Genomic DNA, 72,089 nt, shown 5'->3' on the forward strand with positions numbered 1-72,089 from the left:
CAGCAAATAATTGAAAAACAAAGCAATTACCTTCCGTGGGCCCCATTCACTAAGATAATTGCAGGGGAATGACTCTAGCATATGAAAACAGGATCATTCTGCCTGCCTCCCTATGGAGTACTACAGTGCTCACATCTACCTTTCCACTCATAAGAGTAATTTCCACTGCTTGATTCTTCATAATTGTCACGAACACTTTATTTAGCCACCCAGTCTCACGTCAGTTCGTGATATGGTCACGTAATTTAATCTATTGATTCGTGCCACGGACACGTTTATTTCGTTATTTTCGTAATACCAGCACGTTTTTTAAACTAATGTATTTTCAATGGGAAGCGTCTTTCGTGATCACAGCACAATTCTTTCTGCCTGTCGGCTGCAGCAGAGAAGCTGTTTAATCAACATTTATTCACGAGATCTTATCTTATGGTTTATGTATTTTTTAAATGTTATTATTTCGGTCTTATTGCCAGGGAAGCTGGATTGCTTTGCTGTTTATTGATATTTTTAAAATTATATTTTATCAGTAGGAAATCGCGCTGAAGAAGTCTCGTTCCGAACACATCGCGATATTTGGCATCAGTTCATGTGTGTCAGATCTTGGTAAGTAGTAAATACCTAAATACGCTGTCCGAATAATGTGTGATATAATGTCTTTTCTGTTTGTCGATATTAATCTGCTATTATATCTGCCATCTCCACGGAGACTTTGCGTTTCATTGCTTTCTAATTCAAAATAGGGTGATTAAACACTGCCTGTCACGTGACGTGCTATAGGCCTATATATTCATAACAGATTAAAAATAGTACAATTAGTTCCAAAGTTTTATTTGTAGTAGAAGCACAGTAAAAACAACACTTACCATGCTTTTACCACAGTAACATTCGTTTTACTGTGATAAGTGTAGTAAAAAGACAGTAATCACAAAACTTACCATGCTTTTACCACACTATTGGTAGTTTTAATGTGATACCTATTGTAAATGCACAGTAACCACAACACTTTTACCACAGTAACCTTAGTTTTACTGTAATTGGTGTAGCAAAGGACAGTAATCACAAAACTGACCATGCTTTTACCTCAGTATTGATAGTTTTAAAGTGATATTTGTTGTAAATGCATATTAACCAACACTTGCAATGCTTTTAATGCTTTATAATGTAACATCCAATATTTGTAAGGTAAATCAGTACTTTTTCCTTGAAATAATCCTATATATTATACATAATGATATTTTCTTTTCTCTTTTTTCAGCTGAAAAGACCAAAAGAGCCTTTCGGACTCAGTCAGCCCATTATTGTTTGAGGACAAGTAAACGGAGGAGACGGACAGCTGCAAAGGCAAATATTCGCAATGGTATGTATGTGTTGGTTTTAACCCTAAATCAAACATTTTATCAAGCATTTGTTGTTTCTTAAAACTTTTCTCACAAAACCCATAGCCCAATCAGTACAAACATAGTCTGAAAGTCTTAATAATTCACAAGATTTTACAAGTTGTCAAATTCGTACGATACTCGTACATATTTGTATACTCGTACATAATCCTGCAGCTTTTACTCCTAGTGCTGTCATTGGCTACTGCCTCAATTCCAGTACATATTTATCGCGGTATTTGTAAATCAGTTGCGCCACTTCTTGGAAAGTTGTCGGATGTCACACACACTGTCGAAAGTTTATATTAATTGCAAATTGGTCCCCGTCTGTTTATGTTCCAGTGATACATGATGTCTCTCCACACCTCATAACCTACCTCTGTTTGCAAGAGTGGAAAAGCTTATCTGACTTGTCACATGACATCAGATACTCGATTATTTTGTCATAATCAGATCAGTTACACTGCTGATAACTGTCCCGTTTGCATGTAAATCATTTTCATCTGATTATTGCTTGCTATTAAAGACATACTTTTATTCATAGAAATGCCCACATATCAGTGAACTTATAACATAAAAATGCTTATAGGTATCACATTAAAACTACCAATAGTGTGGTAAAAGCATGGTAAGTTTTGTGATTACTGTCTTTTTACTACACTTATCACAGTAAAACGAATGTTACTGTGGTAAAAGCATGGTAAGTGTTGTTTTTACTGTGCTTCTACTACAAATAAAACTTTGGAACTAATTGTACTATTTTTAATCTGATATGAATATATAGGCCTATAGCACGTCACGTGACAGGCAGAGTTTAATCACCCTTTTTTGAATTAGAAAGCAATGAAACGCAAAGTCTCCGTGGAGATGGCAGATATAATAGCAGATTAATATCGACAAACAGAAAAGACATTATATCACACATTATTCGGACAGCGTATTTAGGTATTTACTACTTACCAACATCTGACACACGTGAACTGATGCCAAATATCGCGATGTGTTCGGAACGAGACTTCTTCAGCGCGATTTCCTACTGATAAAATATAATTTAAAAAATATCAATAAACAGCAAAGCAATCCAGCTTCCCTGGCAATAAGACCGAAATAATAACATTAAAAAATACATAAACCATAAGATAAGATCTCGTGAATAAATGTTGATTAAACAGCTTCTCTGCTGTATTCACCCAGTCTCACCCAGAAAGAATTGTGCTGTGATCACGAAAGACGCTTCCCATTGAAAATACATTAGTTTAAAAAACGTGCTGGTATTACGAAAATAACGAAATAAACGTGTCCGTGGCACGAATCAATAGATTAAATTACGTGACCATATCACGAACTGACGTGAGACTGGGTTGCCTTTAGAGGGCAATTTACAGTATTCTTACAACTATATGTCTGGAGCGTATATGGCACACTTATATCTTGCTATGGCATGGAAATAATTTTTTGCTATTTATGTGCTATATGACATGTAAAGAGTTTTTCAAAAACACAAATATATTAGATTAAAAATATGTTTACAGCTAAACCTGGTAATATGTGGCTTTGCATGAAACCTTTAATTAAAGGGATAGTTCACAATGAACATTTTGTAATCATTAACTCACTCTCATGTCAATTATCATTTCAATATTGAATAACGACTTAAATGTTGGTCCATTCCTCACAGAAAGCCATCACATGACTTCAGGCTACTTGGAATATATTGTACAGGTCATATGGATCACTTTTTATTTTTTAATTTTTTAATTTTGGAGTTTGTCAGCCCCAGCCCAATTCACTTTATATATATAAAGGGGCCATAATAAATCATAAATAAAAATTAATCTCTGGTCTTGAATAAAATATAATTTGAATTCGACCTACACAAGTTTAAGTAATGAAAGAAAATCTTTTTTTTTGTGAATTATTCCTATAACGTCTAGAGTTCTAGACTAAGGGGCCATTTACACGACACCGTTTTCAACAAAAAAAAAAAAAAAAAAAAAAAAATGCGTTTTGGCCGTTCATTTACATGACAACAATGTTTTGTGGTAATGAAAATGTAAACTTTTGAAAATGCATTTCAAATTGCAAGTTTCTGAAAATGATACCATTTTCGAGTTTGTGAAAACGGTGATGTCGTGTACATGCATATTACGTGTTCAGTCTATAGGCCTCTTTTGTTTTCTTTACAAAGTGACCTTGCATGCATAATACAGCATTTTTAGTCATTTTCGCAGATCTTTTCACAAACGCAAAAGAAAAACTTTTCCAGTTTTTAGTACAGAATGTGTAATTTGTTTTTAAAGAAATTAATACTTTTTCTAATAAATGTTGTTCTTTTGAATTAACTTTTATTTTTATTTTTTTTTATTCTGAATAAAATGGCAGCACAACTGTTTTCAACATTGATAGTAATAAAAAATGTTTCTCGAGCACCAAATCAGCTAATTAATGATTTCTGAAGGATCATGCGACACTGAAGACGGAGTAATGATTCAGAAAATGTAGCTTTTACTGTTTCAATCTTCACTGTTTATATTTTAAAATATACAATTTAAAATAACTGTTTTCTTTTTTTTTTACTGTATTTTTTATCAAATAAATGCAGCCTTGGAGAGCATAAGAGACTTAGACTCAAATACATAAAAAAAATCTTACCGACCCTAAACTTTTGAATGGCAGTTGTACTTGTACAGAAATGCTTTCAGGGTTCATTGCTCCTCTAAGAGGGTATGGATGTTTTGCATCACTTTGTGCCTTTCGATACCTTGCTTGATCTTTGGCCTCTTGTGTTTTTCAAATAAGGGTAGGTAACCACTCACAAAGAGATGGTGGAAGAGTTCTCATAGATCTCATCTCTCATGCTGCTGACATCTCCAGCATGGTCATCCTTCTTAAAGATGTTCTTTGTACCACCACTGTACCATGACAAAGGTTACGGCAAAAACTCATGGAGGATTCACATGGATGTAATTGGGCATTGCAGGGCCAACTTCACACTTGGTTACAATGGCAGAATGTTGGGATAGGATATGTTCCAATCCACTTAGGAAAAGTGGAGACAAGGCTGGAATGCCAGGTATGTATTTTTTGTTGTGTGCTGTGGGCCTGCTGTCGCCAGGGAAAAAGCCAAAATGTAACTATTAGGTTACAGTTTAGTCTGATGCGTATTTAGCACGAAACATGACACTCATTACAGAATTGTTCTCTGTGTGGGTTATGAAAACCAGTCAATGAGGTTTCAGTCTTATTCACACTGTGAAATTGAATTCTTTTAGCTGTGTGTAATTAAAAGAATAGTTCACCCAAAAATTCTGCCATCATTTACTCACCCTCATGTTGTTCCAAACCTTTATGACGTTCTTTATTCTGTGGTACACAATAGACGTTTTTTGAAGAATGTTTTAGCTAAAGTCAATGCTGTCTAAAATACAACTGAATGAGACATTTTTTCCAAAATATCTTCTTTTATGTTTTGGAACTTTTGCACATGGATAATCCAGCCTACAAACCTAAGCCTACCAAAATAACTTACAATACATTAGTGAAATGCTGAAATGTGAAACACAAATAGGCAACCACAAGTCTTGACTATGGAAAATGATATTACTTATCAGAGAACTGAACACAAACCCTCTGTCAGTATCTTTTGCTTTGGCCAAACAAAAGAAAAGAAGACAAGATAGCCACTGCCTAGGGCAGGTATAGGACGAAAAGAGGTGTTAGTTTCACCAAGGTTACATGGAGCATGAAAGAGGCTTGCTGTTGGCTGGGAGGAACGCTGCGAGGGATTAGCCCTTTCTAATTCTTCTCTAGCTCCCTCATACACTCACATGCTCTCTCCCACAGAAGACTGGGAGGCCAGCCTGACTATTCCTGACACGTGACAAGAGATGGCCTGTCATGTTAATGTACTGCTCCGGGCTCTCATGTAGCTAAATGTTTTCATTTCTCAGCTTGTAGTTCCTCCTCAGTGCCCCGCCACACTACATGCTTTCAGATCACCTGCAGGTATATGCACTTTGTGGTAGGTAAGGAAATGAGAGGGGGAAAGGCCCTGGAAAAATCTTTTTAACTGCTGTCACTTTAAGGGCCTCTTAAAAGTGGCATTTGGCACTTTAAAAATGGGACTGCTGTAAGCCATTTAAAAGTTGAACAATAAAGATGTTCCACATAAGATGTTAGTTAAAGGTCACATAGAGCATCTATGAACATATTCATCTAATTCTTTGGTAAGCATCTGATGTCTTTTAGTTGTTTCTCAGGACTTTAGTCTGCCAGTTTGGAAATGATCGCACTTCAACTTTGCTTTCTAGATCAGAGGTTCTCAACTGGGGCCCAAAATGATTTAAAACAACTGATTTTAGTTTTTAATGTTTCCCTTTTTAATGAATTTAGACAAAATAGTAGGATTTTTAATATTGGCTATTTAGTGGTTATTGGCCATAACAAGAAAATAAGTAGGCCTATTGGCTCATTTGTATCAGCCAGAATTTTTAAGTATCAATGCATCTCCAAGTACACCTATTAATGAAACATTATAGCAAACGACCTTTGAATTTCTATCATTATGTCCAGCACACACTGGACAAGGAGGGGTGGTCTCTTCAGCATCTAGCAGAGAATGATCACCTTGCAGGAAGATCATCCCGTAATGCCTAGACAGCCACTCAAACCGAGAGAGCTTTTGAGAAGATCTCGGCGCCACACAACAAACAAACCACTCCCTCAGCCTGATACATCAGCCGGCTGCACTCTTACTGCTCCTCCCTGTCTGTCAGAGGACAGCAAAACCCCCATTTACTACACCCACAAATCCCCGCTAATCTGATGAAGAAAGAAGATTTGCTTTCCATTTGATGTAACATATCAGTTTGATTCAGCATTTGGTACAAAATTAGAGAAGGTTGAATGAACGTGTCATGTTTATGACAGTGCAACACTAGAGTTATGGTGGAAAAAAAACAAGAAAGTGATAGACAAATCAGTGGTCTAGATGATAACTGAATATTCAGGAGTCATTAAACTGAGATATGAATATGTATTAAGGACATAATTTTATATGGTTTTATCAATACAGCTGAAATTTGCATCGATAATATGTTATGAATATTCATTAAGTCATGTTTCATTTTTTGCATGCACGATGTGACAGCATCAATGCTGTAATGTTCGAGGGCTGAATGAATAAATTCTTTACATCAAAATTGTACTTCTAATGACAGAGACAAACGCAGCACAGCAATTCAGCAATAAAGAGGAAGGAAGAACAGTACGTGCAATTTGGCCATCATGAAAAAAGAAGCTATTATATTACAATGACACTTAAGAAATTATCACAAAAAAACAAATCCAGTATGCTCAGAAGTTCTAATATATAATTCAAGGCACACTTCCAGTTCACATAGTTATAAAAACCTTCATTAAACTGGCTGTTCTGCTCCATAGTAGAAACATTTAAAAAAGAAAACAAATAATGGTACCCTGAAGAAGGCATTCTTTGCCAAAACATGTGGGTGTGCAGCCCATTATTTGTTTTCCTTTTTAAAATGTTTTCCTTTTTTTTAAAATAGGCAATTTAATAAAAGCTTTTTAACTACTTGAATTTGACTTGTGCCTTGGATTATCTATTTCGGATCATACAATATAGCTTGAGTTAAAAGTGAGTAATTCCTCATTCCCTCATAATTCCAATTCCTCTAAAAGGTTTTACACATTTTTGAAAAATATAACTAAAATTATGTTTGTCCCCATGAGACTCAGTAGCCTAAAAAGGCAGTTTAATTCTATGTAAAGCAGGTTGCCAGGAGCTGCCATGTTGAGATCACATGACTAGCCTTGTCTGGTTACTAATAATGTGAATACCAATGTCAGTACTCATACTACTACTACACTCATTGTAAGTTTACTTATATAGTATTTCTGCATGGCTCATGGAGACATGGAACAAACAAACAAACAGCTCTAGTAAAAATAAACTTCATGCATCCATACCCATTGGTGGTACTATAAAATCTAAAACCACTGGGCCAAAGAAGAGCCTTGGCATATACAGTAACTAACTTAAATCTAATTTTGAATCCATTTATCAATCACTATTAACAATCGACACTGTTCAAATAATAAACTTATTACAGACATCTGAACATCCTCGCTGTTGGTGCATCGAACTTGCTCTTCCATGCTGTTGTGTACAAAATTGTGTACGTCATTACTCCGTTGAAAATTGCCGTCAGCCGTAGCCATGGGCAAAGATCCAGCCAGGGGACAAAACAAGAGGAGGTGGGAAGCATCACATATAATCGTCTCTGACACATCATCACCTTCATTGTGCCTCTCAGTCCGACCGAAGCCGAGGCGAAAAGGTTTGTGGTGCTGGTGCTGAGTTTAGGCAGTAGTCCTGAGCACAGACCCAGGAACACCATCTGTCACTCTGGTGTCAAGTGGCACTTGTCTTCAGTGATTAGCATTGCTGCTTCAGGTAGGCCATGACTAAGGCAACCATATGGTCTGTGGCTCTGAGTGACCACTGTGACCCAGATGAGATCTTCACCCCTCTGGCTTCTCAATGATGACACGGAGTGGACAGACTCATGTGTGAGCCGTTCATTCTGAATTTAAATTCAGGCGAAATTAAATAGAAACAAAATACCTTGATAAGGCCGTCTGGAGACGTCTTAAGCAAAAGAGGAGCAGATTAAGCCCTTGACTTCAAGAAAAGTATCACTGACACCATATTCAAAGCTGAGAGGTTTTGAGTACAAATAATGCATCAATAGCACTTCTGTTAATGATAATTAGTTATTCGCAGTAAAATGGCCAAAACACAGGACACATTTCTGCCTAAAGAGTTTGCCTGGTCTTAATTACATTCATTAAATTTTTTTTTACCTTGAGTAACAAATGAAAATGACCTAAAGCCAAGGTCTTCATGGTGGGCAGTGAGTGAAACAGCTTTCATTTCTTTCCGGCTCAGATATAAATATGGCTGACTGCCAGTACATTGCAGCTACTCTGAGATAGTGTGAATATTATTGCTATCCACAAAGTGCAGAACGTTGGAGCTTCTGATGCATGTATAAGATAAAAACTGCTGATTTTAATGGAACACTAAAATAAAATAAAAGGAAATAAAGGTTCCAAATTGGTTTTTTTTGTGTAATGATATTATTATTATAATCTAATATTTTCCACTATGAAGAACCTTTTATGCAATGGAAAATGTTCCCTGGATGTTAAAGGTTCTGAATGGAGCCATGGATGCCAAAACCCCCTTTATTTTTTAAAAGTGAAAGCACAGAAAAAAACCCCTCTCATATGGTCAATTGAGTATCATAAACAAACCAGTGACAGACTCTAGCCTGTAGCTGTTTGAGTTAATTAAAGTGAACTGATTAGTATCAGCCAAAGATACTGAACAATCTGATACCCGTATGGCTCATCTGACTGAGGAGGTTAATTAGAGAAGCAAAAGGTCTATCATTTTTCTGCAGCGATGCATGAAATGTAATAGACAAATAAACAAAAACAGAAGCCTAAATGACACATTATACCAAGTAAAACTTTTGTGATATTTATTTGCAAGATAAGTGAAAAAAAGATGGAAGTGCAAAACATAAACTCACCCATTTCAATGAAGAAGTAATAATGATCATTCTTCAAAATTAATATTTTAATAATAAAAATGCAAAGCACAATGTTCCAAAAAAGGTGCATACACACAAAAAATGGTACAAAAGCTGTCACTAGGATGATACCCTTTAAAAAGGTTCTAATATGTACCATTTAGGTACTGATATGTACACTTTTGGTACCAATATGTACCTTTAAGGTACTAATATGTACTCTTTAGGTGCTGCCCAGTGACAGTTTTTCTACCTTGTGTAATCCTGCAGCGGTCCTCTATAGTGTTCCTCTAAAAAAATTCCATAAATGGAAAGAAAATGTGATCCGAAGACACTGGATACGGCACCTAACAATGACAAAATCACTGATGTCTCTGTCATTGTGAGGGGGCAGAAGCCTCTTTTTAAAGCTCTATGATTTTCTTGCTGAAATGTGTGTGTTTTTAGCACTCTTCCTCAGAACATGCTAAACTGTAATCACAACGAGTCATTTTTAAAGACAGAGAAAATCTAGCGTGGACACACTCGCACGCACTGAAACGCAAACACACAGTTGCTTAGTGTGAAGAGATCTCAGCTAGAAAAGAAAGCATTAGGTCTAAAGAAATGATGACACACGCACATACACACACAAAGTGGCTGAAACGCTGCTCCTGCCATTCATCGCGAAGGACTCCTGCTGAGCTGTAAGAACTGGCTGTGGCTGAGGGAGACTTATGCATCAAATCTAACCACCTAAATTTACAAGCACATTGAGACTTCTCCTCCTGAAAATGGCTGGGAGAGCACACTTGAGACTTCTTCTCCTGAAAATGGCTGGGAGAGCACACGCCGCTGCGGTCTTTGAGAACAAAACACTGCAACCATATAAACAACTCATTAAAGAAATCTATAACTGGTACCCTATAGTAATGTCACACATATACAGGCACCTTTCCAAGTGAATACATGCATCCAAGCTCTTCAGTCTGAGAGGCCGAGAGGTTGTTCAAAGCAACACATCACAAAATAGATTTGCTTCTTCTCTATCTTTCTCTCTCTCCATACCTAGGGAACTAATGCATTCTATTGAACTGAATGACATTACATAAACTGTATTTTGTCAATAGCACACATCCTTCAGGTTATGCCCTATATCCTCCATTACCCCTCAGAGGCATTTCCAAATTCAGCCAAGCTGGTGAAGGTGATCAATGAAACTGGAGGTTAATGAGGTCATGATAAGGTTCATACTTCTATTCAGACGGCATGCAATGGGATACTAAAAACCTGAATCCTTAAGATAGCTCTAACATCATCTTAATTTATCGGCCTCATTATTATTAGCACAATTAGAAACTTAAAGAAAAAACGATAGAAAGAGTTAAGGCTGTAATGTTAATATATATTACCAAATTGGTAACAGTTTACAATAAGCTTTCATTAATTAACATTAGCTAACTACTTCAGTTAACATGAACTAAGAAAGAGCAATAATTCTACAGCATTTGTTAATCTTAGTTAATGTTAATTTCAACGTTTACTAATACATTGTTAAAATCAAAAGTTGTATTTGTTAACATTACTGTGAATGAACATGAACAAACAATGACAGTATTTTTATTAAATAACATTCACAAAGATGAATAAATACTGAAACAAATGTGTTGCTCATTGTAAGTTCATGTTAGTTAATACATTATAATGTTAACAAACGAGGGCTTATTGTAAAGTGTTACCAATTAAATAAATAAAAACAAATCCACAAATGTGTCTTGTTTGGCTCCTCCCGGAGCTGTTATCCAGTGATTATCACACAGTAAGGATTGTAGGTTTTCTCGTTAAGAGTATGACACAGAGTAACATGAATACTTTAAGCCTTAAAGCAAATAAGCATTGTTTTGAGATCATTGATGGATCTTCGTAGGTTTGAAATCAACATGCACAAGTAAAGCTGTCACATTATGATCGGAGACATTCCATCGTTGGATATTAAGTCCTAAGCAATTAATCGGAGTGTTTGTTTTAACATAGTAAGACTGAACATCCTAGATTTGGGTTGGGATTAGGCTGTTCGTAATTATACATTTGAAATTTGATGATTTGGGTGGAGCATTGCTTACAAGAAAGCAGCATATCCCAGCACCCACATAAAATTTTTTTTTTAAAAAACGTACCACCTTACCATCATGACATAATGAATACATTGTCCCTCTTTTATATTAACTGATCAAAAGGGTAAAAAACATCTGTCAACCAGTTAGCAAAATATAAAAATTCTTGCTTATTGGAAATGTTTAAAATGAATTAAATGAATGTTGCTGAAGAATATACCTTCACAACTGGTTTTATTCTCTTGTTATGTAATTCCTTTTGATGCACTTTTTGATGTTGAACTGAATACACAGTGTATATAAGGATTCATTCAAACAATGTTTTAAGGATTTGATGAATTGTGGTCACATTGTATTGTACAGCAATACAAATGCAAGCTGCCATAAATCACCCATCACTATTACACACACACACACACACACACATTTTATGGGGACTTTCCATTGACATGATTTTTATACTGTACAAACTGTATGCTATCTCCTTACACTAAACACCCATCAAAGAAAACTTTCTGCATTTTTACATTTTCAAAAAACATCACTTAGTATGATTTACAAGGACAAGGATTTCAGATATTGCCATCTTTGTGGGGACATTTTGGCCCATTAATGTAGGGTTTACCAGGCCACACACATGCACACACACGTTTCAAATCGGTCTCGCTGAGATCTCGTTCTCCTGCTCAAATAGTGGAGTACCATGCTGGGGTTTAAACAATATTTTGGTATTGTCATATACTAATAGGACCAGTGAAAATAGTTTCCCCCCAAATGTAACCATACAGCTGTGTAACTGTGATCTTACATCTGATATATCTGGTAATCACAAGACAGAAACATGATGAGAATAACCTATTTTAGCAGAAACAATGCCTTCCATCATTTGAAATGTTTATTCTTTCAAATGAGTTTTTAATCTCAAATAGGCTCAATAGATGATGCACGAACCATTTAACGTGTATTAATGATCAATTAATTATTAACGCGTATTATTATTAATATTTGAGCAGATTAGAGAATTAACAATGCAAGCTCTCGCCCATGTTTCCATATGTCTTTGTTTGGTGGGTTTGCTTTGGGTCATGTTGCTAACACAAGAGGGCGTGTTTGTGTCTGTTATAGCGACGCTCTGCTGACTGCAACCCTGCTGTCATATTTCGGCCACTTGGTTTGTATGATTGTACATCACTGTCAATTGGAGACTTACAGATTCGTTAAGATGGACTTTTTTTTTTTTTTTTTTTTATTTAAAAGACATTTATAACGATTCAAAAGACATCAATAATTAAAAAAAATTTAAACAAACCACCAAAATACAGTTAAATACAATGTTAATCTAAATGATTTGGGTTGAAGTGACAGCTCATAGTTTAACACCAGTACAAAAAATAAATAAAAATATTCAGTAAAACTTGTCATGTCGTAAAAGGTTCAGGATATTTGGCAACTATATGTGCTATATTCTACCTGCTTGTTCAACCAATCCATCCCTTACATTGAGATTATATTACCACGTGCCTCGCGCAGTTTAAAACGGTCATTATCTGCAATTATGTGCTGTAATTGCGTTTTAGTTTGAATAGTGACAACCCTGAAATGTGCCATCGATTTCAATCGTGTTATGCACCCCTGCATGTGTATGTGCATGTGCAACTGCTTAAACATAGCCTATAGCCTATGGATTTGCGCCTTTCCCTGCGAAAATCTGTAGCCACTGGTCGACGGAGATCCACTTCACATGTCCGCCAGTCAAAACAGAGATAGGCTACATCTTTACATCATTTAGCCTACTTCATATAATGCATTATTTATCATAACGACTTGATATAAAATATCCTACAAGAGGTTTCACTTTGAACGATTTTTAAGAATATGCCTATTTCAGTTGCCGTGAATATTGTTGAAATAATAGGTAGCCTACTATAGCCTATTTGTGTTATTTTGAAAAAAGTTTAAAAAATTCAATGCTAGGATCATGACTGAAAACACTTGCTTCAAATTAGCATATCCGATACTGGTTTAGATAAACATTAAAGTAGGCTATAGACTTTAAATAGCCTATGCAATGCTATGAACAATGTTTTTTTTTTATTGTTATTTGTCACTCAACATTTTTCGGGTCGATTTAATTCCTCAAAAACGACAGAAATTAGAAAAATGTATGAATGAAATAAGTAAAGTAAAATGCAACAACTCATCGGCCTGGGCTCCGAACAGCTGGTCGTCTTTCCATAACCAATCAGCTTCTCATGAAGGTGACGTATGAGTGTCCTACGTCAGACCAATAGAGCGAGAGAAGAGCCGGAGCCGACGGAGTTTGAGAGAGGGAGAGAGAGATAGGAACAAGAGTGGCCCATCAATGCTGTGACCAAGCACAGGAGCTCAACACACACCCCTAACTCTAATCGCAAGCATCTCGATTCCGGGAAGTCCTGCAACACCTCGAACCCTCGTCCACTTTCCCACCTTCACAGATCAAAACACGGGCACTAAGGGCCTTCTGTCCGGTTTTAAAGTGGACCTAACACCGCCTTACTTTCTTGACATGGGAGACATGGGGGATCCACCAAAAAGTAAGTTATGCCTTAATATCTATATGTGTCTGATGACACTTACTGCTAAAATTGGCGATTTACAATGAACCATGCCTGTTTGCCGATCAATGCATGACTTTAGAAGTTTGTTTCAAAGTTGTCAACAGACCGAAGGGATCGTGACGAGATCCTCATAGGGGCTAATACCACTCTTCCTCAGTTTAAATCACTACAAACAGGGCCCTTTCCAAGCCATTTAATATTTAATGTATTATTATTATCATTAGGAATAAGAAGAATTAGGCTATCCTATATGTCGGTTCTAATGTAACATTCTATTTCGGTCACTTTTCAGTCATTCAATTTTCAACATCCAGTATCGTTTTTAGCATCCAGTATCGTTTTTAAACAATGTCATAGTATCTTTTTTTCTACCCACAAATGTATAGTAGATATCACTGGGAAATTAGGGCGATTAAAAACGTTTTTTTCTTTTTCTTTTTTTGGGCGATTCAAAACATACAAGAAGATTGTATAGTGCCTATAATTAAATAATAAAAAATATATATAAATATATATATAAATTATATATATATATATATATATATATATATATATATATATATATAGCCTACATAATTTAAATTTTCTATGCTTTCTCTTTCAATCAGAAAAGCGTCTAATCTCGTTGTGTGTCGGCTGTGGGAATCAAATCCATGACCAGTATATTCTGCGCGTGTCCCCGGATCTGGAGTGGCACGCGGCGTGTTTGAAATGTGCAGAATGTAACCAGTATCTGGACGAATCCTGTACATGTTTTGTCCGAGACGGAAAAACTTACTGTAAACGGGACTACATCAGGTAACGCTGATCATTTAGGTCATGTTTTAGTTTTCGAGTGTGGATGTCTGAATGACAGTAACCTCTCATTATTCACTGGTGCATTACGGCAGCATGCTGTCATTCATTTTTTTGTACTGGACAGCACCTATATGCTAATCTCTGGTCTTAAATGAGTCTGCAGTGCAATTACTCCACAATTATTGTGGGGCTTTGTTCATATGTAGTGTTGCCGCATGTAGCGTAACTCTACGAAATTTCATCGCAATATTGAAATAACATTTTTGACAGTATGAATGTAGCATTATTTTAAGAGGCCATGCGTGAGGGACAAACACCACTGTTTAATAATACGCCAAAGAGAATGGTCATTATTACTATTATTATTATTAATTATTATTATTATTAATGCTGTAATTTATTAGGCCTATTAATAATAATAATAATAATAATAGGCTAACAATTACAAAAGAATTTTGATATTTACTAAATCATTGACCGACTTAATAATTAAGTAAATTCTAGTGTGGTTGTCTTTTTTTAAACCTTTGCATTTGTTGTTCTTACAATTATAATTTCGGTGAGGCTACCATATATTCAATATTTCGAATATATATATATTCGAGTAGGCTAGCTGTTGAAATCGTTAGAGGACGTTTATTTTTACCCAAACACATTACACATTATAATGTAGCCTACTTGTGTTTCTCTTTTTTCAGGTTATACGGGATCAAATGTGCTAAATGCAACATTGGTTTCAGCAAGAATGACTTCGTGATGAGAGCACGCTCGAAGGTGTATCATATTGAGTGTTTCAGATGTGTGGCGTGTAGTCGGCAGCTCATCCCGGGAGATGAGTTCGCTCTGCGGGAAGACGGGCTCTTCTGCAGGGCCGACCATGACGTGGTGGAACGGGCAACAATGGGTGCTGGTGACCCATTAAGCCCATTACATCCGGCGAGACCTTTACAAATGGCAGGTAGGCATACTATTCTACAACTTACAAAGCGTTGTTTGCTAAAGGACTCGGGGATTAGGCTATTTGTTTGGGGGAATTTATATAGACACAAAGTTTATGAACCTTTAAAAAAAAATTTAAACTCGTTCAAGACCAAAAAAAAAAAAAAAATGATGGCATTATATTTTAAGAAATTAAAACTTATTATTAATAAATGTTGTGCCATAACCATCCACGAATTATGTTATTAACAAGCCAACAAGAGTGTGATGGTTTGACAGCATTACTGGTTTTATTCCTGTTTGTCCGTTTTTAAGCTTTTCATACATGAAATAGATATTCTCTGCTGATTAGAGTTCAACCACGCGTCAGCTTGTAGGCTACATGTACTTGAGAAATAAAGGAGATCTTTTCACAAATAGAAAATGCCATTTAATCTTAAATGTTGTTATGCTATAGAAATATAATAGTACGATAATAATGTATCATGTGTGTATGTGATTACTGTAAGAGTATTTGGCAGATGTTCTAAATAACGGTTTATTAAATTAAACTGATATTACAAATCAGAGTTGTTGACACTCCACCTAAAATAAGTCGCAAATCACGCGCTATTGCTGTTCAATATTCACTGCATTAATCCACCTTATTTTCAATAATGTAAACCACCACAAAATCAGTTGTTAATGCAGGTTTATTGATACATATTTTCAAGTCATGTCTTGGGCTGCACAGCGCGCGCACCTGATTATTTAAAATTCAGAGGTATGCACATTGGTTTAATTAAGTGTCGTAAACCTATCTATCTGAGTCATACTCGCCCTCCAAATTTATTGCATTCAGCAGGAACATATAATTGCCAGAAAAGGGATTGCAACCATGGCTGCATTTCAAGTTCATTAAAAGGAAACTCTCTTCGCCAATACACGCATAAAAATTGCATCTAGCAAGAAACACATTTCTACGGAAAGAAATGTCTAAAACTTATTTGTACGCTTATGGAGAGATTTCCTCTCGACCCCGGTCTCGAAAAAAGACCATAAAATATATAGAAAATATGACAACACTAACACTCCGTCTTTCAGTGATTTTTTTTAAATGTATTGTTGTTATATTTTATTATTTCACATATTTACATCCACCTTAGATGGCCCTCGGGCACTTCCTACATATTCGTTTAAATTACTTGTTTGACCGCTGGACAGCTGACCGCTGGATTCGCAGTCTTCACACATTCAGAACATTATATAAGATCACTTTGCATTCAACAATTATTAATCTCCGTTTGGTTTTTCTTGCAGCAGAGCCCATTTCGGCACGTCAGCCTGCGCTTCGACCTCACGTGCACAAGCAACCTGAGAAAACAACCCGCGTCCGGACAGTCCTAAACGAAAAACAGCTCCATACCTTGAGGACTTGTTACAATGCCAACCCTCGACCCGACGCCCTCATGAAAGAGCAGCTCGTTGAGATGACGGGTCTCAGCCCGAGAGTCATCAGGGTTTGGTTTCAAAACAAGCGCTGCAAGGACAAAAAGAGGAGCATACTGATGAAACAACTCCAGCAGCAGCAACCCAACGACAAAACGGTAAGATTAGAGGCTATAAATATTGTTAGGCAATAGCTATATAATAAAATAGCCTATAGCCTAACTCCGTATTGCATAGGCCTAGGTCTTTCATTTCTTTATATCATGTCGTTCCAAAACTGTATGACTTTCTTTCTTCTGTGAAACATAAAATATTATATTTTGTTTACCATATGTATAACTTACATTTTTAATAAAGTTTGTATGTATATTCAGAACCTTAAGGTCTTGTCTTGTAGTTATGGCGATTTCAGTTATGGTCTCAGAACATCGAACTTCTATAAATTATTCGTGGTCATCTGCAGAACATCCAGGGGATGACGGGGACTCCAATGGTGGCTACTAGTCCAGAGAGACATGACGGTGGTTTGCAGGCAAACCAAGTGGAGGTGCAGAGTTACCAACCGCCTTGGAAAGTCCTGAGTGACTTCGCACTGCAGAGTGACATCGACCAGCCTGCTTTCCAGCAACTGGTGAGTGCGCAAAACTGTGCGTAAAGATATAATACCAGTAGCCGTATTAAAACCACCGCTAATAAAATGAATAATAATTATAATATTAATAATTGATCAAACAATAATAATAATAACATACTCTTTAACTCTTCCGTTTTAGGTGAATTTTTCTGAAGGAGGGCCAGGCTCGAACTCCACAGGGAGCGAGGTCGCGTCAATGTCCTCGCAACTGCCAGATACACCAAACAGCATGGTAGCAAGTCCTATAGAGGCCTAGGCGAGTGGATTATCTCCTGCACCTGAAGTTTGGGAAAGGACGTGTCCGGGAAGCAATCTCAGAGAGAGGCTCGAGAAGTTTCTTCCATCCCTGTCATTTCGGGCCGCTCCTGAATAAAAACCCGTTTACCAACTGCACGAGGCCTCTATATCGAAACAACCCCTGGTTGTATTTATACACTGTGATGACAATCATGGGATTTAAACACACTCCAACCTAGCAAGTCAAACGAGTGTTGCGAAAAGACCATTTAAACTCCAGCGAAAGTGGATCCAACCGGCGCACGTATTTACACACCGAACTTGACATGATCATTGCAGTGCTCCGCGGCCGGGTGGACCTGGTCGGCTACACTTTTGCCAAAAAAACCTCTACATTTTTTCCACTTTTATGACAAATCAATGGACCTCTACGGATATAAGACGCAAGAGAACGTAGTCTAATATATACATTCATAGCCTACTTGTGTGCGCAACGTGAGTAGTCTATAATGAAACCAAGACTGTTTATTCTGTTTCTATAAAAAGATCGAAATGGACAAAAAGAGGGTAGTATGGCAGCCGAGGTCTACTGCGATTAGTTTTGTTATATGGTCTCTTTTGAAGAACTAAAGCATTGCAACAAGGTATAGGCTACCTCTATTTTGCCACAAGCTGTGTGGGAATTTCATGTGTTTGTGTCCGTCCAAGAACTTTTTTCTTTCCCAAAGATGTGTATAGGTTTAAGTTAAGTTAAATATGACTGATTAGCTCTGGAGGTTTCGTTTTGTTCCTGTATTACAAAATATTTTATTATTTATTGTCGAAAGACATGCCACTTTTGTGTACTTTTACTTGCTGAAGAAGTAAAAAGGAAGAAAAGAATATTGTCGACTCCGAATGATCTATCATAATTGACGTGTCCTGTCGTTTGATCAAAGACTGATGTAAGAACAACGCCATATGTAGAGTTATCTTCAGGAATATTTGATCAATAAACATTTGACGTGTACTGTAAGTAAACGGTCGGACACGTGGGGGTTTCTTAAATGTGACCATTTTGTAGCCTGTTTCTCGCATGTCAATTTGAGGTTTGCTATTATAATAATATATCACACAAACAGAGGCAAGATGATCGTTTTATCATATAATGTGGTTAACAGCACTGCCAGCTAAAGAACCCTTAAAGGGACAGTTCACCCAAAAATGAAAATTCTGTAATTAACATTTACTTTTTAAACGCTAAGTTAATCACTCAGTGGTCTTTGAATACATAGCATTGAGAAAGAGGAGAAAATCCACCTCAGCAGATGGCGTGTTTCATCACTTAGATTAACAGTGACTACACTGGTCTATAGAGAATCACCATGTTATTCATATGCATGTTGATCTGCAGCGAGCTTGCTAAAGTACAAACAATTAAGTAACAAAATTAAACATCAATATACAACTCTACTGACTTTCATGCCAATTGCCGGTACAATGACCTTGACAATGCCTCTTTACATGGCCCATGACTCTGGGCATAATTCCACTGAGCTTTTTCCTTTGTGCAGACAGTTGCTGCAAATCGAGATAATTTGGATGCTTAACAGGCTTATCTGTAATAATATAAATTACCTTTGTATTAACCTTTTATTATTGTATACCTGTATTTTGCTATAGCCTACTGTACATTTTTCTAGCAAAGACATTTATTTTTTTTTTTTTTACTTAAAGGTAAAAAGACTGTCAAGAGTTTTTTTTTTACCAAACTAAGATTTTGAGAGACTAAGAAAAGAGCTATTTTTGCATTTTCTATTTGCATTCCAATTAAAAGTAAATTAAGGCAAACTGAATTAGCCTTTCAGTTAAGCTTTAGAACAAGAAGTCCAAAACTATAACAATGTCAACATTACATTAGGAAATATTAGATGATAGTCCTTATAAGACAAATCTAAACATGCAAAGCTTTACTCATTTGTGAACGTCTATAATCATTTCATATTATTACATAACTCTAAAAAAGTAATTTTGTCATGTCAAGCAAGTAAATCGTTTTTATTTAATAGCTGTTCCAGTGATCAATATCTATAACTGATGTATAGATAGGCTTCATATAAATCAACAAATATTTTAATCAGCTTCTTTAAAAACAAGATTACCATTAGCACATTCTGCATTTAGCCTTTTAATGTTAATTCATTTTAATTGTTTTGTTTTTTTTCAGAAGTAATCAACGTTTTTTATTTATTTTTTTATATAGGCCTATATTTTTTTTATTTTTTTTTACTGTTTGTTTTGATAATGTGAAAATCCTTTCATGTTACTGTTTGTTGTTGTCGATAAAAGTGTAGCCTTTTAGCACAACACCTATGACAGCCAGGTCCATTCAGTTGGAACTGTGGCTCGTTGCACATTGGGATTCAGAGTCACATGTTGGTGAGTCAGAAAAGCTGTGAATGTGACCATGATTGAAGAACAACACGTGCAAGCATGAAAGCAAATAGGAAATAGTAATATCTAGCGAAACACAGCCAAATTTGTGATGCTTCACTGTTTAGGTCATTTGTTGAGCAACGCATTAAATGGCATCGAACCTCTGCGAAGCACCGATCCCCTGTTTAAAATGTCAGCTCTTTTCTCTAGTCCTCTACAGCTAGAAGGCCGTTGGGTAGCACAAAGCCTCCTGATAGAATAGTTCCCAAAGCTGGTCGAGCCTCCCGGACTGCATTCAGATTGCTGACTTACTGGAACAAAAGCAGCACTGTACCTGGAGGAGGCTCCATGGAACAATCACAGTCTCCTGGATGAGACCCGATTGCATTGTGAACCGGGCAAGCAATCCCTCCCCAAGGTCCAAAGCCTGACCACAGAGTCACAACACCAGGGAGGCTGGTGAGCTCAACCCACAATTGTTCAGCGGTGGCAACCAATGGCAGATGGTTGACGGAACTTTGCTGTAATTTTATAAGAATATTACTGTATATTAGAAGAATGAGACTTAAAAGTAACATTATAGAAAACCAAAAATGAAAATTAATTTACTCACTCGCATGTCGTTCCAAACCTGTATGACTTTATTTGCGACACACAAAGGAAGATATTTTGAAGAGCGTTGGGATACAAACAACATCGAAGCTAACTGACATTCATTGACAGCCCAGACACACAAAAAAATCTTTTGTGTTTCACAGAAAAAACGAAAAACAAAGTCAAGGTAATGATGACAGAATTTTAATTTTTGGGTAAACTATCCTTTATTTTTAAATTAACAAGGAATCCTGTATGAAAGCAGAGGAACAGTATCTTTTTTTTTTATCGCTTGCTCAAGTGTTGGTCAAGGAGGCTGTGCTACTTGGCCATTTATAAGTCCATACCAGAATAGATAACATGTATGAACAGTACATGTTCCTAACCTGAAACAACAGGTGGAAAATTATCTATGGATGAAGTTGATCAATCTTATCAAGAGCTGCACTATCGGCTTGCTTTTGACAGCAACTGAGTTTGTGCTTAAAGGGATTCTCAACCACCACCAAACTAAAACCCCTCCCAAAAAAACTCTCATGTCATTCCAAACCTGTACGAACACAAAAGAAGATATTTTGAAGAAGGGTTCAGTTGGACAAAAAAACAAAAAAAAACATCTTTTATGTTTCACAGAAGAAAGAAAGTCATACAGTTTTGGAACGACATGAAGGTGAAATAGTATTGACATTTTTGGGTGAACTATCCCTTTAAGAGTTTGGATGGACAGAATGTCTGAGGAAAGCTGGCATTTTCAACATGGGCTGTTCTGGAGACTTTCAGAGTCTGTCAGCAGATCTAGAGAGAGAGAGAGAGAGAGAGAGAGAGAGAGGTGCTGCTTAAGCCCGATCCTCTTTGGAATGTGTCGATGAAGAGGACACTCCAAGTGTTACTTGTCAGCATAGCACGTGTGAAAAAAGGATGCTAAGAGGTACGTCGTCCTGTGAATTGAGCTTTACAGATCCAAAGGGGAATCACACTCAGGGCTGAAAAGAGGCCCAGAAAAGCCCAAGTCTCTTCACAGCAGCCCCCTGGGCCGACTTGTCATTCTTTTCCAGGGGCAGAAGCCGTCAACCCAGCCTCATTGGGAGTGTGATGGAATAAAATGACATTGACATACAGAGAAGAAACTTGGTGGTGTCGAGTTTGGTTTACACGTTTCGTGACAATAGCAAAAGGTTTCATGCTAAGTTTGGTGCAGTGTTCAAGAAGGTTTGTTTTTTTTGTAACCAAAACAAAAATGTATTGATTAAAAGAGTTTACAGTTTTGAGCATTCCATATAGCAAGTCAGCAGACAATATATGGGAACTAAATTAAATGTCACAAACTAAAAATTTAGGGAAACCTTAAACAACTTCTACTCTGATAGTGGTAATTAATTCAGCTCAATCAATGTGTTACACTGATCAACACATTCAGGTTTTATTTTTTGTGCAAACAGATAACATTAAGTTCAGATCTAAAATCTGACACATTCGTGTAAAAAGTCAATGAAACTTCTCCCACTTCAATTCTATTTCTCAGTTCTATCTGCTCACGGTATATTACACTTTATATAGGGATATGGCACACACTTATTTAGGAAGCAGGCTTCTTACAAGTAACTGTGATGGAAGTCCTTTTTAGATACCAACAGATTTTTACCAAAACTATTTATAATCATAAAAGAGATAGGGTAAATAGAACTGTCTATGATAGGTCAAGGGGCACATGATTCATCTAAAAAGATAAGCATCTAAGTCTCACATCTATGGTTTATGAGGACACCTCATGATTTCTTTATGTTCTGGTTCGAAACAACTTTACAGGACCCCTGTAATTGTCTTGTCTTGATGAGAACTTATAGATCATGGGTTTACAGACTAACTAAAGAAAACATATAATAATAGAAAGTGATGATGCCATCTTACCACAAATTGAAAAAACAAACAAACAAAAAAACAGTGATAGACTCAAAGAGATATATTTAATACACAGCAAAAAAATATTCTGTGAAAAAAGTGCAAAAGTGTTTTTGAACAGTGATAGACTGAAAGAGCTATATTTTATACACAGCAAAAAAAAAAAAAAAAAAAAAAAAAAAAAAAAACATTTAGTAAAAAAAGGTGCAACTGTTTTTAAAAATGTTTTAAAAAAAAGTTCTGTGATGTGGTTAAGAAACAAGACAAAACATATTTGCTACTCAGATTTGATCTCTGACTATGAAATAAATGGTCAAAGAACGAAGACTTATTTACTATGTCACACAAACAATGATACATTAGTACGTGATGACCTGGCAAGTGTCTATTCTATTTCATATCAAACTATATATGTAGTTATCATAATATACTTAATTCTACTTTACGTGAACCACATATTAGTTTCTGCAGAGTAGAATATCCATTACACACCTCTTATCAGAAATGAGATCACACAGACTTATAACCTTATATAAATTCACATGTAACTCTTGTCATGGCAACTCAAGCGCTGAGCTTACAATGCATTAAACAGCCCACAAGCCTGATACCATCTTAGAAACCAAGGCAACGCAAATCCTCTCTAGGCATCAACTAAATCATCAAATAGCTCTAAAAAACACCTGACCTCTCCTTATGTCAACTATCGGACTAAATGCCATGTGTATGTTTTGTGTGCTACCAGTGAATATAATTGCAAAATCATTACATTACACACAACCTTGATGACTCATTCTGTTTACATTTTTTCATTTATTGTGCTAGAACAACAAAGTGATAGTTCATCCAAAAATACAAATTTGGTCATTTGCTCACCCTCATGTTGTTCCAAAACTGTATGACTTTCTTTCTTTTATGGAACATAAAGACATTTAAAAAAAAAAAAAAATACAATGGAAGTGCTCCAATGTTTTTTTGGTTCCGAACATTCGTCAAAACATCTTTTGTGTTCCGCAGAAGAAACAAAGTCATACAGGTCTGGAAAGACATGAGGGTGAGCAAATGACCACATTTTTATTTTTGGGTGAAATCAGTACTATTTAAATCAGTACTGGAACCCCTCTTGACTGCGAGTTTCTATTTAGTGAAGATTTATAGACAATTACTTTAGAACAGATTCCAAGGCACTTCTTTTGGTTGACAAAAGTTAAAAAGCCCTTACTGACATCATAATCACAATAGAAACATTAAAAACAGCTAAAACAGTGCACACTGATGCATTTCGGCCTTCAGCCTTCCTCAGAGTGTGTCAGGTACAAAATGAGTCGCAGCTGTAGATGTAATTAGTTACTCTGTAGTGTTGGGAGAAACCAAAAGAACCATTACAGGGGGACCTATAATGTTACCCATTATAAAGTATAATATAATATTAGAAATATGAATTAATATTAATACTAGTTTTAATATTATTATTATTCTGTATAATGGGTAACAATATTATTGTTCCCCCTGTAATGGTATATTATATTATAATGATATATTAAATTATAGGTCCCTCTGTTGTGGTTCTTTTGGCTGAAGGCTGAAGGCCGAAATGCATCAGTGTGCAGTGTTATAGCTATTTTTAATGTGGCTATTTTGATTAGGCATGATGTGAATAAAGGCTTTTTTCTTTTTTGGGGCCGGGAGAAATGCCTTGAATTCTGTTATCAAGTATATGTTTGAAACTCAACCAAAGAACACCTTCTGGGATTACTTCACAAGGTCCTTCCAGCAAGTAGCGTTCTGCTTTCTTTGATTTTAATAGTAGTTGTAGGAAAATAAAAATGACACACTAAGCATTATCTAATGCCCACTTAAATAAAACATGCACAACAAACAAATTATCAATATAAACCTACAGTATTATCAGATCTATCCACTTGATATTTTACTTGAATTCTACAGATAACTTTATGCAAGTCATAAATCATTAGGAGAAATGATACCACGGCATTATAAATCTCATGTCTGGAAGCAGTTTTGATGAGAAATCATGATATGCAGCTTCGGAGAAGTTGAAGGCCTGAACAGGTGGCAGGGCAAAGCCCTTCACATCCAGAGAAAGATCACCGATAAAGCCCACAATGACAAGAGTCACGTTGCTCCGGTGTCAGTCTCTTTAACAGGAGACAAAACACTATGCTTCCTTAGAAATCCAATGGGATGGCTTTTCAGAAAAAAAAAAAAAATCACATGAGTAATTGGAGGCCTATAAGTCGACTATATAACGTCTGTTTTAAAAGCAGTGGAAAGACCCAATTCTACTTGGACCTGCTTGGCTGATATCCAACAGAGATAGCACTTATAAAAAATGTATAAAGAGTACACCTTAATCATTTGTTCATGGAAGCAGTCGACTGGGACAGCCATGCACTAATGCTTTGTGACTCAATAGTCTCCCTTTTTTCCCCCTCACAGCCAATTTGAGTCTGATTATTATGCTTATACTGATCAGGAGGCCCCAAGAGGAGAGAAAGGTCTATGAGTGACTCTCAATAGAAGAGAGGGGCCCCTGGGCCTCACAGGTGAGGATGTCTGAAAACACACAATCAGTCTTATCTCTTCACGTGCTGTCCGATGCCCTGTTTTACTCTCAGTTCCGTCAATTGGCTATCCTGTCTCACCCGCTTGAGAATAATCAGAATATGATGCAGGGCGACAGTGTCTCGTGGAGGTGGCCGCTTTGAGGGTGCCGTTTTAAAACTGAAATAACCGTGTCTTCTAACCTTACAGTCTTTCCAGCGAGAGCATAATTTATATACAGACGCAATGTATATTTAATGACTCACTTCCTTACAAAAGCTGCATTGTTGTCTTTCTTTTAAGACAACTAATTAAAATACTGCATATATAATTTGCTGCCTTTTGCTTTCATAAGCATTGATGCATCATTTCTCAGGGAGAAAACCCTTCAATCAATCGTTCAATCAATGGGTTTATCTGTCTACCTATCTATATTTTCAACATTGTGTTAGATATGCATAGGTTGAATAACTGTCTCAACTCAAAAAAGTTTGCCGATCCTTAAATTAGTGTTATGTCACCTGAACCCCTTTGATCTAAACTATTTTCTTTGTGTACCCCCTGAGTTTTACATTAATATTTCAATACCTGAACAACATATTGCAAGTTCAATTAATTGTCAATTAATGGTTACATGATGTGCAGGTAAAAATGGGTTTTTTATTTATACATTTATTTATGCATTTTTAAAGTTTAATCAATTATCAGCTTTTTAAATCAACTCACATACCCCAAGGTATGACTATGTTAAATATGGAATGTTTCTTCTAACCTGATTCCCACAAGCTTCACATCTCAACTTCACAAAATTGAAATTTAAACCTAAAACAATACTTGAACATTTCTAAAATGATTTTTGTGTGCGCGCAAACTGACTTGATACACTATGATTTCAATATCTTTTAGAGAATAAGATACATATTAGCTTGTAAAGACTATAGGGTTCAGATGCGAGATATTCTGGAGGCGTTTGCCGTAATTTATCTTCAAAAGAAATATTTCCATGAGGCTGCTCAAGCTGTCAGAGTGTGAGGGGTCTCGCACACCAGCATTATGTTGGAGATTGCACTATCCTCTACTACCCCCATTATGAGTGTTTATATTGAATCTAATACTGATTCTCCCTGGGAGGAAAAGGACCAAAAAATATTAGGCTACAAGGCAAAAGTGCAGAGACAGATTTTTCAATGAAGGATAATTGTCCAATGATACAGAAAATGTGACTCGATAACAGAATACAACCCCTCATCTTCCTGGAGGATCTAAATTATCCCAAATAATCATCCCATCAATATTTCTGTTAGGCAACAAGGGCAATGTCACAAGAGAAGCATTTAGAGCTAAACAATACCAGAGCATGCATCAAAAAAGTCTTACCGTGTCAACATACAAAAGAGCCATTATTTGCATATACATCATTGTTTACCAATAACAATCAACACAAAATGATTTAACCAGTGCATACACCCATCATAATGAATAGCAGACCTGCTTGTTTAACACAGTGGGGGTTAAGTTAATCAGTAAACTCTAACCATTGTGGGTGAAATGAACAAATTTAGAGCTACACATTCCAGACATCTAAACAGAGATGCCACAACTAATTAAGGCACTAATAGGACAAACTGCTTTCCCTGTGACATGATTATGTGCTTCCTAATAATGACGTGGAGAATCTGTAAGACGGCCCTGTTCAAGGTCCTGTGTGGGAAAGCAGGCATGTCATGGGTGTCCTAGTATTTAACCTGTCCACCAATAAGCCGCTCTGCCTTGACTCCATCACACTGGCACTTTTACGAGTGCACATGAAAGAGATTAACGACTACGTCGGACGGGCATCTCGAATGCAAATTATTCACCTGCACATTCCCCACGCGACGTGTTGCCATGCTGCAAATTATGGGACGTTATTTATTTGCTTTGCAGACGCCCACACAAAGGGCAACTTAACATCGCAAACAGCTTTACATATGGACCATTTAGACCCAACCAAAAGACACCTCCTTTTAACCTACACCCCTTCAGCTGCACATTGCCTCTGAATCATTGCACCGTTGCACTCCAGAAGCCCTGCTTGGGGAATTGAGCAGTTCAGTTCCTTGATAACGCACTAAAAAAGATTAAGCCCACATTTTATAAGGCTAGTTCCTGGGGAGTAGTATGTTTCAGTAATCTGACTAAGAAAGTGTTGTGAAAGGTTTGGAAAATGCTCTTGAAATGAAGGGCTGAAGGGCCTCTTGCATTACACAGCCTGGAATACACTACACAACTTTGGTACAGATCTTTTGCCCTGATTTGCAGTCTGGACGGGTCAAAACTAGTTGCTGAACGACAGAGTCAGTTCGCAGAATTTGGCCAGACGGAGTTGGCATTTTTCACCGAAATATTGAGTAGTGTACGATGGACGAAGACTTTACATTTTTAGCTTCAGACTATGAATCCATCCAGTCAGAGGATGTCATATTTTCAATTGCCATGCGTATCCTAGCCATGAGACACGTTTCTGCACGAGTTTGTTGTGTTTGGAACGACTTGAAAGTCTGGCAGTGTGTGATCCTCAGTCGTTTAGTGTATGATGCTCAGTTTTCCCTCTTTAACTATTTACAAAGTCGCCAAGTGAAGCCTAGCGTTTTAAAATCTGTTCTGATTTTAAGTCATGACGTGTATTCCGGCCTTCAGTAAATAACGGTGAAAAAAGCTGTTGTTGATGCATCTTTTTAAAATGCAAGATCTACTTGTGAACAGTCCAACTCTATACAAACACACGCACACACAAAACAATTTGCAACCTCATCCACGCATTCGTTTTTGATTTGTTTGTGACTATCATAGCTGCTCTCATACAACACAATACAAAAACACACTTGGCCTCTGTGCTCTCCAGCTTGTAGAAATCTAGAGAACATTGACCTTTGTCACATGCAATCGGCGAGTTTTCAATATGAGTTGCTGTCAAAAACACTCTGCAAACATACAAAAAAACAAAAACAAACTTGACTGAAAACCACTGAATGGGCACCTCAGCGATTATGCATATTACCAAGAGACACTGATTCCGGCCCTCTTCAGTTTATGTGATGGGTAGAGGGCAGTGGGTTCTCTGATAAGCATGGGCTAAACACCGAATCACTCACTCGTATTTGTTTCTCATCTGAATTTCTGAATTTAAAAAAAATTCTACATCTGAAAAACAACCTATGTATTGCATACCGTCTATTCAACAGTATATGTGCTATACATTATTTCAGAGACTTTAGTTTGACAGGACTGCTTTTGTACTTCAAAAGCAATCATTACCTGAGCAAATGATTCCTCTATTATTGTAATAGTATGTTGGCAATAAAAAGCTACAAAATGTGGTTTATGAGCCATGTTAATTAAAGAGGAAATAAAAAAATTGAAATTAATATAAAAATAAATCAATTAGTGATTCAAGATAATTCTGGTAGACTAATGTATAAAGGTCAAATATTACAACATATGAACTAATAAGCTTATAAGAGCCTTCTTAAAACCTTAAAATCCCTTTAGTCAACAATGTCAGACATATAAATCCCATGCATCAACAAAATAAAAATAAAACATACAAACAAAAAGCTTGTGGACTAGTCTGAACATCTAGTACATTTTTTTGTCTTAATCCATCCAATGAAAATGAATACTTCCATCAGTGTGATCAATGTTTTGTTTTGTTTTTGTGCATGAACAAAATATACATTTTTAGCTTGCTCAGGCTAGAAACATTATTGAATTTTGTGTTTTTTCTTATTCCATATCTTTGGTTGCTCAAGCTGCAAAATGGAAGGCGCTTGTTTGTCAAAGGGGCTGAGAGCCTTGTCCATTTTGACATTCACATTCTAGCAGTAATGATCCTAAAAGCTGCAATTAAGCTGACTGTCACATCACGGGGAGCACGCGGGCAGCAGCACAAGGCCTCGTCCTCGAGAGCTGCATCCATTGCGCCTGCCCAGGATTATTCCCTCAACACATCATTTTTCCAACCCCCCTCTCTCTTTCTCTTCTCCTCGTTTTCCCTGTTCTTTTATTACAGCCTTCATCATGATTTTTTGTAGTTGCCATGTACAAATATGTGATGTTTTTTTTTATTAATGTTGTGATTTCAAGAAAATAATACACATTATTTGTATGCAATTTAATTCAATTTAACTTTAAATGTACTACATCTTCATGAGTTTTTGTTTGTGCCTTTGAATCCATAGCTTGATGTTCTAAAGCAACATTATGTTCTATCTGAATAAAAATTCCCAATAGTGATTAGATCATTCACTGTTGACTCCTAAAATAATAGAAATGCAGTCACAGCAAGCCGGTGGAGTGCCACGACTTATTTTATTTTTTATTTATTTTTGCATTTGATGCCTGGGCCCCTTCCTTTGGGAGATGAAACGACAACTCTCTGTTATAAAATCATGAAAAGGATACGGACAACACCAGGTGGGCAAATCTATCAAAACCCCTGGCAAACTCACATGAGAGCGTACACACATAAAGGGGGCAAAATCATTTTAATTAGCTGAGTGAATGTGATTTGCTGAATGCGGGGAACTAGGCTCTGCACACATTAAAATTGGTCTAATTTTCTGCAAAAAGTCCCATCTGAGTGGACCTGGCCACAGTCAATCAAGTTAAAAGCTACGGGTGCTTAATTTGATTTACCAATATAAAATGCAAATGAGGTGATTAAGTGGAGAGGGGAGCCAGAGTAGGAGCCTCTTTTAAACCATCAAGTTAAATGTGAACAGACATCGGACTGGCAGCAGCAAGAATGTTTTAGCATATTCGTTTGATTAGAGGTACAAAAATTTAATTAGTGTAGCTAATTGCTTGACAAATTGCAGCACACTCCTGAAAAGACAGATTTTTTTTAAACCGTGTAAAACCCCCTCCGCGTGGAAATTTTGTCCAAATGGCCCCCATGCCAATATGTGAAAAGCATAATTAAATAAATGGAAGATGGCACAACAGTACCTTACAATAGCAAATGAGATAATGCCTGTAATTAGGCAGGACACAAGTCTATGTCCATATGCCGTGTTTCTCTTCAGCTACTCTCCGTTCCTCTCATAGGACAAATCTAATAAGCCTCCTTAACTAGGTGAGGCTCTCCTGGGATACTGAAGAGCTGTCGGTCCGAGGCCGAGCCGTCGCACTAAAGAACTAATCAGAGTATGACGCATATAATCAGAACAAGCTCCTGTACTACAACAAACATGGTGTTTGTTGTGCTTAAAAAGCTATATGTTTATGAGAGTATTTAGCAGCACTGTCTACAAATATGGTAAGCCACACGTGCATGTAAATGCAAATGATCTTTAAACAACTATTTACATACAAAAACATAAGAAGCAAATAATTTCTCATTTTCCTTATTGGATAACAAAATAACAGTGTTTTACACCATACCTTTTATCTCTCCCGTATGTTTTATCTAGTCTCAGCCTCCAAAAACTGCCCATTTCATTCTGATTGGCTGGCTATAAATCAATTTCCGGCAGTCAGGGTTCCTCAGTCCACCTGGAAACAAAGATGTGCTTTCAAAATACTGAGCTGATGAAGCAAGTACTTTAGGAAAAATGGAAGGCATGTTTATAAAAGGCAATTAAATGCCATAACTGAACTAAGGCATAATCCTGGTTTAATCTAAACCCTGTCTGTGAAACAGGCCTGTGTTCTATACTATCAGATATACTACAATGGCTGTTATTAAGACTACACAACCATTAACAGTATTTGAATAGCTTGCTTTTCTTACATTTCAGTATGCCCCCAAATGATTGGGTACATTCCAGCCAATATTAATATTCTTACATCATTATTTTATTAGGCTACTTTCCCCCAAACTATCTTCACAGGACAGATTCAAGGCAAATCATTAAAATATAAATATGTGTGTGATTAATCCTATCCAGTCTTGTTTTATTGCTTTTTAAATGTCTAGTTTTTATCCTTTCATCCTTTATGAAAGAAGCTATGACATTAGAACAAATTCATCAGGTTGTTGCATACGACAACAGCATTTTAACTGTATCATTGTTTGTGATAAAAACACTGAAGACAAGACATTACTTTTTGTTATTTGTGCATGGCAATTTGTTATTGTTGCATTCATAAAAATCTAATACCTTTGTCCTGGAACAGGTCATGGCGCGTGTTCACTGGTAAAATGTGCGTATCTAGAACTACAGAAGGAAATCGCCCAACGTAAGAAACATAATCAATGTAACGTTACATTTTCCAAATACAAAGATTTAACGCCAATTTTATCAAAGCTAAACTACGAGGAGCCCGCGTTAATACGTCACTGCGCAGCCGCCAATTTGCGTCGAGTGAAGAGCTTCGAGACCTGTTGGTCAAAAGGTAAGAGAAAACCCTAAAAGTTAAAATAAGATTTAGTTTTTTCCTGTTTGAGTTGTTAAAGCGAACTTATATATTCGATATTAATATTACCTATAGACCTTAGTCAGGGTAGCGCCATATTTCATTTCTGACAGGAGTGGACTAGGCTTGGGCTGTGGGGGACGTAACGGTAGGCCTAAAGTATGCATTGTTTTGGTTACGTTAACTGTTCCTATTGTGTAAATGTATGCATCGTGCGCTTTGTTTTCGTGAGAATGCTTTTTATCGGGGTAGGTTTTATCATGATATTGAATTCATAGAAAGTTAATCATTACATTTAATATAAAGTTTTAGGTCGATCAACCATTAGTCACCTGCTAGTGCAACAGTGGACGCCAGTGGCGTTGATACTTGATTCCGAAAGTATTTTCTCCATAGGGATTTAAAAAAAAAAACTTCGTTGTAGAGGGTTTTCTCCAACTTCACGTTCTGGGCGGTAACCCGGATGCGCGGCCATTATGGAGGCACTCGGATGCAAACAACAGAATGGATTGCACTGTTTATGTACTAGCAGCTACTGAACACAGTTTACACTAATCAACCACGGAAAAAAACACGTGGTAGGTGCGAAATCATATAAAGAAGGACTTAGTAAGCAGGAGAGAGCGCAACATTTTGACAAACTAAAGTTAATATCTGGTAAAGATCCGAACGAGCTAGCTTTTCTAGCCTTTACTGCAGTTCTTCCTTCTATTTCTTATCCCGACATAGGCTAACGTTACGTTCAGATTAAGCAAGGTTATCATTAGAGTGTGTAGTTTTGGGGTGTGGCACAGCTCATTAATTTGATTCAGATTTTAAAAGTGTATTAAAATAGAAAATACAAATTCCTTGAAAACATGGAAAGCAATAGAATTGTAGTAAATTTAGTAAAGTTTGAATCACATGCGCATGTGAAATGCTATACTACAGAGCCCCTCTATGTGACAAACTGAAAAATAGATATAAAATAATAAATAGCTCATTAGTTATTCATTCCTGCAACTTATTAATGAATTTGTGGCCACGGTCCACATTGCATTAATTTTTTCCCTTGTTAAATTAAAACTAAGGAACAAATTAGTACAACGTGGTCGTGCTTGAACTAAAGTGAAGGAACAAATTAATAAGTCGTGGTAACACATTCTTAATTCGTGGTCACAATATCTTTCATTTTCCCTCTGCATGTCATGTCCAGGGTACCGTACTATAGCCTACAAATAAATTTTGCGTGCCTTATCTTGCCTAACAAGCACAAACTGTGTTAAAATTTAATGTGACGAGAGATAAAGACTGAAACACACAAGATATGAAATTTCAATAAAATTATTAAGTTAGGTTAGCAATGCTATCTGCTGTTTTGGCAAGTAAAAAGATATGGTCTACAGCATTTTTTTTTTTTTTGCGTACAGTAAATATTGATTAAAAGTGAATGACAGGAAGAAAATAAGTGAAAATATAGAGTGAGATGGTAAGGATTTGGGAAAAGAAAACATGAGATTCCATATCCAGTGAAATAGGCTACCTCAAGAAATATAGTTAAATTCGTGGAAATTCGAGTGACCAACTCGCAAAACAGAACATAAAGCACGTATGGCTTCATTTTTTAATTTATAGGCTCACGTACGTACCTCTCTCATTCGACATGAATCGGTATATGAAACCATATAGCCAGCAATAACCTCTGTCTTAGCAATGTTTGCAATTAGCATTATCGCCATTTAAAGTAAAATTATCCCAAATGTAACTACAGCACGCTTGCTTCATTTTATCAAATGATTGTAATCACATTGATTCATTTTAATTGAATTCTAATAGCCTTTTTTTTTTTTTTTTTGACTAAACCTTTTCATTTGAGGGAGGAAGTTGCCGTTTTGAGTGGCTTTGACACATCTTCATGCCGGTGACTATATTTCACAAATCGTCAGCAATTTCAGTAATTAATCAGTAAGCTTTGATTGATTATTCAGCTTTTGCAATTAGTTAAAATATTGAGTTAAAGGGGTGGTATAATGCCCTTTTAACAAGATGTAAAATAATAGGGCTTTCACACTGGGCCCGTTTGCTGCGGTCCGAGCCCGAGCGCGATTGTTCCCGGCGCCCCCCGCAGCGTTGGTCTAGTGGTTTCACACTGAACTTGATTCAACCGAATCCTGGTGCGTTTGCGTGCATCTTACGTCATCGCAAACGTGCACGGCGCATGATAGAAAACAGAACACGAGTCAATATATTGTGTTTTTTTTGATTAATTTGGTGCTATTATGCACAGCTGAGTGAACAACACAGGTTTACTGTGTGTGTGTGTGTGTGTGTGTGTGTGTGTGTGTGTGTGTGTGTGTGTGTGTGTGTGTGTGTGTGTGTGTGTGTGACGCATAAGGTGGTTTTCTGCTGCTTGCAAACTAACTCTTTTGAGGAGACAGTGGATTTCCATTAATTTGTTGCCCTGATTCCATGCGCTATGCATACACTGCAGGCTCACTCTCACTCGTATCCAGGTAAATCATCAACACTATATCCCTTACATGTGTTTTATTTAACTTAAAAAGCGTTTTTTGTAAAAGAAAATATCTCCCTTTGCTTTGAACTTGGAGTGTTGTAACTTTGCAGATGTTGTTTACAGTCAAAGAGTGAAATCATAATCACCCCTTTAAAACTATTCTAACTATAAACAAAACGAAGAAATCACTTCAGCTTTTTGAAAATGTCTTTTCAATGAACTTCGAGCCAGCTGAATAGAGCAATCTTCTTCAGGTTTTCTGTCCTCCTCAGAAGTCATCAATAGGCCAATTTAATGACTGGTACTGTGTTTTTTTTTTTTAGGGCAGGGCATTGACACAAATTTCACAATTCAATTTCTTAAATTCTTATCCTTTCTTTAAATCTTAAATATAAACTCACTGTTTCACCTAAAGATTTTGTGTTTGACTCACTTTCTTTAAAAAGTCACAATATCCACCTCCAATTTTTACGACTGCAGTTATCTTACTGGGTTAAACATTGGTCTACAACATTTTAAAACGATAGCAATTCGATTTCAGATGAAATATTACATGGCAGTTCTCCATTTAAAGTTTTCCCACTTTTTGCATTAGGCTCAGTGTCAGACAGTGTTAAGTGTTATTCAGTCACTCGCCTAGTCGCCTTTGCCCATTATTGAATAGCTAAAAATATTCTATGATCTATTCATTTGCATTTTCAAGTAGTTTACTCAAACAGATAAGTGTTCAGTTTTTTTTATACTAGGTATCACATACATTGTTGGATCAATTCAGATGAGCTTGATCCTGAACTAGGGATGATAACCTCCCTTATTTTATCGCATTAATCGGCGTTCGATTAATTGTCGTTAATAATTTAATCGATAAATCTTAATTAAGCAAGGTCATCATTAAGGTTTGAGGCTCATGCGCAAACACGTGCAGCAGGCACACAAGGACAAATTAAGCAAGCTCGCCATTGTTACATATTCTAAATATATTAATGTCTTCAAGCCATGCAATTAAGGGTGCTCCGATCAGGATTTTTGGAGCCGATCGTCGATCACAGGAAGCAGTGTCTGCTGATACGATCATCGATACCGATCTATTTGAAGACTTCTTTTTATTATGTAGAATTATTTATAGGGATTCTCCAATCAGGCATTTTTGAAAATGGGAGGAATTCCCCTTAGGTGACTCTTGTGGGGGGATTTTTTTTATTTGAGGGGAGGTCATTTTTTAGACATTTTTCAAAAATTATATAATTCTCACCTCAATGTTTGATCATGCAGTGCATTTTTTGTTTTTTACAATGGGGCAATTGTTGCACAATAGCTTACACACATCACAAGCCTGATTTCAAACTCTGAATTGAATTCACAAAATAGACAAGTAAACAGTCATCTGTTTCAAAACAGAAATCAAATGTAAAATAAACTGGATGGTCTTCCCTGAAATTAAATGCAGCTTAATCCTTACAAATTAAGGTTATAACAATTAGTCATTCAAGAGTGTCATTAATGTTAATCAAACAACAAAAGACAATGAAAAGAATCAGAGACAGCAGCAGGATTATTAGGCTACTGTCACTTTAAGAGCTGCACGGATCCAACATACTGTTAAGACCGACTGTTTACGTGCCTACTCGTCAATTTTTTTCATACATTTGTGTGCATTTGACCATTTAAGCCCAATTTGGTACTCGCAAGCTGTTTCTGAGGTGGCCTTATGTGTGTGCATGAGCGCACAGTCTCTCAGAGAGCGTGTGTGTGCTGTGTGGTTTAAACAGGCAAGACTTAAAAAGAAATGTAAATTATAAACTTTAGTGACGATGTGACACTGCCTCGATTGTGCAAGTGACAATTCCTGTGTCAACTGTGCAAGCTCTTAGTGCAGATGCGATGTGGTGATGTGAAGCTATTTGCGCATTTTGAGAGGGAAAGACAGATAGTGTGCGGTGATTACTCACGCTGTTTGTGAAATTACGTCTCACAGAAAGTTTTCAAATTACTTTGTAAGTTATTTAATAAAGAAATATGAATTGTACCTCACCTTTAGCATTATAATTATTTTACCCGTGCCGGATAGAGATTGAGACGGCATGTAGTGCCATACCTCTCTCTTACTGTGTCGTCAGCATGACATCGGTTTCTGAGATCGAGGCCGCCGATCAAACTTCCCAAAGCGATTATCGGCCGATACTGTTCTGATGCCGATCAATCGGAGCACCCCTACATGCAATGGATTAGGTAGGATAGCCGTTTATTTTGAAATATAATTAACCAAGGGTTCAAAAAACCCTCCAAACAAGTGATTTTACTGAACATCAGAAATACTTACTTGTGTAAACGCCACAATAAAAGTAGAAAATAGAAAAGTCAGCAAGTAATAAGATCCTGGTTGACCCACCTGTATATGAATTATGAGATATGACCAAGCTGTAAATCAAAACCTGTCAATCTGAGCGATCTAACCAATCCAAGTGCGCTCCAGCTGTAAAACAGTGTCCGATTGGTCTCTGCACATAGGCCTAGTCCCTAATACGACTATATTCACCCACAACACCCGAGATCTAGTTTTTGTTGAATTTTCAAATTACGTTGGAAAACCCTGCGTTATAATCGCAACGTGATCGAATCGCGGAAGTCCTATAGCTTTAGCCGAGCAGTATGTCATGTCACTCCATGTCACAGCATGTCACATCATCCCTACCCACTATACCCATCCACCACACCCAAAATCCAGTTTTTATTGGTTGAACTTTCAAATAACGTTGGAAAACACTAGCCCCGTTTACATGTAGCATTGTATTCCGATTATAATCAGTTTAAAAGTTCAATCAGAATGAAAATGCTCCATGTCAACACCTCAATCGGAATAAAAATGCTCAAACCGATTGAAATTTCAGTCGGATTGAAGGGGGTGGAATAAACCTTTTCATGAACCGATCAAATGAAAGATTACACCATGTAAACGAGCTGATCCGATTACTTTGAGTGTATGTCTTTCTGCGCATGCCTGGTTTTGCGGCAGATAATTCTGTCAGCTAAAATAATGCTTTGTTTGTGATCCGATGTGGATTTTGATCTCCGTATAAGGTAGGAATATTTATACCCGTTGCAAAAAACTGCACGCTAACCATTACCATGGTAAACATGGTAAATATGAATGCTTGAAGAAATCAGACAAATCATATAGGTTATCATAATCCTGTTTTTATTTTATCTGACTGTCAGTAGGTCTTGTCTTTTTATAGGCTACCGGACTATCTTTTTCTCTGACTGAAAATATAACTGTAGGCTATCCTTCTGGGAGAGCGTGCTAAGCTCCTCATGGTCATATTTTTGGTGTCATGATATTTGTAGAAATTACCATTCTTTCTAAATGTTATGTAAATACTGTATGTCCTGTAACTAACGTTATACCAAACAGAAACAGACGCGACTGAATAGGCTATGCATTCTTCCATTTGTGAAATAGACGTTCACAAACATCATAAACGGTAAACCACTTTATTTCTGTGTGACTAATGTGCAATTTTGACATAAATTAATTCATTATGATCAATGGATCGCTTTTTATTGTAAACCTGTGGTAAAACATAGATTCTTGGGTTTTAAATATTCAATTAAACAACAAAAATGCCAGCAAACGGTCGCTCTTATCGTGTTTGTTTTGCGATCACGCTGTTTCCAGTGATTTCTTTCTGATTAGTTTTCTGATAAAACTTCAATTTTGTTGGTGAAATGATGGGTTTGTGTGACGTTGTTCCAGAGAGGCGTGGGCGTGTTTTAGTGAAGCGCTGTGGAGCTTCTGGCCCGACAGTGGAAACGCAGCAGATTTTGGGCACGGTGCTATACTGGCCCGAGGCTATTAGCCTGGCTCGGGCGGCCCGTTTAAAGCCCTGGCTCACACTGGCCCGACAGTGGAAACGCGGCTAATGCATTGCCTACAACTAACGCGACGATTAAGTGATGCACGATCTTGACAGGATTGAAAACCTGGGAAATAATGAGCTTCCAGATGCGGCAGACAAGCTGTGTGCGCATGTCACAAAATTATTCCGATTGAAAGCGTCAGCACATGTAAACACCAGATCGGTTTAGATAACCGGCTACTGTGTCATGATCGCGATATGATCAGATTAGTATAGCAGGTGTATGATATTACGATGTTATGATTAATTATATGCCTTTCTCTACTGACGTTCTGAGTTGTTCAAAGTGTTCCTGATGATTGTTAGAACGCAGCTGCCTGACTCTGAGATGCGAACGGGTCTGTGTAACATTAGCAACACATTAGTAGTTGCTTGATAACATAGTCAAGCAAAAGGCTAATCATATCAATTACCGTTGTGTTTCTGTATTGTAAAGAGCGATACCACTGTGCAGCGTTTACCTTTAGCGTTGGCCGAGTGAATCTGTGAGCTGGCGTGAGTGAGTGGAGGTGGGGATAATTAGCATATTCATGGTTCCACGCATATTAATTTGATGTAGTTGCATTAAAGGGGTGGTTCAGGATTTTCGACATCGGACCTCATTTTCAAGTGAGCCTGGTTGTTATTCATCAGTGGAGACAGTTTTCAAAAAAAAATCATCCAGACCTTACTTTTGGATAGTTCGCTGGTGTTAGGCTAGTGCGAGTCAACGGTGCACGTTAGCCTGCCATTAAAAACAGTTTTACCCACTCCACAGCAAATAAATTATAACACCAGACCAGACTATCGATGTAAATGTCTGTTGAGAGAATAATGTTAGAAATCAAAGTACTCTTGCATCTCAGGCAAAAGTCTCATCATCATCGGCAGGTAAATACACTTGCGTGATTGTTATGTGGACCGGCTCTCTCGGTTTCCTAGGTAACCAAATATAACTCCGCCGCTGCTGTAGACTGCTTATAAATACAGGGAACAAATTATAACTAATGCAATGTGATGAAAGGGTAGTTTGATTTCTAACATTATTCTCTCAACAGGCATTACATCGAAAGTCTGGCGTTATAATTGATTTGCTTTTGGTGTACTGTGGAGTGGGTAAAACTGTTTTTAATGGCAGGCTAACGTGCACCGTTGACTCGCGCTAGCCTAGCACCGGCGAACTATCCAAAAGTAAGGACTGGATGAATTTTTTTGAAAACTGTCTCCACTGATGAATAACAACCAGGCTCACTTGAAAATGAGGTCCGATGTCGAAAATCCTGAACCACCCCTTTAAGGTATTTTAAGGCATGAATAAAAAAAAATTCAAAGGAAAAAAAAATACGTATAAATGTCATTTTGGTGATTAAAAATGAATTTTAAGGGATAAAATTATTGACTACAGGGGAACTTTAAGTAACGTTAAGCCCCCCCGCCCGCTTAGGATTTAAGAGGTAGATTTTAACGATTAATCGAATATTTGATCCATGATTTAAACACAGAATGATTATGGGAATTTATGTAAATTGACATCCATATCTTGAACTTTGCTTGAGAGATGAAATGAAGTCAATAAAATGGTGTGTCTCTTGTTGTTTGTGGAAATTAGTAGAGAAAGAAATTTGCAAGCGAAGGTTGCTTGACATGAAAGTACGTGTGCTTTTACAATTAGACTCAGTTTTCATTGAAGACAGCCCTCCATCTTCTTTGAGATAATTATGGTGTTCAGAAGACAGTAGTAGAGATGATATCACCTAAATAGGTTGGTAGATATTGGATATACCCTGTCAGAGATAATGAAATGTTGGAGAGTTTCTCATCACTCAAAGCTGAAGAGACAACCAGCTCTAAATAACAAGTTCCTTATAGAAAATGCAGCAACTTATTCTTTGTTTGAACAAGGTAATGAGCACTGTCATTTTAAAGATACTTGCTCCGTTTTGGTTGATGACAAGTGGTAAATCCTGATCAGACCCCATTGACACATGCAATATGTCATAAATGTCAACATAAAAATTACACCTTGTGCTTACGTCAGTCACTGTCAACATGACATTCAACAAATCTTATCTTAGCATGACTATTTTAAAGCAAAAACATCTCAATGCCTCGAGCGTAACCAGGGAAACAGCTTTAACATTTGATGCAGATTTTCATTTAGGCTAAATGTCAAAAAGTAAACTGGCTACCAAGACACAGGGCTACAACAGACATTCTCAGCGCTCGGTCAAAATGGACAAAAAATTGCAGCTGTGTTAATAGAGATAAAGATTTGCCTGCTGAGACATAAATGCCGTCCTCTATTGGTCTGACATTAAGGAGCGCAATGACTCAGGTTGAAGTAAAATAGGATACTTTGGCTCTCTCTGGTCATAAAATGTGCAGACCGTATTCAAAGATGCTAGTAGTAATTGTCACCACACAACTACTGTTGCCCCTGCAAAATATGTCTAAAACTAGAAACAAAGCATTTGATTTTCCAAGAAGTTTTATAGCCTGTACGATTATGATTGTAGTTTACAAGCAACTTTGTCTGGGTCGTTTTTGACAGCAAGTTTCCTCATAATGTGGTGGTCTTGTCGGGGCAAACTTGTTTGCATCTTGACTAGTAGACTGAAGTCCCTTAACTCCTTCAAAGTTTTAAAGGCCAAGCACTCAGAAGTTGACAGCCGGTGGTCTACTTATTGTGGAGAGGGGACTCTTGTACATATGTTAGGGTCTTGTCTTGAGCTGCTCTACTGAAGGAGCTGTGTTTAGAATATTGATAGGCACTACACTGAGAGATTGCAGGCCTCTTGTCAACAACTGACTGACATGAGCTGTTAACATGCTATTTTCAGCCCCTGGCTTTTCACTGTGGCATTCTTGTTAGAAGACCACCTAAAATCCTGTGTTTGTTCTCTTCTGTCTCCTCTTGAGGTAATCCTTTCTTTCTCTCTGTGTATTCCTCTATGGATGCATTGAGCTCAGCTTTCAGAAAAACCACACAGGCCATTTCCATTGAATGCAGTGCATCTTGACTGTCTATAACGATCGGTTAAAGACTTCATCAGTTTTACACTAATAAATACTGTGCATTGTATTAGCTGTTAGGTTACGGTAAGCTTTTCTTTTTTTTACCATCCAGAAAGTCCACGAGACCTTTATTCATATATTATTCTCATTCACAGTATGGCAGACTTTAGTGCGCAGTGGCAGTTTTTTCCCCGTCATTTGTTTTCATGAAACTCTGAACAGTTTTATGCAGGACGGGAGGGACACATTTGAATAGATGACAGAGCACAAAAGCCACACTGTCAGAATATTGATTAAAATCAGAAGATAAGAGTCTGGACCCAACACTCTTATAAATGACAACCTGTGTTGTTTCTTTACACACCGTTGTGTCTAGATAAGGACAACATTTTTGTGTTACTTTAGACTTAACCAATGTTATTCCTCTTAACACAGAAGCTGGTAATTAAATTTTTTCTTTCTTTTTTTTTTTACTACATATTAATGTGTTATAGTTATACCATTTGCCATATGTGTTATTTTTGATCCAATTGAACAAAATTTCTATGCAATAAAAACAACAAACTCGCATGTAGTTTATATAGAATTTATTAATCCTGCTTAATTTACATAAAAAATAGTCAACATTCAAAAAAAGTCAACAATCAAAATATAGTACTTTAAACATTAACAATGTTGCTTGTGTGAAAAGTTCCTGAAGAGTTAATAAAGGTAAACATTAATCATTTTTATTTACACATTTGTTCAAGTGATGGTGAGGGTTGGTGAGATGAAGCCTCTTGCGTATCAGGGGCATCTTGCATTCAAAGCTGCAAGAGTGCAAATAAAGACACATTTGTTATTTATACACATAACTAATATAGCTGGCTAACGTTAGCTAGCCTTTTATATTCATTATAGCCACCATTCATGAAACAGTTTTCTGGCTACTGCATACATATGTATAAAATGCCCTTCAAATTATTACAACAGACATTTTTAAATCCTCTTATGCCAAATACAGACATTTTTCTTACCTCCACAAAGATAACCACCAGTGATGAAAAGTTTCAGCGAGAGGAAACTTGCTTGTGAGAAGAATAATGCCTCACAAGGCAGCGATGTGATTGGATGATTATAAACATATATTGTTTTGGACACACTGCTGCTTTTTTTTTTTTTTTTACACACAAAATGATCAAAACTTGTTAAAATAGTCATAACAGAAAAAATGTGTTAAGAATTAACTTATCCTCTTTGAGAGTGAAGGGTGCACTGCACATGACCTATAAGTCTATAGAAAAAATTATACTTCCCCTCATTCCCATTGTCCCTGTATAAATATGCATAACGCATGCCAAACATGTATGCATGTATACAGTATGTATGATGTAAATATGTCATATATAATTGCTCTTTAAAATAATGGTCACCTCCCCAGATAACATACTAGGTGTACTTAATTGAAATAGTTAAATGTAGCATTTTAAACCCATAACTGTACACATCTGAAGAAACATTTCTTAAAAGTTAATTTTTTATATACATATAATCTACATACATTTTAAAGCACATCCTGTCCTTAATTCATGTAATAATTTTGTATTTAATTTTAAATTTAATTGAATAGCTCTATATTATTTTAGGGTGAAGCACTGCACTAAATGATGGTTTGTAAAAACTCGACACAGGGTTTAGAAGGCAAATTCAAAAAATCCTACAGCCTTTTCTAGAGAAAATTGTTATGACATCGTTTTTATAAAGTGCACCTGCAGTGATAAAAATCATGCACATACTCAATGTGTTCCCCATGTTTATTGCATCTCTCCTTGAACAAAATGCTTTGTTCCAGTCGCATTTACAGGTGTCCACTCTGCTTACCTCTGCTCGCCACAAAATTAGCCTACTTGTATTTTTAACATATAGGCGTCAGCCACAACACTGCCCTTGGGTCTGAAATAATTCTTGTTATTGTAGCTGTCAATTACACTGTGTATTACCTGAAATTTGACTGCCTACTTTTTAATGGAAATAGATAGCTTTTATTGAAGCAACAATTTCCTGTATGAATAGAGAGCGAGTTCAACTAAGCACAAAAAGTTAATCTAATATATTCTGACAACACTTGAAACGTGTCTGTTGAAAATGGTATATGAAGTACTACCAGACTCAAGCACTGTTTTACAAATGGTTTTCTGTGCAACTTGTAGATTGGTAGGGGAATATTAGGAACTTTCAGTGATAGTAATGGGCGGATTTCCTGGATTGTATGTTAAGAAGGCTCACAAGTTTATTTATTTTGAGATGCCAGATGAAATGGGCACACTAGACAAATTAGTGTTAAATCTACCCTAGATCAAGCCTGTAGAAACATTTAGAAATCTTAATTTTTAATTTTTGTTTTTAATTTTTGTTTAATTTTTGTATTTTTACATATATACCATGTCCGTTTTTGCTCAACTTTGTCACACTGACTGCACCTGAATTATATTGCTGTTGAGAAGCCACGTTTCTTTTCAAACACTGTTCTCCTAAGATTTATTAACAAACTCGAATGCAGGAATTTCAAACAAATTATTCACAGGCATAGAGTGTTTTCATATTGTAAAGAATTTCTAAAAGTAATTGCTAACTATTGCTAACATTTTAAAATGATAATCAATATATTATTATGTCCAGGTGCAATGCAAATGCAATGAGAACTGGGATCTTCTTTTCAGACAGTTCTCTTTGGGGTAAACTTAAGAGGTCTTCTTTTACTTCAGCTTTGAATAATTTTCAACCCTGTGGCAAAACGGGGAAAAAAAGAAAGGATTTTTATATGTGTTTTATAAAGTATAAGATGTCACACACTGATTTCATTGATGCAGTAAAACCAGAGAAAGTGTGTCAAGACCGCAAGGAAGCAAGTGTAGCCGCAGTGCTTAATGATATCCAGTCGTTCTTCAACTCAAAGTGACAGATAAAAGAAAGAGATACTCACAGCCGTGATGAGACACATAAGCCGGGGCATGGGATCGACTTCTAGGCAGATGAAACCCTGTCACACATCTGCATACAATGGCAGGGAAGAGAATGCTATCTCATCTCATCTCATCTCATCGACAGCATCGTGTTTAATCAACAAACAATTAAAATTGAATGGGATTTATACCCCTCAGGCACCAAGTGTAGTCACTACCGTAAAGCACATGTACTTGGCACCAGTTGCAGGTCAATTACTTTATGACAGGGTTAGGTGTACTGTTGTAAATGTCTATTTTATGAAGAACTTTTTTTTGCAATACTCTTGATCTGCATAGGAGATCAGCCTGTATGCAGCAAGGTTATCTATCTTTGTGATGTGACTGGTCCTTAGTCATACCTTATGGAAACGCATAGCATTGGATAAGCACAGTGTTGGCATATTTCTTCTTTAGTTTGAGGGATGTAACTCAATACATTAGTAATTTATACAATAAAATGTGATGATTTTTAGATGAGTGAATTCTAAAGGCCAGTCTTTTCTTAGAGTTTTCTGTAATAGCAAAATCTGGTCTATTATTGCCTGGTATGACTGTAGTTAAAAGTACCATATAAACAGTACACTATAAAAGTCTTAGTTTTATATTTTGTGCAGTGTTTGTAGAGGTAAGCTTATGTTGTTCCACACACATTTAGTTAGTAAAGGACAACAGCTTGTGTCATGTCATTGCGCATGCGCAGTCAATTCGGTTTTCAATCGATCAAGTGTTTACTTGCCCTCTCGATCGTATTAGAAAATGTTTAAACCACCCCTTACTATCCGAATAAAATTTTAATTGGATTTGGCCAATTCATTCTGATTGACGTTCATGGTTGCATGTGACTTTCTTTATTCCTACTGTGCTAGTCTATTTGGGTCCATGTAAACACAGCTTGTGACTTTTTACAGATTTTTAAATATAAAATAGTTTCAAGCACTTTGTCTTATGACAGACAGTAATTATTTTTATGCTTAACTTATGCTTATTTTGATAGTGAATTTGCCTTTTCGTGTTGCAGAGAAACTTAAAGTGATAGTTCATCTTTGTCATTCCAAATCTGTTTCATTTTCTTTCTTCTATAACATAATATATTTTGAAGAATAATGAGGTGCAAAACAGCATTTACTTTGAAAATCTTGAAAAAAATCTTCTTTTGAGTTATGCAGAAGAAACCAAGTTCAAGAACTATTATCATACATGTTTGGAACTACATTTTCTTTTTTCTCTTCTATTCTATATCTATTTAAAATAATAATAATACATACACTTAGACTAAACTAGGAAGGGTCACAGCACTTGCATATTGTCCTATTGTAAGTTTAATTGCTTATATTGCTCTCCTAATTTATAAGTCGCTTTGGATAAAAGAGTCTGCTAAATGATTAAATGTAAATGAGGGTGAGTAAATGATGACAGAATTTTTCATTTTTGGGTGGAGTATCCCTTTAAAGGACTAGCCTATGCTGTTTGTAAACCAGTATTCTATGAACCATCTGTGCAACATAACCAAGTTAGGCATACAGCCTCAAGTGGATATTGCACAGGTTTCTTAAATTAGCTATTACAAAACTGTTTGTGACCTTAGTTTGCAAATACATTATTGCCTCCAATCCTAACTCAGCTATACTGTACATAATGAAGACTGACCTTATCAATTACAGAAATATATCTCTTAAATTATGAGTCATCCGGTAGTAGATTTCAGGTCATAAGGAAATCTAGGCCAGTTTTTTTTTTTACTCTGGTTAATCACAGCGAGGAACAGCACCCGCAGCCAACGGATCAAACAGATGAATGTGTGAAACATGATTAATGTTCACGTAAACCGCTTACAGAAATGAAAAAAGGCGAAATCTAGATTAATCACCGGCTCACTCTGCACTTTGAATTTCTGATGGTTTATTGTAATTTCCCTAATCTCTGTCATCACAAACATCAAATAAACAATACAGTATTATGTGTATATATAAATGTTTATGAATTGAATTGCAGATATCAGAAAATGTTACATTGGCTAGTTGACCTTAACTGCAATTAAAATAATCCTTGACCTTGAGTAATATGAACTATTTCCAGACTCTGTATATTCTGTTACAGTGTAGCTTATCGGTTTAGGAAATTCATACTGATATCTTAAAGCAGCTTCACAAGAGGTGCGTAGACATACAGTAAATCAGAATGTAATGGGGTACAGTACACAGAATGAGGCAAATATTTCTAAAGAAAAAAGAGACGTGTCCAGCAGTTTACCCTGCTTAAACTTCATCATAAAAAATGGAGAGGATAGGGGTATAAGATGTGTAACCAGTTTGTAAGAGAAACCTCTGTGTGTCTCCTCAAGCAATTAATGGCAGCACTGTGAGGTGAAATGAAATTTCAATACCAGTCTCCTCTGCAACCCAAAACCTATACTGATGTGCTTCAGAAGCTGACTTTACTGTATACAGTCAGTAGTGTATGTGGGCCAGGCTGTACTAATTTTTTAGCTGCTCTTTATTCAAAAAAGGCTTCTGGTGTAGGATTTTTTGTTTCGCATTGTAATATCAGCCTCAGATGAGCTGGCCTTTTGTTGAATATCTGTTCTTATGGGCGCATCTCTCTGTTCACCTCCAACATATCAAGTTTAAAGCAATGTACAGGATGGGGTTGGGTGGAGCACAAAGGTGTGGGAAAGAAGAGCTTGAGTGATGAATTCATAGTGTGATGATCGTCATACTGCTTTAATACTACAAGCATATTAGCTTACAAGGCTTAGACTTGTAGTGTACTAAAACATTTCCATTTATCTCACAATTCGGGCAGGTGCATGTCTTCAGATACCCCTCAACTAACATGGGAAAGCTTCTGCGGTGAAATAAAAGAAAGGGTTGATTTCTGTCGACTATAATATGCTTTGTGGTACTTCATAATTGTGAAACGAGACAATAGTGACGTTTTAATTTGATACAATACATTTTTTAAATAAATTTAAATTCAATAAATTTGAATAGGCTACACCTTAATTCAAGGTAGCTAATTTAAAACTTGTGGTAATATGTCTGTATCAAATATAAAATTAACGTAGTTTTCTATATAAATTATAATGTAAAAAAAAATGGCTAAAAGTACATTCCTTCAGTGACAATTTTACAATAGTAAACTTTATTAATAGCCTAATTATTTTTTGGTACACTCCAAAAAGTACCTAATTTAAACCTGCGGTAATGTGAACCAAAGTTTAATGAGTCTAATTAGTTTAACAATATGAAAATATACCTCCATACTTATTAATAAGGTAATATTACGGCAAAAAACAAAACAAAAAAAACCCTGCACAATAGGTTCCCTCAAGGACAATTTGACAATTGTAGTGCTAATTATGAGCATGGATACACAATACTGGGCTAGTCATAGAGTGAATGGCATTACATTGTTGCGCAAATTACTGTTTGTGGTAAATAGCCAATAATTTGATGAGCTTCTTTTTGTGCCCGTCTGTAAAACCTGGCTCATAAAGTCATGACAATGGTGAATGTAATGGGATACAGAGAATTCCTTTGAACTCATAATGCAGTCTTGACATGGAGCGTGTTTGATAAATGTTGTTAAATGCACTACGAGTTCCCATTCATCATTCCATTGTACTGCACACCAGTACTTTTGCACAGACAGACTGCACAGAAAGCTATTTTGAGAAACTATGTATCTGTTTGTCAACAGGAGGAGGGGATTTTGTGTGGAAGAGCAGGTAAAACTCTTATCACAATGTCATATTTCTCTTGTCTTCCTCTATTTCCAGTTTATTTTTTCTGCCTTTGGTTCACTTAGTAACATCAGTTTGTCAGCTAGTGCCCCTGGCTGGTGTCAGTGACCCCCCCCCCCCCCCCCCCCCCCTCTCCTGATAGTCAGACACTCTTTTCATGGTCAGGTGGCTGAGGGAGAAACCGTATATCAGCCTCGTAACCCACAGGAGGTTTGAATTGGGGACGAGACAGTTGTGAAACAACACAACCCATGGAACATCCTGTATTCTGATACACTGTGGAAAGTAGGAGAATAGCCCCGATGTGAGAATGAAAAATGTTCGCCTCCAGCGACCTTCACCTTTCTTAATCAGGGACCCGAATGTATTGTCTGAGCGGTATCACCTTTGCTGTTTTCCCATAGTGGTCAGTTGACCTATGGCCATCTGGTTAATGTCTGCTTCTGCTGATCATCTGCCACTCACTGGTTATCACTCCACCTCTATCTCAAACCAGGTGATAAAACTGACTACTGTCCAGTCTGGGAATGAAGGACAGTAGTAGAAAATAGAGCATCTGTAGTGCCATAAAGATGCTGGTTACTGTAGACGATGGAATCGAGAGAGAAGGTTCCAGGACAGTGACATAGCCATCCATGACATTTCAGAGATGTCTGGGGGTGGCTGAGTAATTTATTTGTCTGTAAATTTCTCATTAGGATTTTAATAGATATTTTGCTCATGAACAACAAATAAGGCCATTGTCTTTACTAAGCTGGGAAATTAAAAAAAGAAAATAAATATTTTGTAAATACAAATATATATACAGGGCTGTATATCATCTAGAGGTAGTTGCTGAATAGTTGAATATTTATTTTAAGGTGTTGATTTTGTATTTAGGTAGTCTATGGGTCATTCTTTCTTGTTATGCGTTTTATTGTATATTGGATACAATATTAAACTCACAATATTTGAATTTGTAAAATATATTAGTTTACTTTTAATCAAAATTATATGTTACATTTTAAACTATTTTACTATTTGGATTTGACCGGATGTTGCCATTTTTGTCATGTTCCTAAAAACGTATTAAGACTTTTTTTTCTCTTTTATCCTTTCTAAAGCTACAATGTAAGCAAAACATATTTTCTTTGGAATTTAGTTTTCACTTTGTCTTGGTTTCACTCTTCATCTTCAAAAGAATCAAAAGCCAGTGCAAGAATGACATCATCCTCTAGGAAGTGATGTAATTTTTGGTGGGAAAACAACAGCACAAACATGAGCAAGTCTTTTATAAATTCTGTGATATTAGTTGGCTCTAAAACATTCCACCCTGTTAGATTCTTAAAAGATGGTTAAAAACATTGAAATGAACTTGTTGATAACCCATTCAGTGAGCAATTGGATGTAGCTTTTATTTCCATTTTCTTTCCACTGTGTGAATAATAAAAGTATAATTAATAAGTTAGAGTGCTTGAGCTTGTCCAGAGCATATTATAGAAAGAAAGATATCCTTAAATTACAAGACTGGCATATTATTATTATTATTATTATTTATTAATCCCGCTTGTACATCAGACATTTTCAGTCAGGTGTCCCCTATGTGGTCAATTAGCCACAAGTAACAACCTTTACTTTCAAATCAAAGTCATTTGGGTGTAAATGTTTCAGACTGAAGCAGATAATCAAGGTATTTCATTGTGCAACGGTTTCTGTCTGCTTGTTTTTGTATTGTAAACATTCATTAAGCCTGCTTCAACATTAATCTATTACAACTTATGAAAATATTTACTTAGTAAATGTTCGCTTCAAACTGAAGATTGCATTGGTTAGAAGTGTTACAAAACCAGTGCCTCTTCCTCCAAATCCAATAACATCAGAAGGCATGCACATTACATTCACAGGTGGATCTATATTTTCAAATTCTGGATTTCAAATATTATCATCTGTGAATCAGTGTCTTATCTCAAAGCTTTGTGCACATCTGTCCTTAACAACCATCATGAACAATCCACATTATACTTATAAAGTTAACAATTATTAAAGTATTTTAAAAATGGAAACTGCCTGTGTCTCACATATTGTTCTGCTAAAATGAAGTAAAATGATGGAAGAAGCATGTCATGATGCCCTGAGACATCTATGTCTTATTAGTAAGTGACTCTTACCCCAACTTGATAGAATTAGACACAATCTGCAACATAACACATTCTAGTGGAGAAATGAGCTAATGTTGTCTAATTTTTTTATCTCTCTCGCTCAAGTTTCCAAGATGTCATAATCAAACTGGCATCTTCTACTGGAAAAATCACGTCAAGAAATCTGCCTAATGCGATATCGTCTGCGACTTGCCCAACGCACCTGTCACATCAACTTACGGCAAAGTCAAGCGCACCACTCGAGCCAGAGAAGTAAATCAGCTTGGCTTACCTTTAACAACAAACACATGTACGGTTTTGTCAATGGAGCAGCTCAAGAAACACAAGTCTTTGCCTGCGAGGTGCTAAAAGTGAACCTTAGAAGAGCTGTAACAATGAGCTCATCTGAAATCACTTTAGTTCAAGCGGCACCTTTATCCTTATCAAAGAATCTTTCATAAACACCACAATGCCCATTCCGCACCTGTTTGATGTTTCTCCTCCTCCGCCTGGCTATTTTTCCACCCAGCCCACCATAGACAATACGAAAGGTGCACCCCTCAGGTGTGCTGGGCTCAATGATTGCTTCTTCCTTTTTTTCATCGGGAGAGAGAGGCCACCCTATTCACTCCCTCACACGAACTGCTCAACTCTGTGTGGACTCGGTTTCTGTCCACTGAGGGGGTAACTGAGATGGGGGCAACAGAAAGTGGCTTTAGAATACATGCTTGAAAGAGGACAGCTTTAGTCTGAATGGAAGTCTATGTGCTTTGTTGTTTAAATGAGTGCTGTCTGTTGCCGTTGCCACACTGTTCGGCTGGGAGAGGAGAGAATTAAGTAGGTTGGCTATTTTGCGTCAATGGACGGTCCTCATGAGGAGATTGGCTTTTGTTGCGTGGGACAAACGCAGAGTCATGCCTTGCATTGAGTGATGATTACTGTTTGTTCTGTCTTTAAGCACGCTGATATAGAAGCTTATCTTTTCACTGGAGTTTTTATTTTTGACAAGGCGTTTAAAAACAACTTTTTGCTACTGTTAGTTATGCAGGAGCATTTACAGTTGTGCTTTTGGCAGACACCTTTATCCAAATCGACTTGCATTGTATTCATTGTGTACGTTTCAGTTGTGTTTACAAACTTTCAGAAAAAAAGCTTGTCACTGAGGTGGGAAACCTCTGTGGCCCCCCATTGTCCACAATAATATTTGAAGGCCCCTTGACTTTTCCAGTCATTTGTTAATGAATGAATAAGAACTAAAGATAAAGGATTTATCAATATAAATATAAAATGTTTTTAAAGTGTGGCATAATTAGAAAAATATACATTTGTTATAAAAGTGCTCATAGAGTTCTATTTAAGATTTTATTAATTTACATGACGTCCCCGGTCTATCACACTTTTCAAAATAAGGCTTCCTTGTTTTCCCAAGACTGTGGAAATGCTTGTTCTTCAAAGAAAAGGAAAAAATTTTTGAAGATTAATAAATAAAAATTATAATCTTGATTTGTTTATTTTAATGCCCTTTCAGGGTTCCAGACTGCGACCAAAATGGTCGCATATGCGACCATTTTTTGAGAATGTGCGAGTTAAAATTGTATGTGGTCGCATTTGTGCGAGTGCATGGTCATGTAGCCTACTACTCAGTTAAATTCACGCATGAATTTTCCGCGCACTCTCTCTCTTCAGAGCCAGGCGAAAGTGTAAACAAGACTTCACCGTCTCCAAACTAAGCGCTGTCTTGCTCTCTCTCCCTCGCACATATTAATCAAAATAAATCGACATGGTGGTAAAAGGTCGGAAGACCAAAGTTTCATGTGGAGCATTCAGAGATTTTTTTTTTTTCAGAATTACCACTGGGTGTGAATTGTGCTAAATAAGTTTCCTTATCTTCTCTGAAAAGCGTTCCGGACATTCAGCTGACATAAAACAACACTTTAATTAAACGAAAAAAACTATCCAGTGATGAAATGTTTTCTGTGTTGACAGAAATCCACTTGTTTTTTGAAAAGCATATGACTACATTTTTCCACACAGTGCTATCAAGAATCGATAAGAGAATCTTTAAAGAATCAGATCGATAAGCAGAATCGTCAGTGGCATTGATATTGATAAAATCTTATCAATTCCCATCCCTATGTGAAGACAGTAAAATTATAATCAAACATTAAAGAACATACAGTGAGGAAAATAAGTATTTGAACACCCTGCTATTTTGCAAGTTCTCCCACTTAGAAATCATGGAGGGGTCTGAAATTGTCATCGTAGGTGCATGTCCACTGTGAGAGACATAATCTAAAAAAAAAAAAATCCAGAAATCACAATGTATGATTTTTTAACTATTTATTTGTATGATACAGCTGAGAAAATCAATGTTAATATTTGGTACAGTAGCCTTTGTTTGCAATTACAGAGGTCAAACGTTTCCTGTAGTTTTTCACCAGGTTTGCACACACTGCAGGAGGGATTTTGGCCCACTCCTCCATACAGATCTTCTCTAGATCAGTCAGGTTTCTGGGCTGTCACTGAGAAACACGGAGTTTGAGCTCCCTCCAAAGATTCTCTATTGGGTTTAGGTCTGGAGACTGGCTAGGCCACGCCAGAACCTTGATATGCTTCTTACAGAGCCACTCCTTGGTTATCCTGGCTGTTTGCTTCGGGTCATTGTCATGTTGGAAGACCCAGCCTCGACCCATCTTCAATGCTCTAACTGAGGGAAGGAGGTTGTTCCCCAAAATCTCGCAATACATGGCCCCGGTCATCCTCTCCTTAATACAGTGCAGTCGCCCTGTCCCATGTGCAGAAAAACACCCCCAAAGCATGATGCTACCACCCCCATGCTTCACAGTAGGGATGGTGTTCTTGGGATGGTACTCATCATTCTTCTTCCTCCAAACACGTTTAGTGGAATTATGACCAAAAAGTTCTATTTTGGTCTCATCTGACCACATGACTTTCTCCCATGACTCCTCTGGATCATCCAAATGGTCATTGGCAAACTTAAGACGGGCCTTGACATGTGCTGGTTTAAGCAGGGGAACCTTCCGTGCCATGCATGATTTCAAACCATGACGTCTTAGTGTATTACGAACAGTAACCTTGGAAACGGTGGTCCCAACTCTTTTCAGGTCATTGACCAGCTCCTCCCGTGTAGTTCTGGGCTGATTTCTCACCTTTCTTAGGATCATTGAGACCCCACGAGTTGAGATCTTGCATGGAGCCCCTGTCCGAGGGAGATTGACAATCATGTTTAGCTTCTTCCATTTTCTAATGATTGCTCCAACAGTGGACCTTTTTTCACCAACCTGCTAGGCAATTTCCCCGTAGCCCTTTCCAGCCTTGTGGAGGTGTACAATTTTGTCTCTAGTGTCTTTGGACAGCTCTTTGGTCTTGGCCATGTTAGTAGTTGGATTCTTACTGATTGTATGGGGTGGACAGGTGTCTTTATGCAGCTAACGACCTCAAACAGGTGCATCTAATTTAGGATAATAAATGGAGTGGAGGTGGACATTTTAAAGGCAGACTAACAGGTCTTTGAGGGTCAGAATTCTAGCTGATAGACAGGTGTTCAAATTCTTATTTGCAGCTGTATCATACAAATAAATAGTTAAAAAAATCATATATTGTGATTTCTGGATTATTTTTTTTTTTTTGATTATGTCTCTCACAGTGGACATGCACCTACGATGACAATTTCAGACCCCTCCATGATTTCTAAGTGGGAGAACTTGCAAAATAGCAGGGTGTTCAAATACTTATTTTCCTCACTGTAGGCTACATGTTTTTTTAATCTTTTTTTTTTTTAGAGTTAAAAGATTAAAAAAAAATTCTAACTAACGCTAACATGAGGTCGTGTGTCACTGTCAGCCTTTTTACATCAGTGCAAAACTAGGGTAGATTAAGACCACTATTCATCAGCATTGATTAATCCCATGGCATGTAGAAAAAAAAAAAAGGTGCGACCAAATCATATGCTGGTGCAACCAACTGAGAAAGTTGGTAGCACCAGTGCAACCAGTGGAAAAGTTAGTCTGGAGCCCTGCCTTTTCTTAAATTAGTTTTTCCTGAGGCCCTCTTAGAAGTTTACTGAGACCCCCTAGTTAAAACCCCACAGTCCTAAAGGTTGCACATTATTACCTTCTTTGTTTTCTCAACCGATTGGTTGATAGTAGTTTAGTAGCAGATTAATGAAAAACATATCTGAATCATTTGCTCATTTTATGAATGCTGTTATAATGCCTCAGTTATAATGAATGGGAAGCAATTTTTTTTTTTGGACGTCATCCCTTGGAATGGAGAACAGAAGCTTAAAAAGCATGTGGTTATGGTTATGTAAGGGATATCAGCTGGCCTATTTTTCATTTTAGAAAGCAAGAATTCTGAATGTAGACTTTAGAAACACTGCCCTAGATGATTCAGTCAGCTCAAACACCTCACTCAGATAGAGATGCTGCGAGATAAATGTAAAATTAGGGGTGACCGATCTGACGATTTTATATCATGATCGATCTTGAATACATCCACGGTCTACTTTTCAAAGCAAATCGTAGAGGTTGTGATCTATGTCCTCGTAATAATGTTAAAATGCTGCAATGATCTGCCTACTAGATGTCTGTGCTGACTGGCCAAATTATATCATGTCTCTATCATGTGTCTTTCATGTGTGGTGATGCATTTGAAAAACAATTCAACAGCTGTAGGGGGCTGTGCGATTAATACAATTTTAGTTTTGGTTTAGTTTTGGCTTCCAACGATTATGAAAATGAAAATAAAATGATCATTGTCGTTCCTTTCCTTTTAATATGGTGTGCTTTTGCCCCTCCTTAAAGTCTATACTTACCATTCAAATCAGTCAAATCATGTAACGTGACTGTTGTAAAGCACAGTCTACTGCCAGACATGGTTTATTTTTAAAAGAGTTATTAAAAGACCCCCACGCGCTTTCTGTGTGATGGAGCGGAACACGGACAAGCAAAGTGTACTTGGGGTTTTAGACGCGCACCTAAACTGTCAAATAAGCATAAAAATATGTTAAAATGTCCAGTTGGGAATGAAATCGGATGCATGTCATCATTTTAGATCTAAGCATTCGGTCTTAAAGCCTAATGCAAATACCTGCTGCTGTGTCATTAATGTTAAACGAGACAAAGACAAAATCACTCACTGCTCTTGACTGAATAACTTTAGCATTTTTTATAAGAATCAATGTATATTTAATTCATGCAGTGTGTTTTAAAGTTTGACTCTGTGTTTTAAATTGTGCAAATAAAGAAATCCTTAGGCTTGTTCCAGTCCATTCTCAAAATTGGGAAGTTCGTGATTCAGATCATGGATCGTGATTGTTTGTTATAAGATAGTGATATGAAATTTTGGGACGATCGCCCAGCCCTATATGTAAGATGTTCCAGTGCCCGAACAATAAGCAATAGCACTGCATACTTTACCACTATTGGTTATTTCACTCATTATATTTGTTCTTTTCATTGTAGTGTCAGTTTAAGGGTTAGTGTGCTTTTATGTACCCTTAGGTACATGTTGTACTTAAGTTGTAAAGGTGGAAAGGGAAATGCCAGAATGACAAGCTAAAAGTATAATTTTTTGCAGTGTGTTCCCTGGCAGTCAAACCCGTGACCTTGGTGTTACTAGCACCATGTTTCAGATACAATTGCACGATACTTGATATTAAAATCTTAAACAGAACACAGTCAAAGGAGCACCATGAAGAGTGGATTGTAAGTATATGTCAGCAATAGCTCTTTGTTTCTGTCACTGTTTCGAGCCTTTTACAAAAGTGCAGATGTGTTCAGTCAAAGGGTGCCACATTGTGTTTACTGATTAGTACTTTTCATCAATTGCGTCCCAGGTGAAATTAGGTCAGGGTGGCACGTTGTTTTCAAGGGTTTGCAAATGTACCCCCCTTTTCCATTGCTTTTACACACTGGGCTACATAGACGTTTTATTTATCCCCCAAGTATATTTCCACCTGGTCATCAGCACTTTGTAGATTGCTTTTGCTTTGCAACAGCTTTCTTAGGTTTATTCGTGAAGTGCTGGTCTTTCTTTTGTGTCAGCAGACTATTTAGTTGTGCCTCCTGTGAGGGCTCTGGAGCTCATTGTGTCTTTTTAGCCACCTGGAATCGCACTGAAAATAAGATGAATTTATGCTTTCATTTCTTCCTCTGTTTGTTTCCACCAGAGCAGCTGAACTAGGCCCACTTAGTCCTGTTCATTTCTGATATGAAAGGCGACTAGTGTCCTGCATTGGAAAATGTCACAAAAAAGTCTAGTGATGATCTGTGTGCTGTCATTGTTGACTTCACTGTCACGAATTTTATTTTATTTTTTTAAGTTAAGCAATTCCGATTCCCAACCATAAATGGCATCCTGGCTTGGATCTGCCATGCTGTTTGGATAAAATAACTCTGAAGCCTGAGGTTCATAAACAAACACTGAGAGGGATTCCCTGGGGCTTGGTTGAAAAGAGCTGCATTGTGTCTGTCACTTGACAAGACTTCGGCAATACATGATGCAAGATGGGGGCAGAAGGTTAATTAAGAAACAAGTATCACGCTCTCAAGCTCACTGAACAGTTGGCTTCCTTTGAGCGCTGGCATTACCCATGAGATTGGCTTGGCCTCATGGTCATCGCTACTAGCGTCTCTAACCAACGTAGATCAACCCTTTGCCCGTCATCACCTGCTCTTGGCAGGAGACCTTGGACTTTTGTCACCGTCGGGTTATTGTATTTCTAATGAAGTGGACTTCATTTCCTTTGCTTGGACTAGTCATATAGCCATGCAGCTCTGGTGTAACTGATGTTTATTAGGCGTCAGATATTACCAGGAACAAAAGCAATCAATTATTTTAATTTCAAGTGATTCTCTTTGTCTTTCTTCTTTTTTTTCTTTTTTTTTTACTCCTTCACATTTGATCTATTCATTTATTTATTCATTCATTTCCTCTGGAGTCTATAACAAAGCTGTCACAGCCCAATTAAAATGATTGAGGACACATGCTACAAATTATAAAAATGAGGTGTCTGTTCCACAGACAGAATAACATTTTTACTTGAATTTCCTCATTTACAAATCAAGTGCATTTTGAGGTATGAATACAAAGTTGTTTAGTGTTAGATACAGTAAGGAATTCTGAAATAAAATAGCTAAATATCAGTAGATTTACACTATTATTGGTGCAATCCGTTCTATGAATAGCTGTATGATTAATTAATACAGTGGATCTTACTAGTTATCCTGTGTGATGTTCTCCCCTTCATTAATTGTGAGTTACCGTCTGTCTTCAGAGGTGCAGTTCCTTTAGTGCCATCCTTGATTGTATGAGTCTTCTGTCTTCTGTCCGATCGGGTTTCAGGGTAGCATAAAGAGCCAGAACACTTTTGTGGAGGGACTGAAAGAACCGCATCTCTCTTCAGCTTATTATGTGGCAGAGGCCGCTACTTCTGACCTATTTAAATGATGTAACAATTGATGTCTAAATGTTTGGCCGGCAAAGAACCTGAGTGCTGCTGAGCTTCAGGGGCCTCTGATGGGATTCAGGCTTTAGAAATGATCGTGGGCATCTTGCTGTAAAGTAAATTATATTAAAGCAGTATAAGTGTACCTTACCTTTTGAGCATGTTTGTGAAAATCCTTAATTGTCATTATTTTAAATGGAAAATCTTTGGAACGATTTTTTGTGTGAAAAAATTATGCTAAAACATTTTGCTAAACAAAAAGTATAAAAAAAGATGATCAACCCTTTTAATATAGTACTCTATTATCACATCTGCAAACTCTGTTAACCTTAAAACAAATCGCATCAAATCAGCTTTGATTTATTGTCTTCTGTAAGTTGGATGATTTCTAATATCATAAACACTGCTGAGTGATCGCACACACCAGTTCTTATTCTATTGCTACCTCAGAAAAGTGATCCGATGCAGGGTTTTGGCAGAGGGCCAGTGTAAAACATTGAAGGTTCCCCTTACCATATCCCCCCAGGAAGGAAAGCTATGATTTCATAGCCTTAGATTACTCACTTAGGCAGGCAATTGTTTGTCTGAGGTAAAACTGTAATGCCATCATGTAACTCTGCCACATAAAATAAGTCGGCACTTTGGGAAACATATCACCTGACATGCGTTTAAGTTCTTCTGGTTAAGTTCTATATTAAAAAATACTACTTATGAAATAAGTGATTGGTTAGCTCACTTAATATCAACTATGCTGTAGCTGGTAGCTAAGGGTACTGAAAATAAGTGCAGAAAGACCAGCTGGTTTACATAGTCATTACAGTTTCAGAAATCCAAGACAATGTTTTTCAATAGATCAATAACAATACTGATAACATTCTGCAAGAGCGCCAATGCTACGTTGTTAGGCTTAAAAGAGTTTGTTGCTGTGGAAAGAGAGCTAACACAGTCTAAACCATGTCTAGGATTATTCTTTTTTTTTTACTTGTTTTACTTTTTTTTTACAACTAATATGTTTACTCTATTTAAAAAATCCTGAGAGTGGAGAATATAGAGAACTTTTTAAGGGATAGTTAAACCAAAAAATGGAAATTATTTTCTCATTTTCTCATGCTCATTATGTTCCAAACATGCATGAGTATCCATTGTATTGACCAGTCACTTAAAAAAAAGGACAATATTTTCTCAAAATATCTCATTTTATGTTCCACAGAGAAAGAAAGTCCTACAGGTTTGGAACAACATGAGGGTGAGTAAATGATGACAGAATTGTACATTTTTGGTGTATTATTCCTTTACAAGAGACTAAGGGATATATGTTTAAATAAAAGAAGTGATCAGACTACACTCAGTTAGAAAAAATATATATATTCTGAAAACCACTCAATTCAGTACCATCATGTTGTTAAATGCATAAAAGAGATAATAGACTAGGTAAAGTAACATGTTTTTATACCTCTGTTTGGACAGAGACGCAGTGTAGTTTGATTTTATTTCCACTGGTAATGGTTTAATGTCGTTCACCCTTTTACAAATAATATATAATTTAACTTGAATGTCTTGAGCTCCTGCCTGGTGTAAGCTTTAACAGTGTGCAAGCAATTCACAACATTTGTAGTGTTTTTGACGGAAGGTTATCATAACCAGAACAAGATTCTTTTATATTTGAATCCAGTCCATAAATTAGGTTTATCTGCTTTTAAAACATTAAACGCCTTTGAGAATAATTATCCAATAATTTTTTTTAGTACTGTTAATTAAATGAAGTTCTACAGTCGTGTCACAAACCTATGAGTCCATTGATTGTCTCATAAATGCAATCAATGTAGCAGCTTTGAACACATCTTTGTTTCCGAACAAACCAGCTGTTGCCAGCATGACCTCATTAGCTCTGGCTGGTAGATGCAATAATTTTGTTAGAGGTAAAATGTGCTCTAGCTAAATTAAATTTTTGCAAGCATATGAACATAATTATTCATTAATTTCATTAAAAATACATGTTTGCCAGTGCCAATATGTGAAATTTACTATTTCCCCCTGCCTGCTATCTTTCCCCCCAGTTTCACAGACAAGGCTTAAAGGAGTCATAACCTAGTATTACCTTGGATACCCACGCTCTATTATAGTCTTTCAGGCCCTTCTAAAAAAGAAAAGTGGAAAAAAAATAAACACAGAGCTCCTCTGACCCTTATTTCTGAAGGCATTATTGTCTCGCGAGATCTGATGCGATATTTTGGCTGTCGTGGACGGTCATTTTAATAATGCAAATGAGGGGCGCGTTGATTGGTGGCAGGAAGGAGGGGGGTTGACACCGCAGGTAACTTCAGCATATCATTCCAAAATGACATCATGGCGCAAGTTGTGAATGAACCCGACCTGGCCGCGACCTACGGAATTCAACCGTATGCACGAGCCAGACTCTGAACCTGAGCTGGAAAGGGAAGATGTAGAGTCGATGGAAGGACGTCTACATCAAGATGTCTCTGAATGGTAAAGACAATAATTTTGACTGAGACATACATTATACCTTTTATTTAATGTAGATTACATTAACGGAGATGTAGTCTACTTTTTTTTATCAGCTTACAGTGGTTATTGAGATCAACGTTTGCTATCATGTGGTGTTTTTGCCTTGTTTCACGTTGTGGTTTTTTAGACATTCAAATTTGTGAACGATTCCGGCGTAAAATGATTAGCACAGACACCTAACGTTAAGCCAGTGGGAAGGGTTGTAGGAACCGCGTCATTAAAAATGAATTTAATCCACTGGTCCCTGACAGCTTGGTCCGTTCTTGGGAGAGAAAACACATTTAAGTAACATGTTGATTCTGGCAGTCAACAACAGAGCAACTCACGTGTGCACTACGTTTCTGCATCTTTCGCGACTGAATATGAGGGGGAGAGGGGCAGGGCGGGCTTCCTGCAGCATAGGTCTGCGGTGTCCATATATGGTATATCCTGCCCCGTCTTGACGTCAAGTCGGGGCAGAAATCTAAATCTGGTATTTGAGTGCGCGTGCACGTGGGCTGGTTTACATACCCAGGGGTAAACAAACGCTTCACTTTTAAATATCGGCTTCCCGGCCAGTGTATAATCGTTAGGCAATCATAACATACATTGATTCTCGTGGAAAAGTGAAAATTACAGGTCATGACTCCTTTAAAGGGCACCTATTATGCAAAATTCACTTTTACATGGTGTTTGAACACAAATGTGTGTTGGCAGTGTGTGTGCACAACCACCCTATAGTGATAAAAATCCACAGAGTGCTTTAAAAAAAAAAAAAATGAATCCCCATAAATCATAAGCACTGTCTCAGAACAACCTGTTCTCAGATTTGGGGCAATGTGACGTACTTTTGCACAGGGTCCTCCCACGACTGTTGATGGACACTGCAGTTTTAGCATTGACCCGCCCTGAGTGAGCTAAACACAGTCCGCCATTGTTTCGACGCCAGAGCAGCTGTAGACAAGAATGTCTTCTAAGCGATTGAGGTGTTTTGTTGTTGGATGTTGTTGGATGTCAGAATGAACATAACAGTCGTCATTTACTCTCGTTGTTACTCGATGATGGATCTGTACCAACTGTTCGTGATCCAGCTTATAGTCTCCGGATTGATCGGCCTAACGTTACTGGTCAGTGATCACGGCAGAAATGAAAGTGAGAGCGCACACTTTATTGCAGTTCATTTATTACAGAGTCATTTTATGGATATAAAGTTTACCAGTTTATTAAGCACCCCCTGAAAAGGTGTGTATTTGTTTACTGTTTTGTGTAATTAGCTGTGTATGTTGAAGATAATGAAAGGGAGGGAGAGAGTTTATGGTTAAGTCTTTAAAGCACACTTCTTATACTTTGTTTTAAGCGCTTACGGTGATTTTTCTGGAGTAAAACTGATGCTTCATCTTTGTGTGATGTATAATAAACTTCATTGAACTTATCAGTATTAGAGTTGGGCGGTATCCTTCATTTTTATGTAGTTCCAGAGTGATAAGTCATGGCATTTGCTGTTCAGAATTGAATTGGAATGCTAATCATTAGCTTTCTCCAGCTAATACAGAATTTATTGAACTAATATAACGACTGCAAGCTTGTATTCAAATCTACCTCCAACCAATCAACAACCGATGGACACAGTCAGGTCCCCACCCTAAATTTTTTTCCAGATGTGCATCACAATACGAAAGAAAAGATTGGTCACTTCTTCCATTTCATTAACTGACAAGCACCTTATAAGCTAATCATCACAAGCAATTAGCCTACATTTCATTTTTGGTCCACTTTAAGCATCTATTTGTAGCTGAGCATTAACATTCCTGAAATCCTGTCTTGCCCAGTAATTATTTATTTTGCTGTACACTGTGTACTAGAGCTGCACGATTCTGGCTAAAATGAGAATCACGATTTTTTTGCCTGGAATAAAGATCACGATTCTCTCACGATTCTGAAAAGCTTTATTATTTTAAAGATCTACAAATCCTGAACATTAGGTTACCAAATAAGATAGAAACAAAATAAGACATAATACTCTTGATTCAGTCAAATTTAAATAAATGCAGTAAACAAAAAGAATGTAATATTTAAATAAATAAAAAATGACAATTAAACATTGACAACATTCAAAGGTATTACGCCAGGCTAGATCTATTAAAGATTCTTAGCAAGAAACACTATCAACATTTTTGGGTATGGTGTTGCGTTGAATAGTGTTGCTATAGACGTTTGTTTCGTCTGGCCGCTGGTACTTTTGTGATTGAGCAGTTTTGTTTTTAACCATCTCATACTGTAGTTTAAGATAAGTGTTTAATTGAGATAAGTTTATAATAACTTTGCTTTTCATTTATTACTTAAAGCTCAGTTGAAGTTTTTCGATAGCTAGCCTAGCCCACTACATTAAAAACTACAAGCCTAACTGATAAAGTTCACACATTATTTAAAACAAGTGAACAGTCAGTAATAAAATAAGAACAAATACACAAATTATAAGCGGAGATGAATACTAAATAACAAAGTTATTTGAAAGTTCAACAGTATATTCAGGTACAGAAATTAATAATTAAGCCTAAATGTAAAATAACACTATTTGTCACTGTATAAATTAAATATAGTTTAATCTTTGTTAAAGCTGTATTTTATTGTTTTATTTATATCAATGACACAGAAAACAGTATATATAATATTATAAAACGGTTAGTTAACAGTATCCTTGATTCTGATTCCTCAAAAGCTGTGCTTTAAGCCTGGAACACACCAAGCCGACGCAGACGAACTAGCGCTGATGACTGTGTTGTCGCCTCGCGTCGGGGTAAAAAGCTGCACTTGAACACACCGAGAGAACTACTGTCAGCTAGAATGCGCGTTCTGCGCCTGCGTGTAAATGAGACAGCTGTCTATTTCTGCAGATATATTCGTCTATATTCGTCATTCAAAAAGGGAAACCGGCGCTGCCGGCTGCAGTTACACAAACCGTAAACAAAGCAGTGCGTGCTTACCGTTTTGAATATCAATCCTGCTAAACACTGTCTTTATTCCACTCCTCTCGTGTTAATATTGAAATATTCGCCAAGGAACACTCAGATAAGATGACATATCATTAGAACAGCCTTCTATCTGTACCGTTTTGACTTTGCTCGCTATTTTGCTATTATTCTCGTGCACTGACTCGGTCACTAAGCTGAACAGCCAATCAGAGTTCCCTCTTTCACCGACGGCCCGACGCCGATTCAACATGTCGAATCGGCCGTTACAAAGCCGACGAGGACCAATTTCAGCCGACGGTGCGGAACAATTTAGTCGGCCGACCGTCGGCTTGGTGTGTTCCAGGCTTTATTCACGATAAAACACAGCTATGACCGCTTCACCCAGCGGTTCTATTTATCACTGCGCCCTTAGCAACACCCTTAGCAACCACACTTATCAACATAAACATAGAAAAAAACGTAAGAATTAAAAAGGCTAAAATGTTTAAAGTAAATTCCGATTTACTAGGTGGCATGACGATGGATGACTGGTTTGAGGAACAATTTGGAGAGACTTCTACAAATATGAACCGTCATGCTGTGCTGAAATGTAACATTGATACATTCGAGAAGACTCGTAATAAAAAAAATACCGTGCAGCAAACCCAGTGGGCAGTGAAATGTGAAGTTTGCTGCAACAGAAAACACTGCTGACAGTGCTGAGCCCCAACTAAAGAGAACCGCGTTAAATATCACCTCAGTGAAGCCGATTGAAATGAGACAAATATTTAATGCGTGCAGCCGTGCACAATAAACGGAGATGTTCAAATAAATTTAAATAAACAACAATAAAAAAAGTATCTCTTGTTAGGCAGCATTTTAGCAACTAAATTAATAACATTAATACAATAGTTTAAAGACCTAACTGTTATCTATCAAAATATGTGCCCTTGTGTTTTTATTTAGGCTATGTAAATATTTAGTTCAGTGCAGAGAGAAAATATCGGAATAAACAGAAATGAGAGAAATAAGCTATGCCTATTTGTGTGAGGAAATTTCACAAATATTGTGTTGTAAAAAAAAAAAAAAATGAGACAAAGTTTGAGAACGGTTTGTTGTTTTTATTTGAGCTTTCATGCATATTACACATTGGAACGTTTTTGTTCACGGTCAGGGACAATTTTTTTCTAGCGGAAGTAATGCTTTTATTGATTTAACTTAATGAAAGTGGGGGGTTGAATCGAGATCGTGATCTTTTAGCGATTAATCGTGCAGCTCTACGATGTACTGTAACTTTCAGTGTCTTCACAAAATAACTTGCTTTGTCTCAGTAATTGCACATTATTTTCATCGATTTTTTTCGTCATAGGGAGACAAGCTATTGAAGATTCTACAAATTTTTTTTAGCTTTTTCTCTTTCTGCCACATTCATTCATCTCTGTAGTTGCCAGCAAATGCTTCAATCCGTGGTCTTTGATTAGAGGTCTCTGCCAAGACCCGTGTGGTTGATACTCCAATTAGGGACACCTTATGCTGAAAGAGCTGCTGGCCAAGAGTCCGCCGGATTACCTGTCTCCACTTCAGCAGCGGCCCAAGTCTCTCTTTACTGCCACCTGCTCTTTCTCTCTCCTCTGTCTAGAAAGCCAAGCAGCTCTTATCCCATATAATCCGGAGAATAAAGTTGTCTGCATTCAGAGGAGCCTGCGCTCGAGCTCGGCCCTCTCTCTAATCAAGCTAATGGAGCCTGCAGGTATTCTATTGATCTCCCACGACGTGTGGCTTCCGCAATGATGGCCGCATTTTAAACGGGTCAGGCGTCAGGGTTTGGGGTCGCCCCCCTCTACTGTGATCGATCACTGAGTTTTGTCTTCTCTGCATGCTTGTTTCTTTCCTCTACTCCTTCTGTTTTTTCCTTTGTGGTCTACTTTACAAATCTTTTAACCCTCTCTTCTGATCTGTAACCTTTCCAAGGCTTTAGCTCTTGACCTGTGAAGTGGATGCCTTTATCTCTCCCTTCGCTAATGCGGACTCTTACATGAGTTTTCATTCGCACAGTCCAGTGATTCAAATCTACTTGTATGAATCAGAGGACATCCAGCTAGATGTCATAAGAAACAGACACGTAATGACAATTCACTTATCCCTCGGTGAGAATCAATTCTTCCACAATGCACCTGTCACAGAGCCTTCAGTGAGGGCAATTTGTCCGACAGACTGACACTGTAATTGGGCTTGAATTTTTCAGTGACCATTTTACAAGCACTTCTTTGAACCGTAAATGAAAATCTCAAGCTCACAATGAGCAGCAGACAGGCTAAAATGAGCTATTTTGTCTTAATTAAAACTTGTAAAACTGAGAATATTTTAGAGCTGTACTTGTACACAGAGACATGGACAGTAGTAGTTTTGATGAACTAGCCATGTCTTTTTTGGAATGTAGCAGGCTCTGACACGTAATGACCCATTGAAAAACTTTACAAATAGCTTTTCTGAAACACGCTTTGAAATTGTTCTGTGATGTCGTAGCATTGACTTGTTGTTACCTCAAAATGTTATTATGGCTGTTCACCCAAAAAGGATTTCCATCCCTTCAAATCATTATCTTGTGTAATAAAATATTATTTTGTGGGTAATGTTGTGTTTGTGGTTCACAAAGTTTTCATGGTATCAAGATCAACCAGCCAAATATGTATTAGTAGTAGTATACTTTTATTGTCCTCGAAAAGGAAATTTACATGTTGCTGCATATACATATAATAGACAGATAGACAAATACTTATAACAATGATAATTATAAAAAAATAAAAAAAATAAAAATTAATCAAGATAAACACTTATTCAACATTCGCACAGATACAGGTACAAAGGAATTCTTGTGTCTGTTTAATTTGCACATTGGGACTCGGTGTCTTCTACCAGAGGGGAGTAGTTCATACAATGGATACAAGTAGTGAATTGGATTACCTGATTAAGAATGTAATCACTATAATATGTATATATGTAATCAATCACTATAAATTGTGTATACACCAATGCAGGGCACATTGCTTCCTCATTTCTGCAGGAATACTCTATATTTAGATTCTATAAATGTCTATATATATATTTAAAGTTTCTTTGCAGCACCTTCACAGAACCCTCTTAATTTTCTCTTGATTAAGGTTTTTGAGCTTGCTGTATGGTTTTTGAGATTGAAAAGGGTCTTGATGTAGCGTTACACTGGTTCTTACACTGGTTAGCGTTACACTGGTAGGTTCTTCAGTGTAGTGATTTCTGAAAGTGTGTTGCAAGACCGTGTGAGTCACGGAGTGTGTTGTCAAAGAAACAACAACAACACTTAAAAACGAAATTCAAAATGTTTTTCTGATGCAAGACTTTTATTTTGAAAGACATGCGTGAAAGCTGTTGACTCTTCTGTCAGACACAGTTTAAGGAAAGTGTGGCCGAGAAAAACGTTCTCATGATTCAGTATCTGCGGTCAGATGAGATGATGTCAGGCAATATGTCAGTGTCATTATTCTAAGTTTTTTTTTTTTTTTACTTTTTGAGATTTAAAAAAAGGTCTCTCACCTCAGAAAAAAAAAAATCCTGTACTTGTCAGATGTTATACTGTGCCTGTAGCGTGCACTCTTCAATTGTCGATAACAGTATCCATATGTTATATTATGAATTTTAGCATGACTTGAACACTACTGACCACGACCAGAACTAAACAATATGTGGAATAATCTTTTAGTTCTAATCGGAACATTTATGTTTTACAGTGGACTGCAAAAATGTATTTCATTTTCCCCCTTTGCCTTACAGAATATCAATGTTTAAAACTGATTACACTTTGTACATGATGGACATTAATTTTGACCCCAGTAGGTTCACCTTACGAGTGCTTGAAACCATCAGTAAAGTAATGTTCAATTATGCAGAACATTTATTATCTTCCATCTGGCTTAATTACAGGCTGAGGTTAAAGCCTAGTAGAGGGTCACCCCATCACTTCAATATCAGTGTCCTAAAATGCATTGACCAGGAGAGGAAAAGCTGTCCTTCCACTAAAATTAGTGCCTAGAACTCCACTCCGCCACCATAATTCACCCTATGCGAAATATCTCCCCTCACCATATTGACTTTTTTGCAATTTGTAATAGCCTATAATAAAGATTGCCACTTTACCATAATATGAATACACATTTCTTAACAGCTTATACAATAGCTTTTCAAATTAGCATTATTGACTGAGGTGCATTTAACAGCCTCTGAAATGGTTAATGGAGGGTTAATGTCTGAGTCACTAGAAAAGGTGCTTTGGCTAAAACAAGTTTATTGATTACACAGCGCAGTGGGGTGTTCTGAGGACGATTAGATAAATGTACCACTGTTTTTTCGTCCATTATATATTTCCTGAATACGCATACACATGTGAAGGACTGCAGAGTGTATAGATCATAGAGAATGGTAAATCAAGTCACTGCACAGCAAATGGGGCATAGAATGATAATCGGTTTACTCATAGAAAGAGATGATAATCAGTATGTAACACAGATTCACCACATTATCTGATTACTGCTCATTAAATGGAGAAAAAAACTGTTTTGCTACCTTAAGTTTTCTTGAAAATGGTAAACATTACTGCAGCACTCCTTAAATAAAACATTTAGGAGCCATATGACATTTTTAGTTGACATAAATCGTTATAAAAGATGGTGGTTTAGAAGCACTTCAGTTCATGACTTCTTCCTTTGGCTTTTAACAACAGTTAGTGCAGTTCGAAAAACTTTCCTTACAATGTAAATTTCTTTACTGTCATTTTTGATCAATTTAATGTCTTTGCTGAATAAATTGTATTAATTTACAACAACAAAAAAACATTACTGACCTGAACTTTTGAATGGTAGTGTATTTTAAACAAAACAGAACAATATTTTTTGTAAAATATAAAAAAAATTTAGAATAACTTTCTTAGTTTATTAAAAAAAAGAAGTAGTATCTTTTAAATGAAAAATGACAAGCGATCTGAGCAACTTTTTTTTGTATTTCTGATCATTTTAGTTGCATTTTAGGTGATTTTAAAAAGTGAATGAAAAAGTTTATGTAAGTTACAAAACACAAGTGAGTAATCAGAAGCACTACACAAGAATATAAGAAATCAAAGATTTTTATTGTGATGTTTAATGCATTCTTACAATGCCCTTGTCCTTGTCACTTAAGTTACATCAAGCGTCGTCAGATAACCAAGGATGCTTGTAGGTTGCACAGTAACAAGTTCACGGTTTAGCACAAAATTATGATTTGAACCTGTGGGTGGGTCCGGAAACACTGTATCAATGCAAATCTGCATATCAGTTGCCAGACCTCCAATGTCACTCTCACGTCATGTCCCTATTTAATTCCTCAGGAACACACTGTCGAATACTGCAGTAATCAACCCTGGCTGTGATTGACAGCACTGAAGATTAAACACAGAAAAGGCAGTAAAATGTGAGTGTGAAAGATTAGGCCACAGTTCTGCATTATAACCCGACACGTCGGCCAATGATTGTATGCCTTGATTAAAAAAGAAAACGGCAGATCTGATTAAGGAATGGCTGTCTGACCTAAATGACATTCCTCAGGTCCTACTTGATACTAACACATTGGTTGTAATTATATTCTCCTCCCTTCTCTCCATATGAGAATGTTTAATAGTGCTCTCAAAGCCAGGAGGCTGCACTAGATGAAATCAGGCCCGAGCAATTGTACAGATGCCATAGAGTCTTCTACACAAATTAATTAACTTGTGTTTTGGAAAGTGGGGAGGCAGGTATCATTCATCTCGGGTCATTTCAATAACAGTAATTTGGCCTAGTGCTTTAAATTGTGGCTTGCTCAGAAATAGACTGTATGTAAAACATGTCACATGCAGCTTGCATTTGTTTTGGTGAATCAGTGAACTGAAAACAGGAGCTAATTTAGCTTGTAGCTGCTTCCTATGGCTAAACAACATGGTGCCTCTAACACTTTAAATGGTATCATTGTTTAAATGTATAAATAGTGGGCACTGGTGCACAAATATTACAATATTACATGGTTGCAATAGTCACTATGTCTGATTATGCGATTTTGACTCCTAACTACACGTGTCAGACTACACGTTGCTTCCCGACAAGTTATCATTTGCCGTCTTCGTGTTTGATGTCATCGAGAAGGCGGAACTATCGACTGACATGACACTGTTGTGAGAGTAAACAAACAATGGCTATCAAAGTGGCATGTTTTGCACTGGATGTCTTGTCAGAAAAGCCCCAAAAAGAATGAAATTCTGATTGTGGACACGTTCCTAGATTGCACAAAGAGGACAGTATGGAATCCCCCAAAGAGAACTTGAGGTAAAATATCATTTGTTTTATTTTTAGCCAGTAGTAAAAATAAATGTAGCCTACTCACCGGGTTGCTGAAGCGCATCCGCTATCGTTTATATTTTTTCACTCTGTCGTGGCAGTCCCTCGAGGAAACATCATAAAGGCAGGAGTACTGTCATAGCTCCACAAATCTTTCCTCCATTGCACCAATACTTTCGTTTTGGCATGTTTGAAAGTTGTGTACGGAAGAGCTTCTGTGCTCCTATTGGTCAGTGTCTTTCTGGCGTGACGTCGTGAAGCATCGCAGACGTGGCGTCAGTTGTCAGTTCAACATGACGCACTATACGGGGAAAGACAATCTGTCCTTGCGTTCCGACGCCCATTGTCGTTTACGAATCCTCTCAACAGCCGTCATCAAGCGGATCGTGCCAAAACCGGGCTAAAATGGTGTAGTCTGAACCAGGCATTAGGTAGCAGCATTGGTCAGATTTTGTTAAAAATATTTGGTTTTAAGTTTATTTGTCATTTGCACAAAAAGAGAGTGAAAAATTTTACACTGAAATGTAGAGCGGCACGATTAATTGTTAAAATATTGTGATCTCGATTCAAACACCCATGGGATCTTATTCCTAAATGACAACGATTCGGCTAGGTCTATTAAACCTTTGACAAGTTACAATCACTGCGGACATTCAGATTTGCTTTGGCACTGCGCTGAGCCAGAGAGTGCAGTTGTCATGTTTAGGAATGAAACAGCTTCAAGTCTTTTCAACCACATTTCTGTGTTAAAATAATTCAAATTATCACAAGTACTGGGATAAAAGTTTATAGTTCAGATATAAACACTGATGTCTAAGGTTGCAATCAAATGGAACAAATTACCTTTTGAAAGTAACTTGACACTTCAAATAGATATTGTATCAGTGACTTAAAAAAATGTGTCATTGAATCATTCATTCAAGAGGTTTATTCAAAAAATGCTGATTCATCCAGTAATGATACAAGTGAAGTCGTTATGAGTGAGTCATTGAATCATTCATTCATTCAAACAGATAAAAAAATAAATAATTTATATTAAAGGTAGGGTAGGTAATCCTGTTCAGAAACACTTTTTTTTATACTGGGTGAAATGGTCCTTCCATCCTGATAGTAGTCAATACATTATGTGTTTAGAAAAAGGAATGAAAAAAATCAGACCTCTGTAGCAGCTGCAGGACAGTAAAAACTCTGACCAATCACTGCCATTCGGTGCGAATGTAAAGAACCAATCAGATGCCTTCATGTCTCGTGCCCGCCCCAAGCCCCACTGCGCGCGCTGCCCTGCGTGCACTCATCACATGTCACCGTTCCCGGAAATATTCAGCTCAAAGCACCTGCATATGCAGTCAGCGAAGGCAAACAAGGCAAAAACTACTTCCTCGGACCCTGCCCGCGCTCTTGAACGACCTCCTCTGCTTCGCCCTCAACCCCGGACCTGTCCTCGAGCCGACGATGCGGTACTTTTCTCCGGACTCGGAGTGTACGTTAGTCTTCATTAGAGTCAACAATGTTTTCATCATGGAAACTCTTACATGCAAAACACCGTATATGTTATGAATCTTACACGAAATTCATCTTCATCACAGTGTAACTGATGGTAATGGAAAAACGTGTATCAATGCAAACTGTTTTTAGCTTTGCCTTATAAATATAGCTCGTTACCGAATGAAACTTTACCATGCTAGCTTGATAGTGAGTACTAAAAGAAATCTTATTTGTTTATATTCATAGTGATAAAGTTAGGTATTTTATTACATGTGATTCTGACATGATGTCACTGTATGTACTGCGCTCCTTCCTCTCTACTCGTCTCAGGTAATAAATGCGTCTTGTTCCAGCCTGAGCGTTTGGCGTCGCGCGTTCATGTGTTTTGGGGGCGTGGCTTTGGAAGGAGCTCAGAAGGGAGGGGGTGGAGTGAATGGAAATAATGAGCTGTGTTTATTGCAGATTAAAAGGTCTACAGTCACTCGATTTTAAAATTTTCTTTTTCAGAGTACTTACATTTTAATTATGTATTGGTATATAAAGACAGTTTAAACAAATTTGGAATGTTTTTTTTTTTTGAAAAATGATTACCTACCCTACCTTTAATTATATTTAATTCAGAATCATGGGAGAATCTCTTATTAAAAAAAAAAAAAAAAAAAAAGTGATTCTCAATATAGCCAGAATCTTGCACGTGCAGCTCTACTGAAATGCTTGTAGTGAGATTTCAGTAATAACCAATGATCTATTTGATCTTCAGATATTTGCTACCATCATATCTGAACAAATAGAGAATTTGAATAGTTGACCCAAAAATTCAAATTACTAACGTAATTGACTCACCCCAAAGTAATTTCAATCCTGTATGGCTTTCTTTCTTCATTAGAACACAAAAGAAAAATATATTTTAAACGTATGATCTGTGGTGTTCCAAACCTGTGTTGTATATAGATTTTAGTAACTGCATCATGATCCAGTTTTGATTATGAGAGCATAAAATACATATACTAAATTGGAATTTGAAAACTTGTCTTTGAGATTATTTATCAGATTTTCAGCATAAGGTATACAGTGTAGTTTTTATTAAAATATGATTACATGGAGATCTCAGTGGAACAAAATGATTTCAATCTCTAGAGATACCTTGTTGCTTTAATCCAGTGTCCTGGAGGACAGTGAAGAAAATGTCATCACATTAAGGTCAAGGATCTCCACCTTATCCCATGTATTTACGGCCTATTGTAGAAGCATCATGGACAAGTGCTGCATACTCCCCAAAAATCTTGTACAATCAGGCCAGTCTTTCTTGCAATCAGCCCAAGATTCTTTTTTGGGACATCCAGTGTCCCCATGGGTCCCTCTTCAATTCACCGTCTTCTGTAAATCAACGTCTCAGAGTCTTACCTATTGTTCAAATGTCCTTAAAGGAACAGAAATGTCCAGTTATCAGAAACGTGCC

The 72,089-nt window shown here is 37.0% G+C and overlaps 1 protein-coding gene and 1 long non-coding RNA gene across 3 annotated transcripts; both read left to right on the plus strand.

The window, feature by feature from the left end:
- Positions 1–210: 210 nt before the first annotated feature.
- LOC309498243 lies at positions 211–1,920 on the plus strand. Its single transcript, XR_014205892.1, has 3 exons — positions 211–603; positions 1,256–1,357; positions 1,719–1,920. It is a non-coding gene; the product is annotated as an uncharacterized lncRNA (long non-coding RNA).
- Positions 1,921–13,449: 11,529 nt separating this feature from the next.
- On the plus strand, positions 13,450–19,740 carry isl1a (ISL LIM homeobox 1a). 2 transcript variants are annotated; one of them, XM_082168788.1, is made up of 6 exons: positions 13,450–13,664; positions 14,297–14,486; positions 15,185–15,444; positions 16,728–17,011; positions 17,317–17,484; positions 17,627–19,740. In XM_082168788.1, exons 1-6 carry the CDS (start codon positions 13,637–13,639, stop codon positions 17,741–17,743), a joined length of 1,047 nt encoding a protein of 348 aa, XP_082024914.1. In that variant the 5' UTR covers positions 13,450–13,636; the 3' UTR covers positions 17,744–19,740. The 2 variants fall into 2 exon arrangements, with proteins under 2 accessions (XP_082024914.1, XP_082024915.1); XM_082168789.1 differs by having other exon boundaries at positions 13,622–13,664; positions 16,725–17,011.
- The last annotated feature ends 52,349 nt before the right edge of the window (positions 19,741–72,089 follow it).

This window comes from Leuciscus leuciscus (genome assembly GCF_965113295.1).
Source record: "Leuciscus leuciscus genome assembly, chromosome: 5".
Taxonomy (NCBI): domain Eukaryota; kingdom Metazoa; phylum Chordata; class Actinopteri; order Cypriniformes; family Leuciscidae; genus Leuciscus; species Leuciscus leuciscus.

What these genes read in the sequence shown, in the direction of transcription:
- isl1a (XM_082168789.1), top strand. Translation starts at nt 13,637, where the DNA reads ATGGGAGACATGGGGGATCCACCAAAAA. An exon ending in CATGGGGGATCCACCAAAAA is followed by an intron (nt 13,665 to 14,296) that starts GTAAGTTATGCC and finishes TCTTTCAATCAG; the next exon opens with AAAAGCGTCTAATCTCGTTG. An exon ending in AGCCTGCTTTCCAGCAACTG is followed by an intron (nt 17,485 to 17,626) that starts GTGAGTGCGCAA and finishes CTTCCGTTTTAG; the next exon opens with GTGAATTTTTCTGAAGGAGG.